Genomic DNA, 72,089 nt, shown 5'->3' on the forward strand with positions numbered 1-72,089 from the left:
GAAATTCTGCAAACCAGAAGGGAGGGGCAGGACATATTTAACGTGATGAAAGGGAAAAACCTACAACCAAGATTACTCTACCCAGCAAGGATCTCATTCAGATTTGACAGAGAAATTAAAACCTTTACAGACAAGCAAAAGCTAAGAGAATTCAGCAGAACCAAACCAGCTTTACAGCAAATGCTAAACCAACTTCTCCAGGCAGGAAACACAAGAGAAGGAAAAGACTTACAATAACAAATGCAAAACAATTAAGAAAATGGTAATAGGAGCATACATATCGATAATTACCTTAAATGTAAATGGATTAAATGCTCCCACCAAAAGACACAGACTGGCTGAATGGATACAAAAACAAGACCCGTATATATGCTGTCAACAAGAGACCCACTTCAGACCTAGGGAAACATACAGACTGAAAGTGAGGGGATGGAAAAAGATATTCCATGCAAATGAAAATCAAAAGAAAGCTGGAGTAGCAATTCTCATATCAGACAAAATAGACTTTAAAATAATGACTTACAAGGGACAAAGCAGGACACTACATAATGATCAAGGGATCGATCCAAGAAGAAGATATAACACTTGTAAATATTTATGCACCCAACATAGGAGCACCTCAATACATAAGACAAATACTAACAGCCATAAAAGGGGAAATCGACAGTAACACAATCATATTAGGCGACTTTAACACCCCACTTTCAACAATGGACAGATCATCCAAAATGAAAAATAATAAGGAAACACAAGCTTTAAATGATACATTAAACAAGATGGACTTAATTGATATTTATAGGACATTCCATCCAAAAACGTCCAGAGATAAACCCATGTACACATGGTCACCTTATCTTGATAAAGGAGGCTAGAGTATACAATGGAGGAAAGACAGCCTCTTCAATAAGTGGTGCTGGGAAAACTGGACAGCTACATGGAAAAGAATGAAATTAGAACACTCCCTAATGCCATACACAAAAATAAACTCAAAATGGATTAAAGACCTTAATGTAAGGCCAGACACACTAAAACTCTTAGAGGAAATAAAAGAAGAACACTCTTTTGAGATAAATCACAGTAAGATCTTGTTTGACCCACCTCCTAAAGAAATGGAAACAAAACTAAAAATAAACAAATGGGACCGAGTGAAACTTAAAAGCTTTTGCACAGCAAAGGAAACCATAAACAAGATGAAAAGACAACCCTCAGAATGGGAGAAAATATTTGCAAACGAAGCAACTGACAAAGGATTAGTCTCCAAAAATTACAAGCAGCTCATGCAGCTCAATATCAAAAACACAAACCACCCAATCCAAAAATGGGCAGAAGACCTAAATAGACATTTTTCCAAAGAAGATACACAGATTGCCAAGAAACACATGAAAGAATGCTCAACGTCGTTAATCATTAGAGAAATGCAAATCAAAACTACAATGCGGTATCATCTCACACCGGTCAGAATGGCCATCATCAAAAACTCTACAAACAATAAATGGACAACCTGGAAGAAATGGACAAATTCTTAGAGAAGGTGTGGAGAAAAGGGAACCCTCATACACTGTTGATGGGAATGTAAATTGATACAGTCACTAAGGAGAACAGTATGGAGGTTCACTAAAAAACTAAACATAGAACTACCATACGACCCAGCAATCCCACTATGGGGCATATATCCTGAGAAAACCATAATTCAAAAAGAGTCATGTACCACAATGTTCATTGCAGCTCTATTTACAATATCCAGGGCTTGGAAGGAACCTAAGTGTCCATCAACAGATGAATGGATAAAGAAGATGTGGCACATGTATACAATGGAATATTACTCAGCCATAAAAAGGAACGAAACTGAGTTACTTGTAGTGAGGTGGATGGACACAGAGTCTGTCATACAGAGTGAAGTAAGTCAGAAAGAGAAAAACAAATACCGTATCCTAACACATATATATGGAATCTTTAAAAAAATATGGTCATGAGGAACCTAGGGGCAAGACGGGAAAAAAGACGCAGACCTGGGCTTCCCTGGTGGTGTACTGGTTGAGAATCCGCCTGCCGATGCAGGGGACACGGGTTCGTGCCCCGGTCTCGGAGGATCCCACATGCCACAGAGAGGCTGGGACCGTGAGCCATGGCCACTGAGCCTGCGCGTCCGGAACCTGTGCTCCACAACTGGAGAGGCCACAACAGCGAGAGGCCCGCGTACCGAAAAAAAAAAAAGAAATGTCGCAGACCTAGTAGAGAATGGACTTGAGGACACGGGGAGGGGGAAGGGTAAGCTGGGACAAAGTGAGAGAGTGGCATGGACATATATACACTACCAAATGTAAAACAGATAGCTAGTGGGAAGCAGCCACATAGCACAGGGAGATCAGCTCAGTGCTTTTTGACCACCAAGAGGGGTGGGATAGGGAGGGTGGGAGGGAGGGAGATGCAAGAGGGAGGGGATATGGGTATATACGTATATGTATAGCTGATTCACTTTGTTATAGAGCAGAAACTATTACACCATTGTAAAGCAATCATACTCCAGTAAAGATGTTAAAAAAAAAGTGTGTTTGTTCAAAATAAATAAATAAATAACTTTCCTAACCGCTTAGGAAAGTTATTTCTCCTTCCTATGAAATGAAAAATGATGTATAAGGGCACTTAGTACTGACTATAAATTCCAGTTCTGTCAGTGTTGGTATCTGGCGCATGAGGGGCACCCATGTTAGGGAGCTTTTGGTTAATTTCCCTGGGCCATATAGAGCAAAGTGTTCTCTCAAATACTCTCTGGAAATTCGGAGCCTCAAATATGTTTGCCACCTTCCCCCAAGTCATCATATTTATTAACATCCTTGTCTTATTTTTCTAGAAGCAGGAGTTTCTAAAAGATCTTTTCCCTTTGTGAAAGGATGTATTTCTGTGTGAGGTGGATCTAGGCCGCCTTAATCTGTCCTCTAATGTTCACCTCAGTAGCACTTTACCTGGTTGATAATATCTTTGAGGCCAACTTCCTGTAATGTTTTTCTTTTTCTTTTCTTTTTTTTACCTTAGGAGCACTGTATAATAAAAACTCCATTAAAGATGCAAAACCAAAGTGAGCCATGAAGCAAGACACGATGGGGCCTATCAGCATTCCTAAGCGTGTTCAAGGCGAAAGCATTTCAGAGGGAGTTAAACAACAGTCATTATAGCTATCTTTGTTGACCTCTGAATCTATATGCCAGTCACTGTGTTTGACATACATTAATTCTCATAAAACTTCTGTCATGTTGACATTATTATCTCCCTTTTACAAATGGGGAAAGAGGTTCACATAAATTAAATGACTTTCTCAGGGCAACAGCTAGTAAGTTTCAGGGCTGGATTTGTATCCAAAATAAAGTGGGCTTTGTTTGGTTTTTTGACTCTATTTTCTCCTTAGTAGTACTGCATACATTTATTATTTATATGTATTAAAAAGGATAAAATAAGTTTGGACTCTTCTCTCACACAACATGAAGTTCTGTATGATCTAAAGATAAAAATGTTGAAGTAAAATATATATATTATGGAAAACGTATGCATAATCTAGGAGTCAAGAAAAATTTCTGTGCAAGCTGGAAAACCTAGACACTCTAGAGAAATGACTGACATATTTGAGTGCTTAAAACTTAAAATGTAATCATATGGCAAACGTAAAGGTAAATAAAACCAGAAGACAAATAATACAGGAACATATATTTGTAAGACACATGACAGATAAAGGGTTCAATATCCAACATATAAAAAATTTCCCACACATTAATAAGAAAAGACAAACACCCTAATTGAAAGTGGTTAAAAAGGGTAAAAAGGGCTGTTCAAGGAGGCAGAAAACCCCCTTGCCAATAAACAAGTGAAATTACTCAACTTTACCAGCAATCAGGCGTATTGAAATTAAATTAACAAGGAAATATCACTTTAAAACCATTAAACATGTTATCACACATTGCTGGAGTTTTGTGGAGGTTAATATGTTATCTCATACATTTGCCGAGGGTAATGTGCAGTATATTAAAGCCATTTGGAAGTCAATCTGGCAACCCCTATTAAAATTAAGAATTTACATAAACTTTAACTTAGCAATTCCATTTCCGGGGCCTTCTTCCATAGAAGATAAAAGCACGGGTATATAACAGTGAATATGAACAAAATAAATTTTACGTATATATTCAGATTAATTGCAACGTTTTTTCTAGTAGCCAAAAAACTGGAATCAACTTGAATGTCCTCAATAGAGGAATGGTTTAATAAGTTGTCTTTCACTCAAACCATTGCATTTTACATAACTAGTTTAAAAAGTGTGTTAAGTCTATACCAGACGATGAGGAAAACATTTCTCTGAAATGTTTCTAAGTGAGAAAAACTACGTGCAGTAAAGAGTAAAATAGTGCCCCTATATGTTTTTATGCATACATATGTATGTTACCTTATTTATGAACATAGACAAAGATATGCAAAGATTCACACCAGGCTTTTAACACTGCTTATCCAGTGGAGGAGTGGCTAATGAAGTGTAAAAATCCTATAGATGTACAGGCTTTCTCAATATTTATGTATATGTATGAATATATATATATATAATTCTCAACATTTATATATAATTGCTTTATGTAAATGCACATGTAAATTACATATGTGTAAAGCCATGTACAAAGAGATAGTTGCTGAAAGTGTGCATATCATAGAGAGTGTTTTGAGTTTTTAGTGTTTAGGGTTCTTTTTTTTAACTTTCTTTCTTGTACTTTGAGTTTTTCAAAATAAAAATTTTACATGATTTTAAGTTTAACATTTTCTAAAGCCAACATTATAGAGCAGGTTAAGGAAATGATCCAGTATCTACAGAATGATTTGACTGTTCAGTCCTCCAGCAGTTCATCAAACTACATTGAGCAGCAACCGTGACATTGTGTCAGGTGTGTTAAAGTGGTTGGGATTACAGAGATGAATGAAATATGCACCTTCTTGTTGTATATTACAACAAGACAAACATATAAATGAACCATTCTAATACAATATGGCTATTGCTTTAATATAAGAATTTGTAGGACCATAGGGGCAATGAACTCTGCAGGCATTGGTGGTAGAGAGGCTTCAGAGGGAAAGAACCATTTGAGCTTAGCCTTAAAGAATGAGGATGCTTTCATCACTCACCAGCCTTAGGTGGGGAAGGGAAAGCAAGCCCTTCAAAGAGGAAGGAATCAACATCTAGTCCTATTTCATTCATCAAGAATGTGGAGGAGGAAGTAAACAGTTTATTATTTATAGTCTCAAATGATGGTAATGTGTGGAAGATGGGCAAATGGAACAAGAGACTTTGGAAGAGTCCTGATCAGGAACTAATAAAATGAGAACCTGCTTTGAAACATGCAAGCAGGTTTTTCTGAGGGAAGAAGAACTCTAAGCTGCGTTTAATGAAAGGAAGCAACTGTCAAAGCAATCTGACTAAGTTCAGTACATTAGGTTTGCAGTTGGGGAAGAAATATGGGTTGCTGTTCATTTAGGACCTGTGGAAGAGGTTGGAGAAAAGGGGATAGGTATTCAAGCAATGATTCATTAGGTAGAAAGAAGAGAATGTTAGAAATCAGACACTACTGCCACTTACTGAATAAATTCATCATAAGCCATATACAGACACATTTTAAAGTATCTCAAGGTACCAGAATGCTTGACCATTGAGGTAAGGTGCCCCAAAATACTGTGTCTTCAAGGAAAACACAAGGGTTCAGTACTCATGGGTTAGCAGCAGTTAACATAAGACACACTAGCTTTTGGGGAGTGGGGGAGAAAGAAGCAAGGATTATGCATGTATGTATTTATATCATAGATGATAACAACAGAAGCCATTTAATCAAATGCTTATTATTGGCCTAATATAATGTCAGGTGTTTTACATAAATTACCTCATTTAATCCCAGCATGGCTCTAAGATCTAGATACATGTTACTATCATTCCCTTTTTACAGATGAGGAAACTAAGTCTTACAGGAGTTAAAAAACGTACTCAAGGTCAAATAGCTTTTAGGTGGTGAAGCTGTAAATTGAGATCGGACTTTAAATCCTATGCTCCCAACTGCTCAACTAGACACTAAGTTATATTCCCCCTGCTAAACCCTAGTCCCAGCCATCATCATATCACACCTGTATTGTCCCAACAGCCTGTCACCCCTCTGGTCCTACACAGTTCACAACATCCAGTGAACTTTCTAAAACATACATCAGACGACATCACTTTCCTTTATCAAACCATCCAGTGGCCCTCCACTGCACGTAAGATAAAATCCAAGTTCTTACCCTGCAGGTCCCTATGTGACCACTTCTCTGCCAGCCTCTCCAGTCTCGGTCATCAATCTCCGCTCTGCCCCTCTCTGACTGCACTCCAGTCACTCACCCTTCTGCTCTTCCTCAACACACTCTTCTCGTTCTGGCCTCACGGCATTGCTACTTGCTAGTCTACCTAAAATGCTCTTCTTCAAAGTCTTCACACAGCTGACTCGACCTCATTATTCAGATCTTGATTCAAATATCAGCTCCTTAGAGAAGGTTCCCCACACCAACAACAAGAACGACCCCTTTGCCCATGAAAACAGAAGTTACTTGAGGACAGGAACTATTGATTTCATGTTCTTCACGCTAATTCCAGAACCAAGAGTAATATCTGACACCTACTAGGCACTCAGGACATATTTCTTTCCTGAAATACTGGTATCTTTTTTAAAGTGTCATACTCATATGCCTATGAGTATATCTATATATATATATATATATATATATATATATATATATATATATTTATGGATATGTGAGCTTGTTGTCACCTCACAGAAGTGGAATGTTCATCCCTCACCCAAAATTTGGTTTGAATGTCAAGACTAATGATGCCACACATATACCAAGAAGGTATGAAAAGGATTATTACTCACATAATGAGTTATGCATCAAAAATGCAGTTAGACCAAAAAAAGAAAAAAGAAAAAACTGCTAACTGTGAAGAGTTGGGTAATTAGATGGTTGTGATTCTTTCATTCTATAGATATAGGAACAGATATAGAAATAATCTAAACTTCAAGTTCTACACCTTAAGTATATACAATTTTTATTTATCCATTATACCTCAATAAAACTGAAAAAATGGGATCAGTCTCAATGACAACTTACCCATGGTGTTTGTCTGAGAACTAAAACATTGCGTGGTTTATTTAATTTAATTTGGACTTGTTTATGTAAGCCATTATGGCACCTGCAGCATGAGACCAATAAGAAAGGTGAACGTTCCATTGAATATCTAGTACTATCAAGAGCTAGTACTATATATTCTGAGAAGTGAAATGAGTGCCTTAGTCTCTCTATCAATGTGCAGAACTTCAAAGAAGGTAAAGAGTGCTATGGTGAGACATTGTATTGTGGCTTTAATATGTGCAGAAGATGTGTGACCTTGATTTATATTTTGGGTATCCGTGAGGCAAGAGATTCTATGAGTTCTTTACCCCAAATGAGGCAATCTTGGAGAAGGAATTGTTTGCATTGGCCAGAACAGATGGTCAGACCGCTGGCAGTGGCCCAAAGATCTATAAAAATGTGAAGATGAGGGCAATTGTTGGCTAAGACATGGCCAAGTGCTCAGATAACTGGCTAAAGTTTGGCCAACTGAGCTGATCCTGTGTCCTGTCCTTTATCAGGAACATTCTGATTAAGAGATGAAAAGCAGCAAGAGTCAAGCAAGCTCCATTAAGTGTGACAGTGGCAATGCCATTGGTTAAGTGAATGAACCCCCTTTGGTATTCACTGTGTTGAGCCTAAGGGGCTCCCCAGGTATCCAAGTGTTCTAAGAGATGACCTCCTCTAGCACTGTGGCATCCGGCAAGGGACCCAGCACAGGGGACGTTACCCTCTCCTGAAAGTAGGGTATGCAGAGAGCCCAGGTTCAGCTCCATCCTGTAGCAAGGAGGCCTCACTAGCTGTGCTGGGCTTGCAGGGTGCTGTTTCCATGATCAAAGTCCTAACGGGCAGCTGTATACTGAGGGTCCCAGGTTCAGGACCTGAGACAGTCTATATTTCCAGGAAAGTCCAGTATGTACCCACCAATTGCTACACTAATGGCATACAGCAATGGGCCAAGGAAGATAGTTCCTTGTATCAGAAGCCCATGCAACTAACGGCCATCACTGATGGTAGAGGGACTCCAAGATATATGAGAGAAGGTTGCTAAAGCTCCCACAGTGAAGGAATCCCGGGGGGCCGTAACAGGAATGCCTGTTCTATGGCCATTCAGGCAGATTCTAGTATCTTTTTACAGGGGGTCTCATTCAAGTTGGGCCTATTTGCAAGTTACAGAACAAAAAAAAAAGCTTTGTAAATGAGGAGTGTTGCCTCCAGAATCTAACCATGTCGAAAACATGTTGGGCTTGTTTTAACAATGTGGGTCCTAAGAAGACTAAAAGCTGTTTCTTGACACTGTCAGGACTGGAGCAGCCCTCAACTTACTAAATAATTTTCAGGAGCTTAACTGAAGTGGTGGGGCCCTGTACTATGTGTCTCATGTGAATCTCCTCAAAGGAGGATGTCATTAGTGTGATGTCATAACTGTGTACCCGAAAAAAGTTAGAGCTGGTTAAAATATTGCCTGTGAAGACTATGTGAGATGGCAGGCGTGGAGACTGAGCCCATTGAGTACCCAGGTGAAGGTGTATTGTGTCCCTTTAAAGGTGAAGGTTAACTGCAGCTGAGAGGTTGTTGAACTAGGCACTGAATAGAACATGCTAGCCAAATACTTTGCTCTAACTGCAAAGTATTTACCAGTTACTTATTTATTATTGGGTGGAATCAGTCATTTCAATAGGTGGGGCCATGACGCCAAGGGTACGAATTCACACTGAGGCACCGGTCCTGTTTTGCCGGGTTTAAGAACAAGTAAAACTTGGCTGTTAAATGCAGCAGAAGTGGGGATAACCACACCTTCTCTAACTAGGTCTTATATAATGGGTTTCAATCTGTGAAAACCGTGCTTTCATTTAGATTGAACCTTTTCTTAAACACTGAAGTGAAAGGTATTATTTTAACTAGGGGGAAAGGTCCATAGGGTCCCATAGTTTTCAAGCTGATTATAAGGGCCAGAGACTTAACTTGATTACTTATTGGGTCAGGTTCTCCACGTGCACTAGAGGATATTTTAGGGTAATGGATGTCTTGGCTATGGAAAAGTTAGGCACGGAAAGAATTCGGATGGTTCAGGTTAGGCATATCTGTTTCTATTTTATGTTCACCTACTCCCTGGCTGGGAGTGGATGAACATAAAGTGTGGCCAAATGTGGGCCAGAAGGGGAAGGGGAATTAATGAGGCTTCAAAACTGTCCATTGTCAAACATCAAAAGTGGAATCAGATTATGACACACACTGCCACCACCCATACAGCACCCCTCTCCCCATCTGGGACCTCCCAAACACACACGGAAACACCAAGTCCATTTCCTCCTCACCAGCAGGATAAAGTGTTCAGGAAGAAATCTGTCTTCAGAGCTCAGTCCTCACCCAGTCCTTATTCCCGGTGTCTGGCTAACTATGGACTGGCTGGTCTGGGCCCCAAACTGGCAGGATACTACCTCCCTCCCTTCTCACACGCCTGCCCCTTCCTGCCTTCCTTCAGTCCCCATCACCGAAGAACAGACAGAGATACACACACATCTTTCTACAACAGCTTGTACATCAATAGCTGAGGGCTTTTTTATTTGGTCTCTACACAGGTGACCATGTCTCCAGTGCTTTCTCTGGAGAGACAACAGAGACAGCAAGGTCTCAGTCACCTGATAGACCCAGGGCAGCACTTTATGAACTGCTGGAAGAGCCCTCTGGGACGTTTTCATCCTCCTCTGGCTCTTTAGTCATTGTTGTACTCCGCCAGTAATAGAATGCTAGCATCTTTGACTTCTTCTGTGTAGAACCTCTTCCCGAATTCTGACGACGGACTGATTTTCTTAAGTCGACCACCTCCTGAATCTGGTCGGAAAACAAATTGATACAGAAAGATATTGATTTGGGGAAAGAGGATGGGAAGGAGAACTTTGAGAGAATGGGTGTGGATTGAGAAGGGGTTTGTGCCAGGGAAGGGCTGGGTAAGTCTTGGGTGGGGGCTGAAGAGGAGGCACGTGAGTCGGGTAATCTGACCTCTTCCATCTTATAGCCCTGGAGTGGAGAATTCACCCTCTCCCTTCTGCGTTGGCCCCCCGGTGTTTGTTGCTCTGACCTCTCGGTGTTTGTCCGTGCATCACGGTTAGGCTCCTGGGGGACTGTACTTTCCTCTGCCATGTCAGTAGCAACAGTGTGCTCTACTCCAAGGCTCCTGGCCTCCCTATATATACCCTGCCAGGACAATGAAGAGCCACACCCATCAGCTTTGATTGGTCAGCCAATGTTAGCGCTGGGGTGGCTGTGACATCACAAAGCACTACCCTTGAAGATACGTGGGGGGAGGGGAGGGGTGCAGAGGAGTCTACGTGCTCTGGTTAGAGAAAGGGAGTGCTTCCTCAACACCCAGTAAAGAGCCTTCCCAAATTGACCTTCCACTCTTCCTCATCTTCTCTGGTTCAATCCTTGTGGTGCACATGTTAGGGAGAAGGTGTTCCCTCCAAACCATTCCACATGGCCAACCCCATTCAGTGTTAAATTCTGTTGTCTCCCAGATCTCATCACCTGGTATTGTGTGGTTTTTAAAAACTTTTTATTTTAGAACAGTTTTATGTTTACAGAGTAATTGTGAAGATCATATTCATACACTCCAAAACAAATTTCCCTTCTTAACATTGTACATTAGTATGGTACAATTGTTCAACTTAGTGAACCAACACTGAAACAGTATTATTAACTAAAGTCTGTACTTCATCAGAATTCCTTTTTTTTTAAATGTTGAGCCTTCTTTTAATTAATTTATTTTTATTTTTGGCTGTGTTGGGTCTTCGTTTCTGTGTGTGGGCTTTCCCTAGATGTGGCAATCAGGGGCCACTCTTCATCGTGATGGGCGGGCCTCTCACTGTCGCGGCCTCTCTTGTTGCGGAGCACAGGCTCCAGATGCGCAGGCTTAGCGGCTGTGGCTCTCGGGCCTAGTTGCTCTGCGGCATATGGGATCTTCCCAGATCAGGGCTCGAACCCGTGTCCCCTGCATCATCAGGCAGATTCTCAACCTCTGTGCCACCGTGGAAGCCCCAGATTGCCTTATTTTTTACCTAATATTCTTCTTCTGTCCCAGGATCCCAACCAAGATTCTACATTCAATTTAGTCATTCCTTGTTATAACTTCTTAGTCTCCTCTTGGCTGTGACAGTTTTTTAGACTTCTTGTTTTTGAAGACTTTGACAGTTTGGGGTCTTGTGTTTTGTCTTTTACATTAGGTCTGCAGATGTTATTGCTCTTATAGGTAAAAGTTTTTATAAGTTTCTTCTTCCAGAGAACCTCAAATCAAGTCAGTACCATCAGTGTTATGGACTTCCCCGTGGCAATGGTTGAACTAATCTCTTGGCTTTGTCACAGAGGTGACACAAATGTTTTTCTCTAGAGGTCTGAGGATCAGGATCATTTTTATTTATGACAGAGGCACAGGGGCAGCAGCAGAAGCATTTTGTAAGGTACTAGTGAGTCATTTACTTTTAGAAGTATGACCTCAGCATCCCACATAGTTAACGGCTCTTCCTCCACACGAGTGACCATCCAATGGACCTGTATATTGAACAGACTGTCAGTCTTTCTCCTGAGCTCTATATAGAAAGGGGGCCAACATGTGGTTGAGACACAACCAGTGTTCACAAGGTAACAGTCCTTTCTTTGAGGTTAGTATCAGTCGCAACTTAATTTGAAATTGAAACACGTGATTCAACCTGAGAATCACAAATAGGTCCAGGTTGAGACACAGGATTCAGGACTGCTTTAAGGAAGGTCCCAATCCAAGAATCCTTTCACTATATGCCAAGTGGCTAAACTGACTTATGTTGGTCAAAGCTTTAGCAGAAACTCAGTAGGACTAACAAATACAGCACAAAGAAGCATGTTCAAAGCACAAGCTAGCCAGCAGGCAGTAGCCCAAGTGCCTGTTCACCAGCATAGAGCAGAGCCAGTTAGAAAGCCAAAGCAAGAGAAGAAAGACCCCCGGTGGTAAGGGATAGCACTTGATGTCTTGCTCACAGGACCAGTTGTTGTAATCACACCACAGAGACAGGATGGACCCTTCAACGCAAATTCGGTTTGGATGTCGAGACTGATAACACATACACCTAGAGAGTATGAAAAACCTTACTACATAAGGAGGCTTTCTGGGGAGAGAAGGGCAGGCTCTCAAGCAGGTTCAAGAATGGCTTGAGAGAGCAGAAGAAGGAGACTGGCTTGGCTTTTATGGTGGTGAGGGGATGACGCTGGAGTGTTCCCACACACAGGTCAGGTTTTGCAAAGCCTGAACTTCCTCCTGGCCCACAGAAGAGAGAGTACCTGAGCTTTCTTATCCGATCTAGGGAAGCAGGGGAAGAGGCAGTGGTAGGGCTCTTTTATAGAATAATGTTGTGTAAATGCAAAGTGTTTAGCACAGTTTAGAATTCTCATAACCATTATAACCACACTTATATTGTTTTCAGTTAAACTACGTTTCACTAGATTAGTATTTCCCAAATTATGGTCCTTTAAATATTATTTAAGGTGGCTTAGAATTATCTTGGTTCATCACAGAGAAACTGTGTAGAAAGAGAAAAGACTGCTAGCATCAGGAGTTCTGACACACTGGTCACAAAAGAGCAGACTTCATTGTACTATCTGCTGAATTATGAGGGGTTTCTAACATGTTTCCCATCCTGGGTGACTACTGTAGCACCCAAAGACTGTAATAATAATTACCGAAACTAACATTTATTGACTACTAACTCTCTGTAGGAATTATGCTAAATACCCATATACATATTTAATCCTCATCACAACCCTATTGAGATAAGTGGCAAAAGAGTGGTTTCTGTCATTTCTGCCAGGACATCTCCATTCCAATTGCAGAAGCAGAAAAGAGCATATAGGAGGGCACATGGGAATATTTATGGGCCAGGCTCAAAAGGGGTATGCATTACTCCTGCTCACATTTCCTTGGGAAAAACTCACATAGCCACATCTAACTACAAGAGAAAATGAGAAATGTAGTCTACCTGGTAGAAGAGGAGAACTTAAATGTTGGAGATAAGCTAGCAATCTCTGTCTCCACCATCTTGTTCTTCACTCTCCCCAGTATTTACAGTAGAGCCTGGCACATAGTAGGTGGCCATGAATATTTCTGTTGAATGAATGGGTTTCAACATTTTTGGTCAGTTATGGGGATCAAAAGCATATAGAACTTGGTTAAGCAATGGTTTCCGAGATATGACACAAAAAGCACAAGCAACAAAGAAAGAGTAAATTGGACTATATCAAAATTTTAAAATGTTTTCTTCTGCAAAAAAATACCATGAAGAAAGCAAAAAGGCACACCAAAGAGAGATCCTGGCAAATCATATATTTAATAAAAGTGTAGTATCCAGAATACAGAAAGAACTCTTACAACTCAACAACAAAAATACAAACAACCCAACTGAAAATCAGGTAAAGGACTTAAATAGACATTGTGCTAATGAAGATATACAAATAGCCAACAAACATATGAAAATATGCTCAATACCATTAGTCGTTAGGGAAATGCAAATCAAAACCACGATGAGATGCCACTTCAAACCAACTAGGAAGGCTATAACTTTTTTAAAAAGAAAATAACAAGTATTGAAAAGGATGTAGAGAAAGTGAAACACTCATACACGTCTGGTGGGAACATAAAATGATACAGGTTCTGTGGAAAACATTTTGGCAGTTACTCAACAAGTTAAACATACACTTGCCATATTACCCAGTAACTCTACTCCTAGGTATATAATGAAAAGAGTTGAAAAGGAGGGAACAACAGCAACAACAACAACAAAAAAAATCAGGTGAATTGAGCAACACAAAAGCAAAGGGCAGATAATGTTTCAAGAAGTAAAAAATGGACAACTGTATTAAATACTTTTACAGGTAATATAGGGACAGACAAATAACGGTTGAACTTGTTAGTAGAGAGGTCATTGGTACATTTGATAAGAAGGAAATTGAAAGAGTGGAAAATATTTTAATATAAACCTGGATGTGTATTAAGGAGAAAATTTGAGATCAGAAAGTGAGGGGCGGATAGACAATTTCTTTTGCGAGTTTTGGTGCTAAGGGGAGGAGAAATATGGGACTATAGCTGGAGTGGGATTTGGTATTAAGAGAGTGTATTTTTAAGAGGGTAGATTCTAGAATGCATCTAGCCAATATAAATGACTGAATGAACCTGACGACATAAAAATCCAAAGGGATAATTGCAGAAGAAAAAATATTGAGAAAGCAAGAGGGGTATTCAGAGCACTAGTAGATGGGATCGGTAGCAAATGTGGAAATCTTGGCTCTCCATGAGAATGAGTAATATTTATAGATTCTACAGTGGAGAAGGAAACGATTATGGTATGATTACAAATGCTGGTAAGATGGTAGATTTGGTGGGGAAATATAAAAGAATTTTCTCTTGACTCTTCAGTTTTCTCAGTGAAGGATGAGATAAGGGCATAAAATAAGAAGAGTGAGGGTAGGGTTTTGAGAAATTGAGGGGAAGATAAAGTATTGGATATTCATTTTGTGTAATGGAAATGGGTGTATAATATGGAAGGATTGATCATTTAAGATATGTGGTCAAGAATTTAAGGTGTGATCAGTTAGCTTTGTCTTGTAAATTTCTACAGCAACACCATCACTTGTATATAGGAACAAAGCAGGTAGATAGCTAAATTTAACAAGGGTTGTGGTTTTGCCAGGGAAGTACTAGGGTGGGAAAGTGAGTAGGGAGATGAAGGTTGATGAAAGTAAGTGATACTCATGATAAATTGGTAAGCAATGAGGAAATGCGAAAAGAGAAATGTGGCTGATGCTGAAAAGTAGTAGAATTCACAGATTGGAGTTCAAAATTGAAGAATATTTAGAGTTGGGTGTGTGAAGGTGTGTATACCTGCACGTGAGGGAGGTATTTTGCTAGGAAGGATAATCAGTTGTAGCCCAAGAGATGTATGTTATAAAATCAGGATTTCAGAGTTGCTGTAATTTTTGAGAATGTCAATTTCTAGTGCATGAGCATTAGAGTGAGTGGCTTAAGTATGATGGAAGAAAAATACCATTGGAATTGAGGGCATGAAAGGTTTGCAAAGCCAAAAATGCTGGATGAATATCCACATAGATGACAGATGTTGAAGTTGCCAAGATGGTGGCAGTACTAAAAGTGGAGAAGAAGACTCAGGAAAGTGTCTAATGAATGAAGGTAAAGAAATAGATGGCGTAGCACATGATATTATCTAATAGCAAGAACTACAAATGAGCTCTGAATTTTGAAAGAGAAAGGAGCAGAAATGGTTTGAAAGTGACAGTGAGTCGACTCCTTGGGGTATGTGAGGAAAACTAACGTTTGCTCAAGAGGACTGCAGGGGAAGTGATTTCCTCAAGGCACAGCCATATTCCAGTCATAAAACAGAGATTAAGGGAACACGGAGAGAACAACTTGAAGCTACTGGGGAGTTTCTTAATGATAGACTATGAGTTACAGAGGGCAGGAAAGAAGCGCTCATGAAGTTGGGGAGAGGGTTGGGTCCAATTCCGTCAAGTGCAGAGCAATACGTGAATAAGGGTCTAGTTAATGATGGATAATCTGCAGGGTGGTGACTTAAGTAAAAGTGATAAGACAAGATGGACCTTGTGACTGCACGGCAGATTGGGAGGTGAGTAAAGCCCTCCAGACTACAGATTGCTTAATCTAGGCTGACCTAGAACTAAGAAGAATCCAGAAACACCACTGAAACCTGTTTCCTCTAAATATCATGTATCCTGTATGATGATCCAGCATTTCAAAGATAGACTAGTAAGGACATCTAAGAGGGTAGGCTTGAAAGGAAACTAGTGTGTTTGCTCAAGAGTGTGAGTGTGTATGAAAAATATCAACAGCAAATTCTAATGTCAGAGGGTTGCTACTATAGGCTTATGGAGCCATGCACTATTCTTGGACAACCCAAGGTGCCTGCACAGATGTGGCCCAGATGCAAGCACCAACACTTACTGGGCACCTGCAAAGCCAAAGCTGGGGAAGATGGAAGGCCAAGTGGAAGTGGTATTTTCCCAAGCCAGGAATGTATTTACTTAGGCTTCCTAAATGGCAGGTGGACAAAAAATGGAAGAAAGGAAATTAAGCTTCTTTTTGCCTAACATCTCTCCTCAGGAGGAAGTACTTGGAGTTGTATTTCCTACGTAAATTCACCTGCTAAAACTCCAGGGAGCTCATCAGTGGGCAGATGTTCCCACCTAAGTATTGTTACCAGCAAACATTTATTCAAAATCATGGCTGCATCTGGCTCACATTAGAAGGGTTCTCTTTGTCATTGTCTTTTAAAAGAACAATTCCCCATGCTTATAAATCCAGACTCAGAACATCAATTCAACCAACCTCAGGAGCCCTGTGGCTACACCTTCCTGCTGGGAATCAGCATGGTCCCCAGACAATCAATTTCAGGAGTATTACCAAAGTGTTTTCATTTTCAGTGTTTATCCACTGGAATGTCTACGAGTGAAGAATAGACAGGGCAATACAATCCTAAGATTCAATTTCTTTCATCAAATACAAACTGTGTATATGAGCATCAAGGCAAGAGGATGGAGGACTTTAACTGAAATTCCAATAGATATCTAAGTGCAAATCCTGGAACCATCCCATGCTAGCATTGTGAGTTAGGATAGGTACTTAACCACTCTGAGCCTGTTTTCTGATCTCTAAAAAAAAAATAGAAGGATAATATCTCATACAGCTGTTGCAAAGATCAACTCAAATAATTCATGTACAGAATATAGCACAACAACCTACAGAATGGGAGAAAATATTTGTAAATCGTGTATCTGATAAGGGATTTTTATTCAGAATATATAAAGAACTCTTACATGCCTGTGATAAGAAGGTAAATAACCCAACTTTTAAAATGGGCAGAAGATCTAAATAGACATTTCTGCAAGGAAGATATACAAATGGCCAGCAAGCACATTAGAGACGCTTGACATCATTATTCATCAGGACAACACAAATGAATACCACAGAAAGATACCATTTCATACCCATGCGGATGGCTAGAATCCAAAAGTCAGATAATCATAACTGTTGGTGGGGATTTAGAGAAATCAGAACCATCATACACTGTTAGTGAGAATGTAAAATGGTATACCTGCTTTGGAAAAGTTTGGTAGTTTCTCAGAGGGTGAAACAGTGTTACTGTATGACCCACTTGTAGGTATATTCCCAAGATAAATGCAAATATATGTCCATACAAAAACTTGTACATAAATATTCATAGCAGCAATATTCATAATACCCAAAGATGGAAACAACCCAAATGCCCAACAACTGACCAGTGGACAAACAAAATGTGGCAAATCCATACAACAGAATACTATTCAGACATCAAAAGGAATGAAGAACTAATATATGCTACAATATGGCTGAACCTTAAAAACATTATGCTAAGTGAAAGAAGTCAGTCACAAAAGACCACATATTATGTGATTCTATTCATATGAAATGCTCAGAACAGGCAAATCTATAGATACAAAATAGATCAATAATTGCTTAAGGCTGAGGCAGAAGTTGTTGGGAGCATACGGGATTCACAGCTACAAGATACGAGGGTTTCTTTTTGAGGTGTTGAAAACGTTCTAAAATAGACTGGAGGGAACTTCAAGACGTCGGAAGAGTAAGACGTGGAGATCACCTTCCTCCCCACAGAAGCATCAGAAATACATCTACACGTGGAACTGCTCCTATAGAACACCCACTGAACGCTGGCAGAAGACCTCAGACCTCCCAAAAGGCAAGAAACTCCCCACGTAGCTGGGTAGGGCAAAAGAAAAAAAGAAAAAGCAGAGACAAAAGAATAGGAACGGGACCTGCACCAGTGGGAGGGAGCCTAAAGGAGGAAAGGTTTCCACACACTAGAAGCCCCTTCACTGGCGGAGACAACAGGTGGCGGACGGGGGCAGCTTCGGAGCGATGGAGGAGAGCGCAGCAACAGGGGTGCGGAGGGCAAAGCGGAGAGATTCCCGCACGGAGGATCGGTGCCGACCAGTACTCACCAGCCCGAGAGGCTTGTCTGCTCACCTGCCGGGATGGGTGGGGGCTACGAGCTGAGGCTTGGGCTTCGGTCTGAGCACAGGGAGAGGACTGGCAGTGTGAACACAGCCTGAAGGGGTTAGTACGCCACGTCTAGCCAGGAGGGAGTCCAGGAAAAGTCTGGAGCTGCCGCAAAGGCAAGAGACTTTTTCTTCCCTCTGTGTTTCCTGGTGCACGAGCAGAGGGGATTCAGAGCGCCGCCTAAAGGAGCTCCAGAGACGGGCGCGAGGCGCGGCTAGGAGCGCAGACCCCAGAGATGGGCATGAGATGCTAAGGCTGCTGCTGCCGCCACCAAGAAGCCTGTGTGCGAGAACAGGTCACTATCCACACCTCCCTTCAGGGAGCCTGTGCAGCCCGCCACTGCCAGTGTCCCGTGATCCAGGGACGACTTCCCCGGGAGAACGCACGGCGTGCCTCGGGCTGGTGCAACGTCACGACGGCCTCTGTCACTGCAGGCTCACCCTGCCTCCGTACCCCACCCTCCCCACGGCCTGAGCGAGCCAGAGCCCCCAAAGCAGCGGCTCCTATAACCCCATCCTGTCTGAGCGAAGAACAGACGCTCTCAGGAGACCTACACGCTGAGGCGGGTTCAAATCCAAAGCTGAACCCCGGGAGCTGTGCAAACAAAGAAGAGAAAGGGAAATCTCGCCCAGCAGCATCAGGAGCAGAGGATTAAATCTCCACAATCAACTTGATGTACCCTGCATTGGTGGAACACCAGAATAGACAACGAATCATCCCAAATGGAGGAGGTGGACTTTGGGAGCAACGCTATTTATACATTTTTTCCCATTTTCTCTTTTTGTGAGTGTGTATGCGTATGCTTCGGTGTGTGATTTTGTCTGTATAGTTAGTTTGGCACTTACCGTTTGTCCTAGGGTTCTGTCTGTCCATTTTTTGTCTTTTTTTAGTATAGTTTTCAGCGCTTGTTATCATTGGTGAATTTGTTTCTTCGTCTGGTTTTTCTCTTCTTTCTCGTTTTTTTAATTACTTAAAAAATTTTAATAATAAATTTTTGTTCTTTATTTTAATAACTCTTTAATAATTTAATTTAATTTAATTTTACATTTTTCTTTCTTTCTTTCTTTCTTTCTTTCTTTCTTTCTTTCTTTCTTTCTTTCTTTCTTTCTCCCTTTTATTCTGAGCCGTGTGCGTGACAGACTCTTGGTGTTCCAGCCAAGCGTCAGGGCTGTTCCTCTGATGTGGCAGAGGCAAGTTCAGGATATTGGTCCACCACAGACCTCCCAGCTCCACGTAATATCAAACAGTGAAAATCTCCCAGAGATCTCCATCTCAACACCAAGACCCAGCTCCACTAAATGACCAGCAAGCTACGGTGCTGGATACCTTATGCCAAACAACTACCAAGAAAGGAACACAACTCCACCCATTAGCAGAGAGGCTGCCTAAAATCATAGTAAGGTCACAGACACACCAAAACACACCACCAGACTTGGACCTGCCTACCAAAAAGATAAGATCCAGCCTCATTGACCAGAACACAGGCACTGGTCCCCTCCACCAGGAAGCCTACACAACCCACTGAACCAACCTTAGCCACTGGGGACAGACACCAAAAACAACGGGAACTACGAACCTGCAGCCTGTGAAAAGGAGACACCAAACACAGTAATATAAGCAAAATGAAAAGACAGAAAAACACACAGCAGATGAAGGAGCAAGGTAAAAACGCACCAGACCTAACAAATGAAGAGGAAATAGGCAGTCTACCTGAAAAAGTATTCAGAATAATGATAGTAAAGATGATCCAAAATCTTGGAAATAGAATGGAGAAAATACAAGAAAAGTTTAACAAGGACCTAGAAGAACTAAAGAGCAAACAAACAATCATGAACAACACAATAAATGAAATTACATATCCTCTAGAAGGGATCAATAGCAGAATAAATGAGGCAGAAGAACAGATAAGTGACCTGGAAGATAAAATAGTGGGAATAACTACTGGAGAGCAGAATAAAGAAAAAAGAATGAAAAGAATTGAGGACAGTCTCAGAGACCTCTGGGACACGATTAAACGTACCAACATTCAAATTATAGGGGTTCCCAAAGAAAAAGAGAAAAAGAAAGGGACTGAGAAAATATTTGAAGAGATTATAGTTGAAAACTTCCCTAATATGGGAAAGGGAATAGTTAATCAAGTCCAGGAAGCACAGAGAGTCCCATACAGGATAAATCCAAGGAGAAACACGCCAAGACACATAGTAGTCAAACTATCAAAAAGTAAATACAAAGAAAAAATATTAAAAGCAGCAATGGAAAAACAACAAATAACATAGAAGGGAATCCCCATAAGGTTAACAACTGATCTTTGAGCAGAAATTCTGCAAACCAGAAGGGAGGGGCAGGACATATTTAACGTGATGAAAGGGAAAAACCTACAACCAAGATTACTCTACCCAGCAAGGATCTCATTCAGATTTGACAGAGAAATTAAAACCTTTACAGACAAGCAAAAGCTAAGAGAATTCAGCAGAACCAAACCAGCTTTACAGCAAATGCTAAACCAACTTCTCCAGGCAGGAAACACAAGAGAAGGAAAAGACTTACAATAACAAATGCAAAACAATTAAGAAAATGGTAATAGGAGCATACATATCGATAATTACCTTAAATGGAAATGGATTAAATGCTCCCACCAAAAGACACAGACTGGCTGAATGGATACAAAAACAAGACCCGTATATATGCTGTCAACAAGAGACCCACTTCAGACCTAGGGAAACATACAGACTGAAAGTGAGGGGATGGAAAAAGATATTCCATGCAAATGAAAATCAAAAGAAAGCTGGAGTAGCAATTCTCATATCAGACAAAATAGACTTTAAAATAATGACTTACAAGGGACAAAGCAGGACACTACATAATGATCAAGGGATCGATCCAAGAAGAAGATATAACACTTGTAAATATTTATGCACCCAACATAGGAGCACCTCAATACATAAGACAAATACTAACAGCCATAAAAGGGGAAATCGACAGTAACACAATCATAGTAGGCGACTTTAACACCCCACTTTCAACAATGGACAGATCATCCAAAATGAAAAAAAAATAAGGAAACACAAGCTTTAAATGATACATTAAACAAGATGGACTTAATTGATATTTATAGGACGTTCCATCCAAAAACGTCCAGAGATAAACCCATGTACACATGGTCACCTTATCTTGATAAAGGAGGCTAGAGTATACAATGGAGGAAAGACAGCCTCTTCAATAAGTGGTGCTGGGAAAACTGGACAGCTACATGGAAAAGAATGAAATTAGAACACTCCCTAATGCCATACACAAAAATAAACTCAAAATGGATTAAAGACCTTAATGTAAGGCCAGACACACTAAAACTCTTAGAGGAAATAAAAGAAGAACACTCTTTTGAGATAAATCACAGTAAGATCTTGTTTGACCCACCTCCTAAAGAAATGGAAACAAAACTAAAAATAAACAAATGGGACCGAGTGAAACTTAAAAGCTTTTGCACAGCAAAGGAAACCATACACAAGATGAAAAGACACCCCTCAGAATGGGAGAAAATATTTGCAAACGAAGCAACTGACAAAGGATTAGTCTCCAAAATTTACAAGGAGCTCATGCAGCTCAATATCAAAAAAACAAACCACCCAATCCAAAAATGGGCAGAAGACCTAAATAGACATTTTTCCAAAGAGATACACAAACTGCCAACAAACACATGAAAGAATGCTCAACGTCGTTAATCATTAGAGAAATGCAAATCAAAACTACAATGCGGTATCATCTCACACCGGTCAGAATGGCCATCATCAAAAAATCTACAAACAATAAATGGACAACCTGGAAGAAATGGACAAATTCTTAGAGAAGGTGTGGAGAAAAGGGTACCCTCATACACTGTTGGTGGGAATGTAAATTGATACAGTCACTAAGGAGAACAGTATGGAGGTTCCCTAAAAAACTAAAAATAGAACTACCATATGACCCAGCAATCCCACTATGGGGCATATATCCTGAGAAAACCATAATTCAAAAAGAGTCATGTACCACAATGTTCATTGCAGCTCTATTTACAATAGCCAGGACTTGGAAGGAACCTAAGTGTCCATCAACAGATGAATGGATAAAGAAGATGTGGCACATGTATACAATGGACTATTACTCAGCCATAAAAAGGAACGAAACTGAGTTATTTGTAGTGAGGTGGATGGACCCAGAGTCTGTCATACAGAGTGAAGTAGGTCAGAAAGAGAAAAACTAATACCGTATGCTAACACATATATATGGAATCTTTAAAAAAAATGGTCATGAGGAACCTAGGGGCAAGACGGGAAAAAAGACGCAGACCTGGGCTTCCCTGGTGGTGTACTGCTTGAGAATCCGACTGTCGATGCAGGGGACACGGGTTCGTGCCCCGGTCTGGGAGGATCCCAGATGCCACGGAGAGGCTGTGCCCGTGAGCCATGGCCACTGAGCCTGCGCGTCTCGAACCTGTGCTCCACAACGGGAGAGGCCACAACAGTCAGAAGCCCGTGTACCGAAAAAAAATAAAAAATGTCGCAGACCTACTAGAGAATGGACTTGAGGACATGGGGAGGGGGAAGGGTAAGCTGGGACAAAGTGAGAGAGTGGCATGGACATATATACACTACCAAATGTAAAACAGATAGCTAGTGGGAAGCAGCCCCATAGCACAGGGAGATCAGCTCAGTGCTTTTTGACCACCTAGAGGGGTGGGATAGGGAGGGTGGGAGGGAGGGAGACGCAAGAGGGTGGGGATATGGGTATATACGTATATGTATAGCTGATTCACTTTGTTATAGAGCAGAAACTAATACACCATTGTAAAGCAATCATACTCCAGTAAAGATGTTAAAAAAAATGTGTGTTTGTTCAAAATAAATAAATAAATAACTTTCCTAACTCCTTAGGAAAGTTATTTCTCCTTCCTATGAAATGAAAAATGATCTATAAGGGCACTTAGTATTGACTATAAATTCCAGTTCTGTCAGTGATGGTATCTGGCGCATGAGGGGCACCCAAGTTAGGGAGCTTTTGGTTAATTTCCCTGGGCCATATTGAGCAAAGTGTTCTCTCAAATACTCTCTGGAAATTCGGAGCCTCAAATATGTTTGCCACCTTCCCCCAAGTCATCACATTTATTAACATCCTTGTCTTATTTTTCTAGAAGCAGGAGCTTCTAGCAGATCTTTTCCCTTTGTGAAAGGATGTATTTCTGTGTGAGGTGGATCTAGGCCACCTTAGTCTGTCCTCTAATGTTCACTCAGTAGCACTCTACCTGGTTGATAATATGTTTGAGGCCAACTTCCTGCAATGTTTTTCTTTTTCTTTTCTTTTTTTTTACCTTAGGAGCACTGTATAATAAAAACTCCATTAAAGATGCAAAACCAAAGTGAGCCATGAAGCAAGACACGATGGGGCCTATCAGCATTCCTAAGCGTGTTCAAGGTGAAAGCATTTCAGAGGGAGTTAAACAACAGTCATTATAGCTATCTTTGTTGACCTCTGACTCTATATGCCAGTCACTGTGTTTGACATACATTAATTCTCATAAAACTTCTGTCATGTTGACTTTACTATCTCCCTTTTACAAAAGGGGAAAGAGGTTCACATAAATTAAATGACTTTCTCAGGGCAACAGCTAGTAAGTTTCAGGGCTGGATTTGTATCCAAAATAAAGTGGGATTTTTTTGGTTTTTTGACTCTATTTTCTTCTTAGTAGTACTGCATACATTTATTATTTATATGTATTAAAAAGGATAAAATAAGTTTGGACTCCTCTCTCACACAACATGAAGTTCTGTATGATCTAAAGATAAAAATGTTGAAGTAAAATATATATATTATGGAAAACGTATGTAGAATCTAGGAGTCAAGAAAAATTTCTGTGCAAGCTGGAAAACCTAGACACTCTGGAGAAATGACTGACATATTTGAGTGCTTAAAACTTAAAATGTAATCATATGGCAAACGTAAAGGTAAATAAAACCAGAAGACAAATAATAGAGGAACATATATTTGTAAGACACACGACAGATAAAGGGTTCAATATCCAACATATAAAAAATTTCCTACACATTAATAAGAAAAGACAAACACACTAATTGAAAGTGGTTAAAAAGGGTAAAAAGGGCTGTTCAAGGAGGCAGAAAACCCCCTTGCCAATAAACAAGTGAAATTACTCAACTTTACTAGCAATCAGGCATATTGAAATTAAATTAACAAAGAAATATCACTTTAAGACCATTAAACATGTTATCACACATTGCTGGAGTGTTGTGGAGGTTAATATGTTATCTCATACATTTGCCGAGGGAAATGTGCAGTATATTAAAGCCATTTGGAAGTCAATCCGGCAACCCCTATTAAAATTAAGAATTTACAAAAACTTTAACTTAGCAATTCCATTTCCGGGGCCTTCTTCCATAGAAGATAAAAGCACGGGTATATAACAGTGAATATGAACAAAATAAATTATACGTATATATTCAGATTAATTGCAACGTTTTTTCTAGTAGCCAAAAAACTGGAATCAACTTGAATGTCCTCAATAGAGGAATGGTTTAATAAGTTGTCTTTCACTCAAACCATTGCATTTTACATAACTAGTTTAAAAAGTGTGTTAAGTCTATACCAGACGATGTGGAAAACATTTTTCTGAAATGTTTCTAAGTTTGAAAAACTACGTGCAGTAAAGAGTAAAATAGTGCCCCTATATGTTTTTATGCATACATATGTATGTTACCTTATTTATGAACATAGACAAAGATATGCAAATATTCACACCAGGCTTTTAACACTGCTTATCCAGTGGAGGAGTGGCTAATGAAGTGTAAAAATCCTATAGATGTACAGGCTTTCTCAATATTTATGTATCTGTATGAATATATATATACATATATAATTCTCAACATTTATATATAATTGCTTTATGTAAATGCACATGTAAATTACATATGTGTAAAGCCATGTACAAAGATATAGTTGCTGAAAGTGTGCATATCATAGAGAGTGTTTTGAGTTTTTAGTGTTTAGGGTTCTTTTTTTTTAACTTTCTTTCTTGTACTTTGAGTTTTTCAAAATAAAAATTTTACATGATTTTAAGTTTAACATTTTCTAAAGCCAACATTATAGAGCAGGTTAAGGAAATGACCCAGTATCTACAGAATGATTTGATTGTTCAGTCCTCCAGCAGTTCATGAAACTACATTGAGCAGCAACCGTGACATTGTGTCAGGTGTGTTAAAGTGGTTGGGATTACAGAGGTGAATGAAATATTCTCCTTCTTGTTGTATATTACAACAAGACAAACATATAAATGAACCATTCTAATACAATATGGCTATTGCTTTAATATAAGAATTTGTAGGACCATAGGGGCAATGAACTCTGCAGGCATTGGTGGTAGAGAGGCTTCAGAGGGAAAGAACCATTTGAGCTTAGCCTTAAAGACTGAGGATGCTTTCATCACTCACCAGCCTTAGGTGGGGAAGGGAAAGCAATCCCTTCAAAGAGGAAGGAATCAACATCTAGTCCTATTTCATTCATCAAGAATGTGGAGGAGGAAGTAAAGAGTTTATTATTTATAGTCTCAAATGATGGTAATGTGTGGAAGATGGGCAAATGGAACAAGAGACTTTGGAAGAGTCCTGATCAGGAACTAATAAAATGAGAACCTGCTTTGAAACATGCAAGCAGGTTTTTCTGAGGGAAGAAGAACTCTAAGCTGCGTTTAATGAAAGGAAGCAACTGTCAAAGCAATCTGACTAAGTTCAGTACATTAGGTTTGCAGTTGGGGAAGAAATATGGGTTGCTGTTCATTTAGGACCTGTGGAAGAGGTTGGAGAAAAGGGGATAGGTATTCAAGCAATGATTCATTAGGTAGAAAGAAGAGAATGTTAGAAATCAGACACTACTGCCACTTACTGAATAAATTCATCATAAGCCATATACAGACACATTATAAAGTATCTAAAGGTACCAGAATGCTTGACAATTGAGGTAAGGTGCCCCAAAATACTGTGTCTTCAAGGAAAACACAAGGGTTCAGTACTCATGGGTTAGCAGCAGTTAACATAAGACACACTAGCTTTTGGGGAGTGGGGGAGAAAGAAGCAAGGATTATGCATGTATGTATTTATATCATAGATGATAACAACAGAAGCCATTTAATCAAATGCTTATTATTGGCCTAATAAAATGTCAGGTGTTTTACATAAATTACCTCATTTAATCCCAGCATGCCTCTAAGATCTAGATACATGTTCCTATCATTCCCTTTTTACAGATGAGGAAACTAAGTCTTACAGGAGTTAAAAAACGTACTCAAGGTCAAATAGCTTTTAGGTGGTGAAGCTGTACATTGAGATCGGACTTTAAATCCTATGCTCCCAACTGCTCAACTAGACACTAAGTTATATTCCCCCTGCTAAACCCTAGTCCCAGCCATCATCATATCACACCTGTATTGTCCCAACAGCCTGTCAGCCCTCTGGTCCTACACAGTTCACAACATCCAGTGAACTTTCTAAAACATACATCAGACGACATCACTTTCCTTTATCAAACCATCCAGTGGCCCTCCACTGCACGTAAGATAAAATCCAAGTTCTTACCCTGCAGGTCCCTATGTGACCACTTCTCTGCCAGCCTCTCCAGTCTCGGTCATCAATCTCCGCTCTGCCCCTCTCTGACTGCACTCCAGTCACTCACCCTTCTGCTCTTCCTCAACACACTCTTCTCGTTCTGGCCTCACGGCATTGCTACTTGCTAGTCTACCTAAAATGCTCTTCTTCAAAGTCTTCATACAGCTGACTCGACCTCATTATTCAGATCTTGATTCAAATATCAGCTCCTTAGAGAAGGTTCCCCACACCAACAACAAGAACGACCCCTTTGCCCATGAAAACAGAAGTTACTTGAGGACAGGAACTATTGATTTCATGTTCTTCACTCTAATTCCAGAACCAAGAGTAATATCTGACACCTACTAGGCACTCAGGACATATTTCTTTCCTGAAATACTGGTATCTTTTTAAAGTGTCATACTCATATGCCTATGAGTATATATACATATATATATATATATATATATATATATATATATATATATATATATATATATATATATATTTATGGATATGTGAACTTGTTGTCACCTCACAGAAGTGGAATGTACATCCCTCACCCAAAATTTGGTTTGAATGTCAAGACTAATGATGCCACACATATACCAAGAAGGTATGAAAAGGATTATTACTCACATAATGAGTTATGCATCAAAAATGCAGTTAGACCAAAAAAAGAAAAAAGAAAAAACTGGTAACTGTGAAGTGTTCGGTAATTAGATGGTTGTGATTCTTTCATTCTATAGATATAGGAATAGATATAGAAATAATCGAAACATCAAGTTCTACACCTTAAGTATATACAATTTTTATTTATCCATTATACCTCAATAAAACTGAAAAAATTGGATCAGTCTCAATGACAACTTACCCATGGTGTTTGTCTGATAACTAAAACATTGCGTGGTTTATTTAATTTAATTTGGACTTGTTTATGTAAGCCATTATGGCACCTGCAGCATGAGACCAATAAGAAAGGTGAACGTTCCATTGAATATCTAGTACTATCAAGAGCTAGTACTATATATTCTGAGAAGTGAAATGAGTGCCTTAGTCTCTCTATCAATGTGCAGAACTTCAAAGAAGGTAAAGAGTGCTATGGTGAGACATTGTATTGTGGCTTTAATATGTGCAGAAGATGTGTGACCTTGATTTATATTTTGGGTATCCGTGAGGCAAGAGATTCTATGAGTTCTTTACCCCAAATGAGGCAACCTTGGAGAAGGAATTGTTTGCATTGGCCAGAACAGATGGTCAGACCGCTGGCAGTGGCCCAAAGATCTATAAAAATGTGAAGATGAGGCCAATTGTTGGCTAAGACATGGCCAAGTGCTCAGATAACTGGCTAAAGTTTGGCCAACTGAGCTGATCCTGTGTCCTGTCCTTTATCAGGAACATTCTGATTAAGAGATGAAAAGCAGCAAGAGTCAAGCAAGCTCCATTAAGTGTGACAGTGGCAATGCCATTGGTTAAGTGAATGAACCCCCTTTGGTATTCACTGTGTTGAGCCTAAGGGGCTCCCCAGGTATCCAAGTGTTCTAAGAGATGACCTCCTCTAGCACTGTGGCATCCGGCAAGGGACCCAGCACAGGGGACGTTACCCTCTCCTGAAAGTAGGGTATGCAGAGAGCCCAGGTTCAGCTCCATCCTGTAGCAAGGAGGCCTCACTAGCTGTGCTGGGCTTGCAGGGTGCTGTTTCCATGATCAAAGGCCTAACGGGCAGCTGTATACTGAGGGTCACAGGTTCAGGACCTGAGATAGTCTATATTTCCAGGAAAGTCCAGTATGCACCCACCAATTGCTACACTAATGGCATACAGCATTGGGCCAAGGAAGGTAGTTCCTTGTATCAGAAGCCCATGCAACTAACGGCCATCACTGATGGTAGAGGGACTCCAAGATATATGAGAGAAGGTTGCTAAAGCTCCCACAGTGAAGGAATCCCGGGTGGCCGTAACAGGAATGCCTGTTCTATGGCCATTCAGGCAGATTCTAGTATCTTTTTACAGGGGGTCTCATTCAAGTGGGGCCTATTTGCAAGTTACAGAACAAAAAAAAAGCTTTGTAAATGAGGAGTGTTGCCTCCAGAATCTAAACATGTCAAAAACATGTTGGGCTTGTTTTAACAATGTGGGTCCTAAGAAGACTAAAATCTGTTTCTTGACACTGTCAGGACTGGAGCAGCCCTCAACTTACTAAATAATTTTCAGGAGCTTAACTGAAGTGGTGGGGCCCTGTACTATGTGTCTCATGTGAATCTCCTCAAAGGAGGATGTCATTAGTGTGATGTCATAACTGTGTACCCGAAAAAAGTTAGAGCTGGTTAAAATATTGCCTGTGAAGACTATGTGAGATGGCAGGCGTGGAGACTGAGCCCATTGAGTACCCAGGTGAAGGTGTATTGTGTCCCTTTAAAGGTGAAGGTTAACTGCAGCTGAGAGGTTGTTGAACTAGGCACTGAATAGAACATGCTAGCCAAATACTTTGCTCTAACTGCAAAGTATTTACCAGTTACTTATTTATTATTGGGTGGAATCAGTCATTTCAATAGGTGGGGCCATGACGCCAAGGGTACGAATTCACACTGAGGCACCGGTCCTGTTTTGCCGGGTTTAAGAACAAGTAAAACTTGGCTGTTAAATGCAGCAGAAGTGGGGATAACCACACCTTCTCTAAATAGGTCTTATATAATGGGTTTCAATCTGTGAAAACCGTGCTTTCATTTAGATTGAACCTTTTCTTAAACACTGAGGTGAAAGGTTTTATTTTACCTAGGGGGAAAGGTCCATAGGGTCCCATAGTTTTCAAGCTGATTATAAGGGCCAGAGACTTAACTTGATTACTTATTGGGTCAGGTTCTCCACGTGCACTAGAGGATATTTTAGGGTAATGGATGTCTTGGCTATGGAAAAGTTAGGCACGGAAATAATTTGGATGGTTCAGGTTAGGCATATCTGTTTCTATTTTATGTTCACCTACTCCCTGGCTGGGAGTGGATGAACATAAAGTGTGGCCAGATGTGGGCCAGAAGGGGAAGGGGAATTAATGAGGCTTCAAAACTGTCTATTGTCAAACATCAAAAGTGGAATCAGATTATGACACACACTGCCACCACCCATACAGCACCCCTCTCCCCATCTGGGACCTCCCAAACACACACGGAAACACCAAGTCCATTTCCTCCTCACCAGCAGGATAAAGTGTTCAGGAAGAAATCTGTCTTCAGAGCTCAGTCCTCACCCAGTCCTTATTCCCGGTGTCTGGCTAACTATGGACTGTCTGGTCTGGGCCCCAAACTGGCAGGATACTACCTCCCTCCCTTCTCACACGGCTGCCCCTTCCTGCCTTCCTTCAGTCCCCATCACCGAAGAACAGACAGAGATACACACACATCTTTCTACAACAGCTTGCACATCAATAGCTGAGGGCTTTTTTATTTGGCTCTACACAGGTGACCATGTCTCCAGTGCTTTCTCTGGAGAGACAACAGAGACAGCAAGGTCTCAGTCACCTGATAGACCCAGGGCAGCACTTTATGAACTGCTGGAAGAGCCCTCTGGGACGTTTTCATCCTCCTCTGGCTCTTTAGTCATTGTTGTACTCCGCCAGTAATAGAATGCTAGCATCTTTGACTTCTTCTGTGTAGAACCTCTTCCCGAATTCTGACGACGGACAGATTTTCTTAACTCGACCACCTCCTGAATCTGGTCGGAAAACAAAGTGATACAGAAAGATATTGATTTGGGGAAAGAGGATGGGAAGGAGAACTTTGAGAGAATGGGTGTGGATTGAGAAGGGGTTTGTGCCAGGGAAGGGCTGGGTAAGTCTTGGGTGGGGGATGAAGAGGAGGCACGTGAGTCGGGTAATCTGACCTCTTCCATCTTATAGCCCTGGAGTGGAGAATTCACCCTCTCCCTTCTGCGTTGGCCCCCCGGTGTTTGTTGCTCTGACCTCTCGGTGTTTGTCCGTGCATCAAGGTTAGGCTCCTGGGGGACTGTAGTTTCCTCTGCCATGTCAGTAGCAACAGTGTGCTCTACTCCAAGGCTCCTGGCCTCTCTATATATACCCTGCCAGGACAATGAAGAGCCACACCCATCAGCTTTGATTGGTCAGCCAATGGTAGCGCTGGGGTGGCTGTGACATCACAAAGCACTACCCTTGAAGATAAGTGGGGGGAGGGGAGGGGTGCAGAGGAGTCTACGTGCTCTGGTTAGAGAAAGGGAGTGCTTCCTCAACACCCAGTAAAGAGCCTTCCCAAATTGACCTTCCACTCTTCCTCATCTTCTCTGGTTCAATCCTTGTGGTGCACATGTTAGGGAGAAGGTGTTCCCTCCAAACCATTCCACATGGCCACCCCCATTCAGTGTTTAATTCTGTTGTCTCCCAGATCTCATCACCTGGTATTGTGTGGTTTTTAAAAACTTTTTATTTTAGAACAGTTTTAGGTTTACAGAGTAATTGTGAAGATCATATTCATACACTCCACAACAAATTTCCCTTCTTAACATTGTACATTAGTATGGTACAATTGTTCAACTTAGTGAACCAACACTGAAACAGTATTATTAACTAAAGTCTGTACTTCATCAGAATTCCTTTTTTTTAAATGTTGAGCCTTCTTTTAATTAATTTATTTTTATTTTTGGCTGTGTTGGGTCTTCGTTTCTGTGTGTGGGCTTTCCCTAGTTGTGGCAAGCAGGGGCCACTCTTCATCGTGATGGGCGGGCCTCTCACTGTCGCGGCCTCTCTTGTTGCGGAGCACAGGCTCCAGATGCGCAGGCTCAGCGGCTGTGGCTCACGGGCCTAGTTGCTCTGCGGCATATGGGATCTTCCCAGATCTGGGCTCGAACCCGTGTCCCCTGCATCATCAGGCAGATTCTCAACCTCTGTGCCACCGTGGAAGCCCCAGATTGCCTTATTTTTTACCTAATATTCTTCTTCTGGCCCAGGATCCCAACCAAGATTCTACATTCAATTTAGTCATTCCTTGTTATAACTTCTTAGGCTCCTCTTGGCTGTGACAGTTTTTTAGACTTCTTGTTTTTGAAGACTTTGACAGTTTGGGGTCTTGTGTTTTGTCTTTTACATTAGGTCTGCAGATGTTATTGCTCTTATAGGTAAAAGTTTTTATAAATTTCCTCTTCCAGAGAACCTCAAATCAACTCAGTACCATCAGTGTTATGGACTTCCCCGTGGCAATGGTTGAACTAATCTCTTGGCTTTGTCACAGAGGTGACACAAATGTTTTTCTCTTGAGGTCTGAGGATCAGGATCATTTTTATTTATGACAGAGGCACAGGGGCAGCAGCAGAAGCATTTTGTAAGGTACTAGTGAGTCATTTACTTTTAGAAGTATGACCTCAGCATCCCACATAGTTAACGGCTCTTCCTCCACACGAGTGACCATCCAATGGACCTGTATATTGAACAGACTGTCAGTCTTTCTCCTGAGCTCTATATAGAAAGGGGGCCAACATGTGGTTGAGACACAACCAGTGTTCACAAGGTAACAGTCATTTCTTTGAGGTTAGTATCAGTCGCACCTTAGTTTGGAATTGAAACACGTGATCCAACCTGAGAATCACAAATAGGTCCAGGTTGAGACACAGGATTCAGGACTGCTTTAAGGAAGGTCCCAATCCAAGAATCCGTTCACTATATGCCAAGTGGCTAAACTGACTTATGTTGGTCAAAGCTTTAGCAGACACTCAGTAGGACTAACAAATGCAGCACAAAGAAGCATGTTCAAAGCACAAGCTAGCCAGCAGGCCGTAGCCCAAGTGCCTGTTCACCAGCATAGAGCAGAGCCAGTTAGAAAGCCAAAGCAAGAGAAGAAAGACCCCTGGTGGTAAGGGATAGCACCTTGATGTCCTGCTCACAGGACCAGTTGTTGGAATCACACCACAGAGACAGGATGGACCCTTCAACCCAAATTCGGTTTGGATGTCGAGACTGATAACACATACACCTAGAGAGTATGAAAAACCTTACTACATAAGGAGGCTTTCTGGGGAGAGCAGGGCAGGCTCTCAAGCAGGTTCAAGAATGGCTTGAGAGAGCAGAAGAAGGAGACTGGCTTGGCTTTTATGGTGGTGAGGGGATGACGCTGGAGTGTTCCCACACACAGGTCAGGTTTTGCACAGCCTGAACTTCCTCCTGGCCCACAGAAGAGAGAGTACCTGAGCTTTCTTATCCGATCTAGGGAAGCAGGGGAAGAGGCAGTGGTAGGGCTCTTTTATAGAATAATGTTGTGTAAATGCAAGGTGTTTAGCACAGTTTAGAATTCTCATAACCATTATAACCACACTTATATTGTTTTCAGTTAAACTACGTTTCACTAGATTAGTATTTCCCAAATTATGGTCCTTTAAATATTATTTAAGGTGGCTTAGAATAATCTTGGTTCATCACAGAGAAACTGTGTAGAAAGAGAAAAGACTGCTAGCCTCAGGAGGTCTGACACACTGGTCACAAAAGAGCAGACTTCATTGTACTATCTGCTGAATTATGAGGGGTTTCTAACATGTTTCCCATCCTGGGTGACTACTGTAGCACCCAAAGACTGTAATAATAATTACAGAAACTAACATTTATTGACTACTAACTCTATGTAGGAATTATGGTAAATACCCATATACATATTTAATCCTCATCACAACCCTATTGAGATAAGTGGCAAAAGAGTGGTTTCTGTCATTTCTGCCAGGACATCTCCATTCCAATTGCAGAAGCAGAAAAGAGCATATAGGAGGGCACATGGGAATATTTATGGGCCAGGCTCAAAAGGGGTATGCATTACTCCTGCTCACATTTCCTTGGGAAAAACTCACATAGCCACATCTAACTACAAGAGAAAATGAGAAATGTAGTCTACCTGGTAGAAGAGGAGAACTTAAATGTTGGAGATAAGCTAGCAATCTCTGTCTCCACCATCTTGTTCTTCACTCTCCCCAGTATTTACAGTAGAGCCTGGCACATAGTAGGTGGCCATGAATATTTCTGTTGAATGAATGGGTTTCAACATTTTTGGTCAGTTATGGGGATCAAAAGCATATAGAACTTGGTTAAGCAATGGTGTCCTAGATATGACACAAAAAGCACAAGCAACAAAGAAAGAGTAAATTGGACTATATCAAAATTTTAAAATGTTTTCTTCTGCAAAAAAATACCATGAAGAAAGCAAAAAGGCACACCAAAGAGAGTTCCTGGCAAATCATATATTTAATAAATGTGTAGTATCCAGAATACAGAAAGAACTCTTACAACTCAACAACAAAAATACAAACAACCCAACTGAAAATCAGGTAAAGGACTTAAATAGACATTGTGCTAATGAAGATATACAAATAGCCAACAAACATATGAAAATATGCTCAATACCATTAGTCGTGAGGGAAATGCAAATCTAAACCACGATGAGATGCCACTTCAAACCCACTAGGAAGGCTATAACTTTTTTAAAAAGAAAATAACAAGTATTGACAAGGATGTAGAGAAAGTGAAACACTCATACACGTCTGGTGGGAACATAAAATGATACAGGTTCTGTGGAAAACATTTTGGCAGTTACTCAACAAGTTAAACATAGACTTGCCATATTACCCAGTAACTCTACTCCTAGGTATATAATGAAAAGAGTTGAAAAGGAGGGAACAACAGCAACAACAACAACAACAAAAAAAAACAGGTGAATTGAGCAACACAAAAGCAAAGGGCAGATAATGTTTCAAGAAGTAAAAAATGGTCAACTTTATTAAATACTTTTACAGGTAATATAGGGACAGACAAATGACGATTGAACTTGTTAGTAGAGAGGTCATTGGTACATTTGATAAGAAGGAAATTGAAAGAGTGGAAAATATTTTAATATAAACCTGGATGTGTATTAAGGAGAAAATGTGAGATCAGAAAGTGAGGGGCGGATAGACAATTTCTTTTGCGAGTTTTGGTGCTAAGGGGAGGAGAAATATGGGACTATAGCTGGAGGGGGATTTGGTATTAAGAGAGTGTATTTTTAAGAGGGTAGATTCTAGAATGCATCTAGCCAATATAAATGACTGAATGAAACTGACGACATAAAAATCCAAAGGGATAATTGCAGAAGAAAAAATATTGAGAAATCAAGAGGGGTATTCAGAGCACTAGTAGATGGGATCGGTAGCAAATGTGGAAATCTTGGCTTTCCATGAGAATGAGTAATATTTACAGATTCTACAGTGGAGAAGGAAATGATTATGGTATGATTACAAATGCAGGTAAGATGGTAGACTTGGTGGGGAAGATATAAAAGAATTTTCTCTTGACTCTTCAGGTTTCTCAGTGAAGGATGAGCTAGGGGCATAAAATAACAAGAGTGAGGGTAGGGTTTTGAGAAATTGAGGGGAAGATAAAGTATTGGATATTCATTTTGTATAATGGAAATGGGTGTATAATATGGAAGGATTGATCATTTAAGATATGTGGTCAAGAATTTAAGGTGAGATCAGTTAGCTTTGTCTTGTAAAGTTCTACAGCAACATCCATCACTTGTATATAGGAACAAAGCAGGTAGATAGCTAAATTTAACAGGGGTTGTGGTTTTGCCAGGGAAGTACTAGGGTGGGAAAGTGAGTAGGGAGATGAAGGTTGATGAAAGTAAGTGATACTGATGATAAATTGGTAAGCAATGAGGAAATGCGAAAAGAGAAATGTGGCTGATGCTGAAAAGTAGTAGAATTCACAGATTGGAGTTCAAAATTGAAGAATTTTTAGAGTTGGGTGTGTGAAGGTGTGTATACCTGCACGTGAGGGAGGTATTTTGCTAGGAAGGATAATCAGTTGTAGCCCAAGAGATGTATGTTATAAAATCAGGATTTCAGAGTTGCTGTAATTTTTGAGAATGTCAATGTCTAGTGCATGAGCATTAGAGTGAGTGGCTTAAGTATGATGGAAGAAAAATACCATTGGAATTGAGGGCATGAAAGGTTTGCAAAGCCAAAAATGCTGGATGAATATCCACATAGATGACAGATGTTGAAGTTGCCAAGATGGTGGCAGTACTAAAAGTGGAGAAGAAGACTCAGGAAAGTGTCTAATGAATGAAGGTAAAGAAATAGATGGCGTAGCACATGATATCATCTAATAGCAAGAACTACAAATGAGCTCTGAATTTTGAAAGAGAAAGGAGCAGAAATGGTTTGAAAGTGACAGTGAGTCGACTCCTTGGGGTATGTGAGGAAAACTAACGTTTGCTCAAGAGGACTGCAGGGGAAGTGATTTCCTCAAGGCACAGCCATATTCCAGTCATAAAACAGAGATTAAGGGAACACGGAGAGAACAACTTGAAGCTACTGGGGAGTTTCTTAATGATAGACTATGAGTTACAGAGGGCAGGAAAGAAGCGCTCATGAAGTTGGGGAGAGGGCTGGGTCCAATTCCGTCAAGTGCAGAGCAATACGTGAATAAGGGTCTAGTTAATGATGGATAATCTGCAGGGTGGTGACTTAAGTAAAAGTGATAAGACAAGATGGACCTTGTGACTGCACGGCAGATTGGGAGGTGAGTAAAGCCCTCCAGACTACAGATTGCTTAATCTAGGCTGACCTAGAACTAAGAAGAATCCAGAAACACCACTGAAACCTGTTTCCTCTAAATATCATGTATCCTGTATGATGATCCAGCATTTCAAAGATAGACTAGTAAGGACATCTAAGAGGGTAGGCTTGAAAGGAAACTAGTGTGTTTGCTCAAGAGTGTGAGTGTGTATGAAAAATATGAACAGCAAATTCTAATGTCAGAGGGTTGCTACTATAGGCTTATGGAGCCATGCACTATTCTTGGACAACCCAAGGTGCCTGCACAGATGTGGCCCAGATGCAAGCACCAACACTTACTGGGCACCTGCAAAGCCAAAGCTGGGGAAGATGGAAGGCCAAGTGGAAGTGGTATTTTCCCAAGACAGGAATGTATTTACTTAGGCTTCCTAAATGGCAGGTGGACAAAAAATGGAAGAAAGGAAATTAAGCTTCTTTTTGCCTAACATCTCTCCTCAGGAGGAAGTACTTGGAGTTGTATTTCCTATGTAAATTCCCCTGCTAAAACTCCAGGGAGCTCATCAGTGGGCAGATGTTCCCACCTAAGTATGGTTACCAGCAAACATTTATTCAAAATCATGGCTGCATCTGGCTCACATTAGAAGGGTTCTCTTTGTCATTGTCTTTTAAAAGAACAATTCCCCATGCTTATAAATCCAGACTCAGAACATCAATTCAACCAACCTCAGGAGCCCTGTGGCTACACCTTCCTGCTGGGAATCAGCATGGTCCCCAGACAATCAATTTCAGGAGTATTACCAAAGTGTTTTCATTTTCAGTGTTTATCCACTGGAATGTCTACGAGTGAAGAATAGACAGGGCAATACAATCCTAAGATTCAATTTCTTTCATCAAATACAAACTGTGTATATGAGCATCAAGGCAAGAGGATGGAGGACTTTAACTGAAATTCCAATAGATATCTAAGTGCAAATCCTAGAACCATCCCATGCTAGCATTGTGAGTTAGGATAGGTACTTAACCACTCTGAGCCTGTTTTCTGATCTCTAAAAAAAATAGAAGGATAATATCTCATACAGCTGTTGCAAAGATCAACTCAAATAATTCATGTACAGAATATAGAACAACAACCTACAGAATGGGAGAAAATATTTGTAAATCGTGTATCTGATAAGGGATTTTTATTCAGAATATATAAAGAACTCTTACATGCCTGTGATAAGAAGGTAAATAACCCAACTTTTAAAATGGGCAGAAGATCTAAATAGACATTTCTGCAAGGAAGATATACAAATGGCCAGCAAGCACATTAGAGACGCTTGACATCATTATTCATCAGGAAAACACAAATGAAAACCACAGAAAGATACCCTTTCATACCCATGCGGATGCCTAGAATCCAAAAGTCAGATAATCATAACTGTTGGTGGGGATTTAGAGAAATCAAAACCATCATACACTGTTAGTGAGAATGTAAAATGGTATACCTGCTTTGGAAAAGTTTGGTAGTTTCTCAGAGGGTGAAACAGTGTTACTGTATGACCCACTTGTAGGTATATTCCCAAGATAAATGCAAATATATGTCCATACAAAAACTTGTACATAAATATTCATAGCAGCAATATTCATAATACCCAAAGATGGAAACAACCCAAAGGCCCATCAACTGACCAGTGGACAAACAAAATGAGGCAAATCCATACAACAGAATACTATTCAGACATCAAAAGGAATGAAGAACTAATATATGCTACAATATGGCTGAACCTTAAAAACATTATGCTAAGTGAAAGAAGTCAGTCACAAAAGACCACATATTATGTGATTCTATTCATATGAAATGCTCAGAACAGGCAAATCTATAGATACAAAATAGATCAATAATTGCTTAAGGCTGAGGCAGAAGTTGTTGGGAGCATAGGGGATTCACAGCTACAAGATACGAGGGTTTCTTTTTGAGGTGTTGAAAACGTTCTAAAATAGACTGGAGGGAACTTCAAGACGTCGGAAGAGTAAGACGTGGAGATCACCTTCCTCCCCACAGAAACATCAGAAATATATCTACACATGGAAATGCTCCTATAGAACACCAACTGAACGCTGGCAGAAGACCTCAGACCTCCCAAAAGGCAAGAAACTCCCCACGTAGCTGGGTAGGGCAAAAGAAAAAAAGAAAAAGCAGAGACAAAAGAATAGGAACGGGACCTGCACCAGTGGGAGGGAGCCTGAAGGAGGAAAGCTTTCCACAACCTAGAAGCCCCTTCACTGGCGGAGACTACAGGTGGCGGACGGGGGCAGCTTCAGAGCCATGGAGGAGAGTGCAGCAACAGGTGTGCGGAGGGCAAAGTGGAGAGATTCCCGCATGGAGGATCGGTGCCGACCAGTACTCACCAGCCCCCAAGGCTTGTCTGCTCACCTGCCGGGACAGGTGGGGGCTGGGAGCTGAGGCTTGGGCTTCGGTCTGAGCGCAGGGAGAGGACTGGCAGTGTGAACACAGCCTGAAGGGGTTAGTACGCCACGTCTAGCCAGGAGGGAGTCCAGGAAAAGTCTGGAGCTGCCGCAAAGGCAAGAGACTTTTCCTTCCCTCTGTGTTTCCTGGTGCACGAGCAGAGGGGATTCAGAGCGCCGCCTAAAGGAGCTCCAGAGACGGGCGCGAGGCGCGGCTAGGAGCGCAGACCCCAGAGATGGGCATGAGATGCTAAGGCTGCTGTTGCCGCCACCAAGAACCCTGTGTGCGAGCACAGGTCACTATCCACACCTCCCTTCAGGGAGCCTGTGCAGCCCGCCACTGCCAGTGTCCCGTGATCCAGGGACGACTTCCCCGGGAGAACGCACGGTGTGCCTCGGGCTGGTGCAACGTCACGCCGGCCTCTGTCACTGCAGGCTCACCCTGCCTCCGTACCCCTCCCTCCCCCCGGCCTGAGTGAGCCAGAGCCCCCATAGCAGCGGCTCCTATAACCCCGTCCTGTCTGAGCGAAGAACAGACGCTCTCAGGAGACCTACACGCAGAGGCGGGGTCAAATCCAAAGCTGAACCCCGGGAGCTGTGCGAACAAAGAAGAGAAAGGGAAATCTCGCCCAGCAGCCTCAGGAGCAGCGGATTAAATCTCCACAATCAACTTGATGGACCCTGCATCGGTGGAACACCTGAATAGACAACGAATCATCCCAAATGGAGGAGGTGGACTTTGGGAGCAACGCTATTTATACATTTTTTCCCTTTTTCTCTTTTTGTGAGTGTGTATGCGTATGCTTCGGTGTGTGATTTTGTCTGTATAGTTTGGCACTTACCGTTTGTCCTAGGGTTCTGTCTGTCCGTTTTTTGTTTTTTTTTTAGTATAGTTTTCAGCGCTTGTTATCATTGGTGAATTTGTTTCTTCTTCTCGTTTTTCTCTTCTTTCTCGTTTTTTTTTTTGTTTGTTTTTTTTTTTTTTTTTGCGGTATGCGGGCCTCTCACTGTTGTGGCCTCTCCCGTTGCGGAGCACAGGCTCCGGATGTGCAGGCTCAGCGGCCATGGCTCACGGGCCCAGCCGCTCCGCGGCATATGGGATCCTCCCGGACCGGGGCACGAACCCGTATCCCCTGCATCGGCAGGCGGACTCTCAACCACTGCACCACCAGGGAGGCCCTCGTTTTTTTAATTACTTAAAAAATTTTAATAATAAATTTTTGTCTTTATTTTAATAACTCTTTAATAATTTAATTTAATTTAATTTTACATTTTTCTTTCTTTCTTTCTTTATTTCTTTATTTATTTATTTATTTCTCCCTTTTATTCTGAGCCTTGTGCGTGAAAGTCTCTTGGTGCTCCAGCCAAGCATCAGGGCTGTTCCTCTGACGTGGCAGAGGCAAGTTCAGGATATTGGTCCACCACAGACCTCCCAGCTCCACGTAATATCAAACGGTGAAAATCTCCCGGAGATCTCCATCTCAACACCAAGACCCAGCACCACTAAATGACCAGGAATCTACGGTGCTGGATACCTTATGCCAAACAACTACCAAGAAAGGAACACAACTCCATCCAATAGCAGAGAGGCTGCCTAAAATCATAGTAAGGTCACAGACACCCCAAAACACACCACCAGACTTGGACCTGCCTACCAAAAAGAAAAGATCCAGCCTCATTGACCAGAACACAGGCACTAGTCCCCTCCACCAGGAAGCCTACACAACCCACTGAACCAACCTTAGCCACTGGGGACAGACACCAAAAACAACGGGAACTACGAACTTGCAGCCTGTGAAAAGGAGACCCCAAACACAGTAATATAAGTAAAATGAAAAGACAGAAAAACACAGAGCAGATGAAGGAGCAAGGTAAAAACGCACCAGACCTAACAAATGAAGAGGAAATAGGCAGTCTACCTGAAAAATTATAATGATAGTAAAGATGATCCAAAATCTTGGAAATAGAATGGAGAAAATACAAGAAAAGTTTCACAAGGACCTAGAAGAACTAAAGAGCAAACAAACAATCATGAACAACACAATAAATGAAATTACATATCCTCTAGAAGGGATCAATAGCAGAATAAATGAGGCAGAAGAACGGATAAGTGACCTGGAAGATAAAATAGTGGGAATAACTACTGGAGAGCAGAATAAAGAAAAAAGAATGAAAAGAATTGAGGACAGTCTCAGAGACCTCTGGGACACGATTAAACGTACCAACATTCAAATTATAGGGGTTCCCAAAGAAAAAGAGAAAAAGAAAGGGACTGAGAAAATATTTGAAGAGATTATAGTTGAAAACTTCCCTAATATGGGAAAGGGAATAGTTAATCAAGTCCAGGAAGCACAGAGAGTCCCATACAGGATAAATCCAAGGAGAAACACGCCAAGACACATAGTAGTCAAACTATCAAAAAGTAAATACAAAGAAAAAATATTAAAAGCAGCAATGGAAAAACAACAAATAACATAGAAGGGAATCCCCATAAGGTTAACAACTGATCTTTGAGCAGAAATTCTGCAAACCAGAAGGGAGGGGCAGGACATATTTAACGTGATGAAAGGGAAAAACCTACAACCAAGATTACTCTACCCAGCAAGGATCTCATTCAGATTTGACAGAGAAATTAAAACCTTTACAGACAAGCAAAAGCTAAGAGAATTCAGCAGAACCAAACCAGCTTTACAGCAAAAGCTAAAGCAACTTCTCCAGGCAGGAAACACAAGAGAAGGAAAAGACTTACAATAACAAATGCAAAACAATTAAGAAAATGGTAATAGGAGCATACATATCGATAATTACCTTAAATGTAAATGGATTAAATGCTCCCACCAAAAGACACAGACTCGCTGAATGGATACAAAAACAAGACCCGTATATATGCTGTCAACAAGAGACCCACTTCAGACCTAGGGAAACATACAGACTGAAAGTGAGGGTATGGAAAAAGATATTCCATGCAAATGAAAATCAAAAGAAAGCTGGAGTAGCAATTCTCATATCAGACAAAATAGACTTTAAAATAATGACTTACAAGGGACAAAGCAGGACACTACATAATGATCAAGGGATCGATCCAAGAAGAAGATATAACACTTGTAAATATTTATGCACCCAACATAAGAGCACCTCAATACATAAGACAAATACTAACAGCCATAAAAGGGGAAATCGACAGTAACACAATCATAGTAGGCGACTTTAACACCCCACTTTCAACAATGGACAGATCATCCAAAATGAAAAAAAAATAAGGAAACACAAGCTTTAAATGATACATTAAACTAGATGGACTTAATTGATATTCATAGGACATTCCATCCAAAAACGTCCAGAGATAAACCCATGTACACATGGTCACCTTATCTTGATAAAGGAGGCTAGAGTATACAATGGAGGAAAGACAGCCTCTTCAATAAGTGGTGCTGGGAAAACTGGACAGCTACATGGAAAAGAATGAAATTAGAACACTCCCTAATGCCATACACAAAAATAAACTCAAAATGGATTAAAGACCTTAATGTAAGGCCAGACACACTAAAACTCTTAGAGGAAATAAAAGAAGAACACTCTTTTGAGATAAATCACAGTAAGATCTTGTTTGACCCACCTCCTAAAGAAATGGAAACAAAACTAAAAATACACAAATGGGACCGAGTGAAACTTAAAAGCTTTTGCACAGCAAAGGAAACCATAAACAAGATGAAAAGACAACCCTCAGAATGGGAGAAAATATTTGCAAACGAAGCAAATGACAAAGGATTAGTCTCCAAAATTTACAAGCAGCTCATGCAGCTCAATATCAAAAACACAAACCACCCAATCCAAAAATGGGCAGAAGACCTAAATAGACATTTTTCCAAAGAAGATACACAGATTGCCAAGAAACACATGAAAGAATGCTCAACGTCGTTAATCATTAGAGAAATGCAAATCAAAACTACAATGCGGTATCATCTCACACCGGTCAGAATGGCCATCATCAAAAAATCTACAAACAATAAATGGACAACCTGGAAGAAATGGACAAATTCTTAGAGAAGGTGTGGAGAAAAGGGAACCCTCATACACTGTTGATGGGAATGTAAATTGATACAGTCACTAAGGTGAATAGTATGGAGGTTCACTAAAAAACTAAAAATAGAACTACCATACGACCCAGCAATCCCACTATGGGGCATATATCCTGAGAAAACCATAATTCAAAAAGAGTCATGTACCACAATGTTCATTGCAGCTCTATTTACAGTAGCCAGGGCTTGGAAGGAACCTAAGTGTCCATCAACAGATGAATGGATAAAGAAGATGTGGCACATGTATACAATGGAATATTACTCAGCCATAAAAAGGAACGAAACTGAGTTATTTGTAGTGAGGTGGATGGACCCAGAGTCTGTCATACAGAGTGAAGTAAGTCAGAAAGAGAAAAACAAATACCGTATCCTAACACATATATATGGAATCTTTAAAAAAATATGGTCATGAGGAACCTAGGGGCAAGACGGGAAAAAAGACGCAGACCTGGGCTTCCCTGGTGGTGTACTGGTTGAGAATCCGCCTGCCGATGCAGGGGACACGGGTTCGTGCCCCGGTCTGGGAGGATCCCACATGCCACGGAGAGGCTGGGCCCGTGAGCCATGGCCACTGAGCCTGCGCGTCCGGAACCTGTGCTCCACAACTGGAGAGGCCACAACAGTGAGAGGCCCGCGTACCGAAAAAAAAAAAAGAAAGGTCGCAGACCTACTAGAGAATGGACTTGAGGACACGGGGAGGGGGAAGGGTAAGCTGGGACAAAGTGAGAGAGTGGCATGGACATATATACACTACCAAATGTAAAACAGATAGCTAGTGGGAAGCAGCCACATAGCACAGGGAGATCAGCTCAGTGCTTTTTGACCACCTAGAGGGGTGGGATAGGGAGGGTGGGAGGGAGGGAGATGCAAGAGGGAGGGGATATGGGTATATACGTATATGTATAGCTGATTCACTTTGTTATAGAGCAGAAACTAATACACCATTGTAAAGCAATCATACTCCAGTAAAGATGTTAAAAAAAAAGTGTGTTTGTTCAAAATAAATAAATAAATAACTTTCCTAACTGCTTAGGAAAGTTATTTCTCCTTCCTATGAAATGAAAAATGATGTATAAGGGCACTTAGTATTGACTATAAATTCCAGTTCTGTCAGTGATGGTATCTGGCGCATGAGGGGCACCCAAGTTAGGGAGCTTTTGGTTAATTTCCCTGGGCCATATAGAGCAAAGTGTTCTCTCAAATACTCTCTGGAAATTCGGAGCCTCAAATATGTTTGCCACCTTCCCACAAGTCATCATATTTATTAACATCCTTGTCTTATTTTTCTAGAAGCAGGAGTTTCTAGCAGATCTTTTCCCTTTGTGAAAGGATGTATTTCTCTGTGAGGTGGATCTAGGCCGCCTTAGTCTGTCCTCTAATGTTCACCTCACAGGCACTTTACCTGGTTGATAATATCTTTGAGGCCAACTTCCTGTAATGTTTTTCTTTTTCTTTTCTTTTTTTTACCTTAGGAGCACTGTATAATAAAAACTCCATTAAAGATGCAAAACCAAAGTGAGCCATGAAGCAAGACACGATGGGGCCTATCAGCATTCCTAAGCGTGTTCAAGGCGAAAGCATTTCAGAGGGAGTTAAACAACAGTCATTATAGCTATCTTTGTTGACCTCTGAATCTATATGCCAGTCACTGTGTTTGACATACATTAATTCTCATAAAACTTCTGTCATGTTGACATTATTATCTCCCTTTTACAAATGGGGAAAGAGGATCACATAAATTAAATGACTTTCTCAGGGCAACAGCTAGTAAGTTTCAGGGCTGGATTTGTATCCAAAATAAAGTGGGCTTTGTTTGGTTTTTTGACTCTCTTTTCTTCTTAGTAGTACTGCATACATTTATTATTTATATGTATTAAAAGGGATAAAATAAGTTTGGACTCCTCTCTCACACAACATGAAGTTCTGTATGATCTAAAGATAAAAATGTTGAAGTAAAATATATATATTATGGAAAACGTATGCATAATCTAGGAGTCAAGAAAAATTTCTGTGCAAGCTGGAAAACCTAGACACTCTAGAGAAATGACTGACATATTTGAGTGCTTAAAACTTAAAATGTAATCATATGGCAAACGTAAAGGTAAATAAAACCAGAAGACAAATAATAGAGGAACATATATTTGTAAGACACATGACAGATAAAGGGTTCAATATCCAACATATAAAAAATTTCCCACACATTAATAAGAAAAGACAAACACCCTAATTGAAAGTGGTTAAAAAGGGTAAAAAGGGCTGTTCAAGGAGGCAGAAAACCCCCTTGCCAATAAACAAGTGAAATTACTCAACTTTACTAGCAATCAGGCGTATTGAAATTAAATTAACAAGGAAATATCACTTTAAGACCATTAAACATGTTATCACACATTGCTGGAGTTTTGTGGAGGTTAATATGTTATCTCATACATTTGCCGAGGGAAATGTGCAGTATATTAAAGCCATTTGGAAGTCAATCTGGCAACCCCTATTAAAATTAAGAATTTACATAAACTTTAACTAAGCAATTCCATTTCCGGGGCCTTCTTCCATAGAAGATAAAAGCACGGGTATATAACAGTGAATATGAACAAGATAAATTTTACGTATATATTGAGATTAATTGCAACGTTTTTTCTAGTAGCCAAAAAACTGGAATCAACTTGAATGTCCTCAATAGAGGAATGGTTTAATAAGTTGTCTTTCACTCAAACCATTGCATTTTACATAACTAGTTTAAAAAGTGTGTTAAGTCTATACCATTCGATGTGGAAAACATTTCTCTGAAATGTTTCTACGTGAGAAAAACTACGTGCAGTAAAGAGTAAAATAGTGCCCCTATATGTTTTTATGCATACATATGTATGTTACCTTATTTATGAACATAGACAAAGATATGCAAAGATTCACACCAGGCTTTTAACACTGCTTATCCAGTGGAGGAGTGGCTAATGAAGTGTAAAAATCCTATAGATGTACAGGCTTTCTCAATATTTATGTATATGTATGAATATATATATATATAATTCTCAACATTTATATATAATTGCTTTATGTAAATGCACATGTAAATTACATATGTGTAAAGCCATGTACAAAGAGATAGTTGCTGAAAGTGTGCATATCATAGAGAGTGTTTTGAGTTTTTAGTGTTTAGGGTTCTTTTTTTTTAACTTTCTTTCTTGTACTTTGAGTTTTTCAAAATAAAAATTTTACATGATTTTAAGTTTAACATTTTCTAAAGCCAACATTATAGAGCAGGTTAAGGAAATGACCCAGTATCTACAGAATGATTTGATTGTTCAGTCCTCCAGCAGTTCATCAAACTACATTGAGCAGCAACCGTGACATTGTGTCAGGAGTGTTAAAGTGGTTGGGATTACAGAGATGAATGAAATATGCTCCTTCTTGTTGTATATTACAACAAGACAAACATATAAATGAACCATTCTAATACAATATGGCTATTGCTTTAATATAAGAATTTGTAGGACCATAGGGGCAATGAACTCTGCAGGCATTGGTGGTAGAGAGGCTTCAGAGGGAAAGAACCATTTGAGCTTAGCCTTAAAGACTGAGGATGCTTTCATCACTCACCAGCCTTAGGTGGGGAAGGGAAAGCAATCCCTTCAAAGAGGAAGGAATCAACATCTAGTCCTATTTCATTCATCAAGAATGTGGAGGAGGAAGTAAACAGTTTATTATTTATAGTCTCAAATGATGGTAATGTGTGGAAGATGGGCAAATGGAACAAGAGACTTTGGAAGAGTCCTGATCAGGAACTAATAAAATGAGAACCTGCTTTGAAACATGCAAGCAGGTTTTTCTGAGGGAAGAAGAACTCTAAGCTGCGTTTAATGAAAGGAAGCAACTGTCAAAGCAATCTGACTAAGTTCAGTACATTACGTTTGCAGTTGGGGAAGAAATATGGGTTGCTGTTCATTTAGGACCTGTGGAAGAGGTTGGAGAAAAGGGGATAGGTATTCAAGCAATGATTCATTAGGTAGAAAGAAGAGAATGTTAGAAATCAGACACTACTGCCACTTACTGAATAAATTCATCATAAGCCATATACAGACACATTATAAAGTATCTAAAGGTACCAGAATGCTTGACCATTGAGGTAAGGTGCCCCAAAATACTGTGTCTTCAAGGAAAATACAAGGGTTCAGTACTCATGGGTTAGCAGCAGTTAACATAAGACACACTAGCTTTTGGGGAGTGGGGGAGAAAGAAGCAAGGATTATGCATGTATGTATTTATATCATAGATGATAACAACAGAAGCCATTTAATCAAATGCTTATTATTGGCCTAATATAATGTCAGGTGTTTTACATAAATTACCTCATTTAATCCCAGCATGGCTCTAAGATCTAGATACATGTTCCTATCATTCCCTTTTTACAGATGAGGAAACTAAGTCTTACAGGAGTTAAAAAACGTACTCAAGGTCAAATAGCTTTTAGGTGGTGAAGCTGTACATTGAGATCGGACTTTAAATCCTATGCTCCCAACTGCTCAACTAGACACTAAGTTATATTCCCCCTGCTAAACCCTAGTCCCAGCCATCATCATATCACACCTGTATTGTCCCAACAGCCTGTCACCCCTCTGGTCCTACACAGTTCACAACATCCAGTGAACTTTCTAAAACATACATCAGACGACATCACTTTCCTTTATCAAACCATCCAGTGGCCCTCCACTGCACGTAAGATAAAATCCAAGTTCTTACCCTGCAGGTCCCTATGTGACCACTTCTCTGCCAGCCTCTCCAGTCTCGGTCATCAATCTCCGCTCTGCCCCTCTCTGACTGCACTCCAGTCACTCACCCTTCTGCTCTTCCTCAACACACTCTTCTCGTTCTGGCCTCACGGCATTGCTACTTGCTAGTCTACCTAAAATGCTCTTCTTCAAAGTCTTCACACAGCTGACTCGACCTCATTATTCAGATCTTGATTCAAATATCAGCTCCTTAGAGAAGGTTCCCCACACCAACAACAAGAACGACCCCTTTGCCCATGAAAACAGAAGTTACTTGAGGACAGGAACTATTGATTTCATGTTCTTCACTCTAATTCCAGAACCAAGAGTAATATCTGACACCTACTAGGCACTCAGGACATATTTCTTTCCTGAAATACTGGTATCTTTTTTAAAGTGTCATACTCATATGCCTATGAGTATATCTACATATATATATATATATATGTATATATATATATATATTTATGGATATGTGAGCTTGTTGTCACCTCACAGAAGTGGAATGTACATCCCTCACCCAAAATTTGGTTTGAATGTCAAGACTAATGATGCCACACATATACCAAGAAGGTATGAAAAGGATTATTACTCACATAATGAGTTATGCATCAAAAATGCAGTTAGACCAAAAAAAGAAAAAAGAAAAAACTGGTAACTGTGAAGTGTTGGGTAATTAGATGGTTGTGATTCTTTCATTCTATAGATATAGGAATAGATATAGAAATAATCTAAACTTCAAGTTCTACACCTTAAGTATATACAATTTTTATTTATCCATTATACCCCAATAAAACTGAAAAAATGGGATCAGTCTCAATGACAACTTACCCATGGTGTTTGTCTGATAACTAAAACATTGCGTGGTTTATTTAATTTAATTTGGACTTGTTTATGTAAGCCATTATGGCACCTGCAGCATGAGACCAATAAGAAAGGTGAACGTTCCATTGAATATCTAGTACTATCAAGAGCTAGTACTATATATTCTGAGAAGTGAAATGAGTGCCTTAGTCTCTCTATCAATGTGCAGAACTTCAAAGAAGGTAAAGAGTGCTATGGTGAGACATTGTATTGTGGCTTTAATATGTGCAGAAGATGTGTGCCCTTGATTTATATTTTGGGTATCCGTGAGGCAAGAGATTCTATGAGTTCTTTACCCCAAATGAGGCAACCTTGGAGAAGGAATTGTTTGCATTGGCCAGAACAGATGGTCAGACCGCTGGCAGTGGCCCAAAGATCTATAAAAATGTGAAGATGAGGCCAATTGTTGGCTAAGACATGGCCAAGTGCTCAGATAACTGGCTAAAGTTTGGCCAACTGAGCTGATCCTGTGTCCTGTCCTTTATCAGGAACATTCTGATGAAGAGATGAAAAGCAGCAAGAGTCAAGCAAGCTCCATTAAGTGTGACAGTGGCAATGCCATTGGTTAAGTGAATGAACCCCCTTTGGTATTCACTGTGTTGAGCCAAAGGGGCTCCCCAGGTATCCAAGTGTTCTAAGAGATGACCTCCTCTAGCACTGTGGCATCCGGCAAGGGACCCAGCACAGGGGACGTTACCCTCTCCTGAAAGTAGGGTATGCAGAGAGCCCAGGTTCAGCTCCATCCTGTAGCAAGGAGGCTTCACTAGCTGTGCTGGGCTTGCAGGGTGCTGTTTCCATGATCAAAGGCCTAACGGGCAGCTGTATACTGAGTGTCACAGGTTCAGGACCTGAGATAGTCTATATTTCCAGGAAAGTCCAGTATGTACCCACCAATTGCTACACTAATGGCATACAGCATTGGGCCAAGGAAGGTAGTTCCTTGTATCAGAAGCCCATGCAACTAACGGCCATCACTGATGGTAGAGGGACTCCAAGATATATGAGAGAAGGTTGCTAAAGCTCCCACAGTGAAGGAACCCCGGGGGTCCGTAACAGGAATGCCTGTTCTATGGCCATTCAGGCAGATTCTAGTATCTTTTTACAGGGGGTCTCATTCAAGTTGGGCCTATTTGCAAGTTACAGAACAAAAAAAAAGCTTTGTAAATGAGGAGTGTTGCCCCCAGAATCTAAACATGTCGAAAACATGTTGGGCTTGTTTTAACAATGTGGGTCCTAAGAAGACTAAAAGCTGTTTCTTGACACTGTCAGGACTGGAGCAGCCCTCAACTTACTAAATAATTTTCAGGAGCTTAACTGAAGTGGTGGGGCCCTGTACTATGGGTCTCATGTGAATCTCCTCAAAGGAGGATGTCATTAGTGTGATGTCATAACTGTGTACCCGAAAAAAGTTAGAGCTGGTTAAAATATTGCCTGTGAAGACTATGTGAGATGGCAGGCGTGGAGACTGAGCCCATTGAGTACCCAGGTGAAGGTGTATTGTGTCCCTTTAAAGGTGAAGGTTAACTGCAGCTGAGAGGTTGTTGAACTAGGCACTGAATAGAACATGCTAGCCAAATACTTTGCTCTAACTGCAAAGTATTTACTAGTTACTTATTTATTATTGGGTGGAATCAGTCATTTCTATAGGTGGGGCCATGACGCCAAGGGTACGAATTCACACTGAGGCACCGGTCCTGTTTTGCCGGGTTTAAGAACAAGTAAAACTTGGCTGTTAAATGCAGCAGAAGTGGGGATAACCACACCTTCTCTAACTAGGTCTTATATAATGGGTTTCAATCTGTGAAAACCGTGCTTTCATTTAGATTGAACCTTTTCTTAAACACTGAGGTGAAAGGTATTATTTTAACTAGGGGGAAAGGTCCATAGGGTCCCATAGTTTTCAAGCTGATTATAAGGGCCAGAGACTTAACTTGATTACTTATTGGGTCAGGTTCTCCACGTGCACTAGAGGATATTTTAGGGTAATGGATTTCTTGGCTATGGAAATGTTAGGCACGGAAATAATTTGGATGGTTCAGGTTAGGCATATCTGTTTCTATTTTATGTTCACCTACTCCCTGGCTGGGAGTGGATGAACATAAAGTGTGGCCAGATGTGGGCCAGAAGGGGAAGGGGAATTAATGAGGCTTCAAAACTGTCCATTGTCAAACATCAAAAGTGGAATCAGATTATGACACACACTGCCACCACACATACAGCACCCCTCTCCCCATCTGGGACCTCCCAAACACACACGGAAACACCAAGTCCATTTCCTCCTCACCAGCAGGATAAAGTGTTCAGGAAGAAATCTGTCTTCAGAGCTCAGTCCTCAACCAGTCCTTATTCCCGGTGTCTGGCTAAATATGGACTGTCTGGTCTGGGCCCCAAACTGGCAGGATACTACCTCCCTCCCTTCTCACACGGCTGCCCCTTCCTGCCTTCCTTCAGTCCCCATCACCGAAGAACAGACAGAGATACACACACATCTTTCTACAACAGCTTGTACATCAATAGCTGAGGGCTTTTTTATTTGGTCTCTACACAGGTGACCATGTCTCCAGTGCTTTCTCTGGAGAGACAACAGAGACAGCAAGGTCTCAGTCACCTGATAGACCCAGGGCAGCACTTTATGAACTGCTGGAAGAGCCCTCTGGGACGTTTTCATCCTCCTCTGGCTCTTTAGTCATTGTTGTACTCCGCCAGTAATAGAATGCTAGCATGTTTGGCTTCTTCTGTGTAGAACCTCTTCCCGAATTCTGACGACGGACTGATTTTCTTAAGTCGACCACCTCCTGAATCTGGTCGGAAAACAAAGTGATACAGAAAGATATTGATTTGGGGAAAGAGGATGGGAAGGAGAACTTTGAGAGAATGGGTGTGGATTGAGAAGGGGTTTGTGCCAGGGAAGGGCTGGGTAAGTCTTGGGTGGGGGATGAAGAGGAGGCACGTGAGTCGGGTAATCTGACCTCTTCCATCTTATAGCCCTGGAGTGGAGAATTCACCCTCTCCCTTCTGCGTTGGCCCCCCGGTGTTTGTTGCTCTGACCTCTCGGTGTTTCTCCGTGCATCACGGTTAGGCTCCTGGGGGACTGTAGTTTCCTCTGCCATGTCAGTAGCAACAGTGTGCTCTACTCCAAGGCTCCTGGCCTCTCTATATATACCCTGCCAGGACAATGAAGAGCCACACCCATCAGCTTTGATTGGTCAGCCAATGGTAGCGCTGGGGTGGCTGTGACATCACAAAGCACTACCCTTGAAGATACGTGGGGGGAGGGGAGGGGTGCAGAGGAGTCTAGGTGCTCTGGTTAGAGAAAGGGAGTGCTTCCTCAACACCCAGTAAAGAGCCTTCCCAAATTGACTTTCCACTCTTCCTCATCTTCTCTGGTTCAATCCTTGTGGTGCACATGTTAGGGAGAAGGTGTTCCCTCCAAACCATTCCACATGGCCTCCCCCATTCAGTGTTTAATTCTGTTGTCTCCCAGATCTCATCACCTGGTATTGTGTGGTTTTTAAAAACTTTTTATTTTAGAACAGTTTTAGGTTTACAGTGTAATTGTGAAGATCATATTCATACACTCCACAACAAATTTCCCTTCTTAACATTGTACATTAGTATGGTACAATTGTTCAACTTAGTGAACCAACACTGAAACAGTATTATTAACTAAAGTCTGTACTTCATCAGAATTCCTTTTTTTTTAAATGTTGAGCCTTCTTTTAATTAATTTATTTTTATTTTTAGGCTGTGTTGGGTCTTCGTTTCTGTGTGTGGGCTTTCCCTAGTTGTGGCAAGCAGGGGCCACTCGTCATCGTGATGGGCGGGCCTCTCACTGTCGCGGCCTCTCTTGTTGCGGAGCACAGGCTCCAGATGCGCAGGCTCAGCGGCTGTGGCTCACGGGCCTAGTTGCTGTGCGGCATGTGGGATCTTCCCACATCAGGGCTCGAACCCGTGTCCCCTGCATCATCAGGCAGATTCTCAACCTCTGTGCCACCGTGGAAGCCCCAGATTGCCTTATTTTTTACCTAATATTCTTCTTCTGTCCCAGGATCCCAACCAAGATTCTACATTCAATTTAGTCATTCCATGTTATAACTTCTTAGGCTCCTCTTGGCTGTGACAGTTTTTTAGACTTCTTGTTTTTGAAGACTTTGACAGTTTGGGGTCTTGTGTTTTGTCTTTTACATTAGGTCTGCAGATGTTATTGCTCTTATAGGTAAAAGTTTTTATAAGTTTCTTCTTCCAGAGAACCTCAAATCAAGTCAGTACCATCAGTGTTATGGACTTCCCCGTGGCAATGGTTGAACTAATCTCTTGGCTTTGTCACAGAGGTGACACAAATGTTTTTCTCTAGAGGTCTGAGGATCAGGATCATTTTTATTTATGACAGAGGCACAGGGGCAGCAGCAGAAGCATTTTGTAAGGTACTAGTGAGTCATTTACTTTTAGAAGTATGACCTCAGCATCCCACATAGTTAACGGCTCTTCCTCCACACGAGTGACCATCCAATGGACCTGTATATTGAACAGACTGTCAGTCTTTCTCCTGAGCTCTATATAGAAAGGGGGCCAACATGTGGTTGAGACACAACCAGTGTTCACATGGTAAGAGTCATTTCTTTGAGGTTAGTATCAGTCGCACCTTAGTTTGGAATTGAAACACGTGATTCAACCTGAGAATCACAAATAGGTCCAGGTTGAGACACAGGATTCAGGACTGCTTTAAGGAAGGTCCCAATCCAATAATCCTTTCACTATATGCCAAGTGGCTAAACTGACTTATGTTGGTCAAAGCTTTAGCAGACACTCAGTAGGACTAACAAATGCAGCACAAAGAAGCAAGTTCAAAGCACAAGCTAGCCAGCAGGCAGTAGCCCAAGTGCCTGTTCACCAGCATAGAGCAGAGCCAGTTAGAAAGCCAAAGCAAGAGAAGAAAGACCCCCGGTGGTAAGGGATAGCACCTTGATGTCCTGCTCACAGGACCAGTTGTTGGAATCACACCACAGAGACAGGATGGACCCTTCAACCCAAATTCGGTTTGGATGTCGAGACTGATAACACATACACCTAGAGAGTATGAAAAACCTTACTACATAAGGAGGCTTTCTGGGGAGAGCAGGGCAGGCTCTCAAGCAGGTTCAAGAATGGCTTGAGAGAGCAGAAGAAGGAGACTGGCTTGGCTTTTATGGTGGTGAGGGGATGACGCTGGAGTGTTCCCACACACAGGTCAGGTTTTGCACAGCCTGAACTTCCTCCTGGCCCACAGAAGAGAGAGTACCTGAGCTTTCTTATCCGATCTAGGGAAGCAGGGGAAGAGGCAGTGGTAGGGCTCTTTTATAGAATAATGTTGTGTAAATGCAAGGTGTTTAGCACAGTTTAGAATTCTCATAACCATTATAACCACACTTATATTGTTTTCAGTTAAACTACGTTTCACTAGATTAGTATTTCCCAAATTATGGTCCTTTAAATATTATTTAAGGTGGCTTAGAATAATCTTGGTTCATCACAGAGAAACTGTGTAGAAAGAGAAAAGACTGCTAGCCTCAGGAGGTCTGACACACTGGTCACAAAAGAGCAGACTTCATTGTACTATCTGCTGAATTATGAGGGGTTTCTAACATGTTTCCCATCCTGGGTGACTACTGTAGCACCCAAAGACTGTAATAATAATTACCGAAACTAACATTTATTGACTACTAACTCTATGTAGGAATTATGCTAAATACCCATATACATATTTAATCCTCATCACAACCCTATTGAGATAAGTGGCAAAAGAGTGGTTTCTGTCATTTCTGCCAGGACATCTCCATTCCAATTGCAGAAGCAGAAAAGAGCATATAGGAGGGCACATGGGAATATTTATGGGCCAGGCTCAAAAGGGGTATGCATTACTCCTGCTCACATTTCCTTGGGAAAAACTCACATGGCCACATCTAACTACAAGAGAAAATGAGAAATGTAGTCTACCTGGTAGAAGAGGAGAACTTAAATGTTGGAGATAAGCTAGCAATCTCTGTCTCCACCATCTTGTTCATCACTCTCCCCAGTATTTACAGTAGAGCCTGGCACATAGTAGGTGGCCATGAATATTTCTGTTGAATGAATGGGTTTCAACTTTTTTGGTCAGTTGTGGGGATCAACAGCATATAGAACTTGGTTAAGCAATGGTTTCCTAGATATGACACAAAAAGCACAAGCAACAAAGAAAGAGTAAATTGGACTATATCAAAATTTTAAAATGTTTTCTTCTGCAAAAAAATACCACGAAGAAAGCAAAAAGGCACACCAAAGAGAGATCCTGGCAAATCATATATTTAATAAAAGTGTAGTATCCAGAATACAGAAAGAACTCTTACAACTCAACAACAAAAATACAAACAACCCAACTGAAAATCAGGTAAAGGACTTAAATAGACATTGTGCTAATGAAGATATACAAATAGCCAACAAACATATGAAAATATGCTCAATACCATTAGTCGTGAGGGAAATGCAAATCAAAACCACGATGAGATGCCACTTCAAACCCACTAGGAAGGCTATAACTTTTTTAAAAAGAAAATAACAAGTTTTGACAAGGGTGTAGAGAAAGTGAAACACTCATACACGTCTGGTGGGAACATAAAATGATACAGCCTCTGTGGAAAACATTTTGGCAGTTACTCAACAAGTTAAACATAGACTTGCCATATTACCCAGTAACTCTACTCCTAGGTATATAATGAAAAGAGTTGAAAAGGAGGGAACAACAGCAACAACAACAACAAAAAAAAAAAACAGGTGAATTGAGCAACACAAAAGCAAAGGGCAGATAATGTTTCAAGAAGTAAAAAATGGTCAACTTTATTAAATACTTTTACAGGTAATATAGGGACAGACAAATGACGATTGAACTTGTTAGTAGAGAGGTCATTGGTACATTTGATAAGAAGGAAATTGAAAGAGTGGAAAATATTTTAATATAAACCTGGATGTGTATTAAGGAGAAAATGTGAGATCAGAAAGTGAGGGGCGGATAGACAATTTCTTTTGCGAGTTTTGGTGCTAAGGGGAGGAGAAATATGGGACTATAGCTGGAGGGGGATTTGGTATTAAGAGAGTGTATTTTTAAGAGGGTAGATTCTAGAATGCATCTAGCCAATATAAATGACTGAATGAAACAGACGACATAAAAATCCAAAGGGATAATTGCAGAAGAAAAAATATTGAGAAAGCAAGAGGGGTATTCAGAGCACTAGTAGATGGGATCGGTAGCAAATGTGGAAATCTTGGCTTTCCATGAGAATGAGTAATATTTATAGATTCTACAGTGGAGAAGGAAACGATTATGGTATGATTACAAATGCAGGTAAGATGGTAGATTTGGTGGGGAAATATAAAAGAATTTTCTCTTGACTCTTCAGTTTTCTCAGTGAAGGATGAGCTAAGGGCATAAAATAACAAGAGTGAGGGTAGGGTTTTGAGAAATTGAGGGGAAGATAAAGTATTGGATATTCATTTTGTGTAATGGAAATGGGTGTATAATATGGAAGGATTGATCATTTAAGATATGTGGTCAAGAATTTAAGGTGAGATCAGTTAGCTTTGTCTTGTAAATTTCTACAGCAACATCCATCACTGGTATATAGGAACAAAGCAGGTAGATAGCTAAATTTAACAAGGGTTGTGGTTTTGCCAGGGAAGTACTAGGGTGGGAAAGTGAGTAGGGAGATGAAGGTTGATGAAAGTAAGTGATACTCATGATAAATTGGTAAGCAATGAGGAAATGCGAAAAGAGAAATGTGGCTGATGCTGAAAAGTAGTAGAATTCACAGATTGGAGTTCAAAATTGAAGAATTTTTAGAGTTGGGTGTGTGAAGGTGTGTATACCTGCACGTGAGGGAGGTAGTTTGCTAGGAAAGATAATCAGTTGTAGCCCAAGAGATGTGTGTTATAAAATCAGGATTTCAGAGTTGCTGTAATTTTTGAGAATGTCAATGTCTAGGGCATGAGCATTAGAGTGAGTGGCTTAAGTATGATGGAAGAAAAATACCATTGGAATTGAGGGCATGAAAGTTCTGCAAAGCCAAAAATGCTGGATGAATATCCACATAGATGACAGATGTTGAAGTTGCCAAGATGGTGGCAGTACTAAAAGTGGAGAAGAAGACTCAGGAAAGTGTCTAATGAATGAAGGTAAAGAAATAGATGGCGTAGCACATGATATTATCTAATAGCAAGAACTACAAATGAGCTCTGAATTTTGAAAGGGAAAGGAGCAGAAATGGTTTGAAAGTGACAGTGAGTCGACTCCTTGGGGTATGTGAGGAAAACTAACGTTTGCTCAAGAGGACTGCAGGGGAAGTGATTTCCTCAAGGCACAGCCATATTCCAGTCATAAAACAGAGATTAAGGGAACACGGAGACAACAACTTGAAGCTACTGGGGAGTTTCTTAATGATAGACTATGAGTTACAGAGGGCAGGAAAGAAGCGCTCATGAAGTTGGGGAGAGGGTTGGGTCCAATTCCGTCAAGTGCAGTGCAATACGTGAATAAGGGTCTAGTTAATGATGGATAATCTGCAGGGTGGTGACTTAAGTAAAAGTGATAAGACAAGATGGACCTTGTGACTGCACGGCAGATTGGGAGGTGAGTAAAGCCCTCCAGACTACAGATTGCTTAATCTAGGCTGACCTAGAACTAAGAAGAATCCAGAAATCCCACTGAAACCTGTTTCCTCTAAATATCATGTATCCTGTATGATGATCCAGCATTTCAAAGATAGACTAGTAAGGACATCTAAGAGGGTAGGCTTGAAAGGAAACTAGTGTGTTTGCTCAAGAGTGTGAGTGTGTATGAAAAATATCAACAGCAAATTCTAATGTCAGAGGGTTGCTACTATAGGCTTATGGAGCCATGCACTATTCTTGGACAACCCAAGGTGCCTGCACAGATGTGGCCCAGATGCAAGCACCAACACTTACTGGGCACCTGCAAAGCCAAAGCTGGGGAAGATGGAAGGCCAAGTGGAAGTGGTATTTTCCCAAGACAGGAATCTATTTACTTAGGCTTCCTAAATGGCAGGTGGACAAAAAATGGAAGAAAGGAAATTAAGCTTCTTTTTGCCTAACATCTCTCCTCAGGAGGAAGTACTTGGAGTTGTATTTCCTACATAAATTCCCCTGCTAAAACTCCAGGGAGCTCATCAGTGGGCAGATGTTCCCACCTAAGTATGGTTACCAGCAAACATTTATTCAAAATCATGGCTGCATCTGGCTCACATTAGAAGGGTTCTCTTTGTCATTGTCTTTTAAAAGAACAATTCCCCATGCTTATAAATCCAGACTCAGAACATCAATTCAACCAACCTCAGGAGCCCTGTGGCTACACCTTCCTGCTGGGAATCAGCATGGTCCCCAGACAATCAATTTCAGGAGTATTACCAAAGTGTTTTCATTTTCAGTGTTTATCCACTGGAATGTCTACGAGTGAAGAATAGACAGGGCAATACAATCCTAAGATTCAATTTCTTTCATCAAATACAAACTGTGTATATGAGCATCAAGGCAAGAGGATGGAGGACTTTAACTGAAATTCCAATAGATATCTAAGTGCAAATCCTGGAACCATCCCATGCTAGCATTGTGAGTTAGGATAGGTACTTAACCACTCTGAGCCTGTTTTCTGATCTCTAAAAAAAAAATAGAAGGATAATATCTCATACAGCTGTTGCAAAGATCAACTCAAATAATTCATGTACAGAATATAGCACAACAACCTACAGAATGGGAGAAAATATTTGTAAATCGTGTATCTGATAAGGGATTTTTATTCAGAATATATAAAGAACTCTTACATGCCTGTGATAAGAAGGTAAATAACCCAACTTTTAAAATGGTCAGAAGATCTAAATAGACATTTCTGCAAGGAAGATATACAAATGGCCAGCAAGCACATTAGAGACGCTTGACATCATTATTCATCAGGAAAACACAAATGAAAACCACAGAAAGATACCATTTCATACCCATGCGGATGGCTAGAATCCAAAAGTCAGATAATCATAACTGTTGGTGGGGATTTAGAGAAATCAGAACCATCTTACACTGTTAGTGAGAATGTAAAATGGTATACCTGCTTTGGAAAAGTTTGGTAGTTTCTCAGAGGGTGAAACAGTGTTACTGTATGACCCACTTGTAGGTATATTCCCAAGATAAATGCAAATATATGTCCATACAAAAACTTGTACATAAATATTCATAGCAGCAATATTCATAATACCCAAAGATGGAAACAACCCAAATGCCCATCAACTGACCAGTGGACAAACAAAATGTGGCAAATCCATACAACAGAATACTATTCAGACATCAAAAAAATGAAGAACTAATATATGCTACAATATGGCTGAACCTTAAAAACATTATGCTAAGTGAAAGAAGTCAGTCACAAAAGACCACATATTATGTGATTCTATTCATATGAAATGCTCAGAACAGGCAAATCTATAGCTACAAAATAGATCAATAATTGCTTAAGGCTGAGGCAGAAGTTGTTGGGAGCATAGGGGATTCACAGCTACAAGATACGAGGGTTTCTTTTTGAGGTGTTGAAAACGTTCTAAAATAGACTGGAGGGAACTTCAAGACGTCGGAAGATTAAGACGTGGAGATCACCTTCCTCCCCACAGAAGCATCAGAAATACATCTACACATGGAACTGCTCCTATAGAACACCCACTGAACGCTGGCAGAAGACTTCAGACCTCCCAAAAGGCAAGAAACTCCCCAGGTAGCTGGGTAGGGCAAAAGAAATAAAGAAAATGTAGAGACAAAAGAATAGGAACGGGACCTGCACCAGTGGGAGGGAGCCTGAAGGAGGAAAGGTTTCCACACACTAGAAGCCCCTTCACTGGCGGAGACTACAGGTGGCGGACGGGGGCAGCTTCGGAGCCACGGAGGAGAGCGCAGCAACAGGGGTGCGGAGGGCAAAGCGGAGAGGTTCAAGCACGGAGCATCGGTGCCGACCAGTACTCACCAGCCCGCGAGGCTTGTCTGCTCACCTGCCGGGACGGGTGGGGGCTGGGAGCTGAGGCTTGGGCTTCGGTCTGAGCGCAGGCAGAGGACTGGCAGTGTGAACACAGCCTGAAGGGGTTAGTACGCCACGTCTAGCCAGGAGGGAGTCCAGGAAAAGTCTGGAGCTGCCGCAAAGGCAAGAGACTTTTTCTTCCCTCTGTGATTCCTGGTGCACGAGCAGAGGGGATTCAGAGCGCCGCCTAAAGGAGCTCCAGCGATGGACGCGAGGCGCAGCTAGGAGCGCAGACACCAGAGATGGGCATGAGATGCTAAGGCTGCTGCTGCCGCCACCAAGAACCCTGTGTGCGAGCACAGGTCACTATCCACACCTCCCTTCAGGGAGCCTGTGCAGCCCGCCACTGCCAGTGTCCCGTGATCCAGGGACGACTTCCCCGGGAGAACGCACGGCGTGCCTCGGGCTGGTGCAACGTCACGCCGGCCTCTGTCACTGCAGGCTCACCCTGCCTCCGTACCCCTCCCTCCTCCAGGCCTGAGCGAGCCAGAGCCCCCAAAGCAGCGGCTCCTATAACCCCATCCTGTCTGAGCGAAGAACAGACGCTCTCAGGAGACCTACACGCAGAGGCGGGGTCAAATCCAAAGCTGAACCCCGGGAGCTGTGCGAACAAAGAAGAGAAAGGGAAATCTCGCCCAGCAGCCTCAGGAGCAGCGGATTAAATCTCCACAATCAACTTGATGTACCCGGCATCGGTGGAACACCTGAATAGACAACGAATCATCCCAAATGGAGGAGGTGGACTTTGGGAGCAACGCTATTTATACATTTTTTCCCTTTTTCTCTTTTTGTGAGTGTGTATGCGTATGCTTCTGTGTGTGATTTTGTCTGTATATTTTGGCACTTACCGTTTGTCCTAGGGTTCTGTCTGTCCGTTTTTTGTTTTTTTTTAGTATACTTTTCAGCGCTTGATATCATTGGTGAATTGGTTTATTCGTCTGGTTTTTCTCTTCTTTTTCGTTTTTTTAATTACTTAAAAAATTTTAATAAAAAATTTTTGTTCTTTATTTTAATAACTCTTTAATAATTTAATTTAATTTAATTCTACATTTTTATTTATTTATTTATTTATTTATTTCTCCCTTTTATTCTGAGCCGTGTGTGTGACAGACTCTTGGTGCTCCAGCCAAGCATCAGGGCTGTTCCTCTGACGTGGCAGAGGCAAGTTCAGGATATTGGTCCACCACAGACCTCCCAGCTCCACGTAATATCAAACGGTGAAAATCTCCCAGAGATCTCCATCTCAACACCAAGACCCAGCTCCACTAAATGACCAGCAAGCTACGGTGCTGGATACCTTATGCCAAACAACTACCAAGAAAGGAACACAACTCCACCCAATAGAAGAGAGGCTGCCTAAAATCATAGTAAGGTCACAGACACCCCAAAACACACCACCAGACTTGGACCTGCCTACCAAAAAGAAAAGATCCAGCCTCAGTGACCAGAACACAGGCACTAGTCCCCTCCACTAGGAAGCCTACACAACCCACTGAACCAACCTTAGCCACTGGGGACAGACACCAAAAACAAAGGGAACTACGAACTTGCAGCCTGTGAAAAGGAGACCCCAAACACAGTAATATAAGCAAAATGAAAAGACAGAAAAACACATAGCAGATGAAGGAGCAAGGTAAAAACGCACCAGACCTAACAAATGAAGAGGAAATAGGCAGTCTACCTGAAAAAGTATTCAGAATAATGATAGTAAAGATGATCCAAAATCTTGGAAATAGAATGGAGAAAATACAAGAAAAATTTCACAAGGACCTAGAAGAACTAAAGAGCAAACAAACAATCATGAACAACACAATAAATGAAATTACATATCCTCTAGAAGTGATCAATAGCAGAATAAATGAGGCAGAAGAACGGATAAGTGACCTGGAAGATAAAATAGTGGGAATAACTACTGGAGAGCAGAATAAAGAAAAAAGAATGAAAAGAATTGAGGACAGTCTCAGAGACCTCTGGGACACGATTAAACGTACCAACATTCAAATTATAGGGGTTCCCAAAGAAAAAGAGAAAAAGAAAGGGACTGAGAAAATATTTGAAGAGATTATAGTTGAAAACTTCCCTAATATGGGAAAGGGAATAGTTAATCAAGTCCAGGAAGCACAGAGAGTCCCATACAGGATAAATCCAAGGAGAAACACGCCAAGACACATAGTAGTCAAACTATCAAAAAGTAAATACAAAGAAAAAATATTAAAAGCAGCAAGGGAAAAACAACAAATAACGTAGAAGGGAATCCCCATAAGGTTAACAGCTGATCTTTGAGCAGAAATTCTGCAAACCAGAAAGGAGGGGCAGGACATATTTAACGTGATGAAAGGGAAAGACCTACAACCAAGATTACTCTACCCAGCAAGGATCTCATTCAGATTTGACAGAGAAATTAAAACCTTTACAGACAAGCAAAAGCTAAGAGAATTCAGCAGAACCAAACCAGCTTTACAGCAAATGTTAAACCAACTTCTCCAGGCAGGAAACACAAGAGAAGGAAAAGACTTACAATAACAAATGCAAAACAATTAAGAAAATGGTAATAGGAGCATACATATCGATAATTACCTTAAATGTAAATGGATTAAATGCTCCCACCAAAAGACACAGACTGGCTGAATGGATACAAAAACAAGACCCGTATATATGCTGTCAACAAGAGACCCACTGCAGACCTAGGGAAACATACAGACTGAAAGTGAGAGGATGGAAAAAGATATTCCATGCAAATGAAAATCAAAAGAAAGCTGGAGTAGCAATTCTCATATCAGACAAAATAGACTTTAAAATAATGACTTACAAGGGACAAAGCAGGACACTACATAATGATCAAGGGATCGAACCAAGAAGAAGATATAACACTTGTAAATATTTATGCACCCAACATAGGAGCACCTCAATACATAAGACAAATGCTAACAGCCATAAAAGGGGAAATCGACAGTAACACAATCATAGTAGGCGACTTTAACACCCCACTTTCAACAATGGACAGATCATCCAAAATGAAAAAAAAAATAAGGAAACACAACTTTAAATGATACATTAAACAATATGGACTTAATTGATATTTATAGGACATTCCATCCAAAAACGTCCAGAGATAAACCCATGTACACATGGTCACCTTATCTTGATAAAGGAGGCTAGAGTATACAATGGAGGAAAGACAGCCTCTTCAATAAGTGGTGCTGGGAAAACTGGACAGCTACATGGAAAAGAATGAAATTAGAACACTCCCTAATGCCATACACAAAAATAAACTCAAAATGGATTAAAGACCTTAATGTAAGGCCAGACACACTAAAACTCTTAGAGGAAATAAAAGAAGAACACTCTTTTGAGATAAATCACAGTAAGATCTTGTTTGACCCACCTCCTAAAGAAATGGAAACAAAACTAAAAATAAACAAATGGGACCGAGTGAAACTTAAAAGCTTTTGCACAGCAAAGGAAACCATAAACAAGATGAAAAGACAACCCTCAGAATGGGAGAAAATATTTGCAAACGAAGCAACTGACAAAGGATTAGTCTCCAAAATTTACAAGCAGCTCATGCAGCTCAATATCAAAAACACAAACCACCCAATCCAAAAATGGGCAGAAGACCTAAATAGACATTTTTCCAAAGAAGATACACAGATTGCCAACAAACACATGAAAGAATGCTCAACGTCGTTAATCATTAGAGAAATGCAAATCAAAACTACAATGCGGTATCATCTCACACCGGTCAGAATGGCCATCATCAAAAAATCTACAAACAATAAATGGACAACCTGGAAGAAATGGACAAATTCTTAGAGAAGGTGTGGAGAAAAGGGAACCCTCATACACTGTTGATGGGAATGTAAATTGATACAGTCACTAAGGAGAACAGTATGGAGGTTCCCTAAAAAACTAAAAATAGAACTATCATACGACCCAGCAATCCCACTATGGGGCATATATCCTGAGAAAACCATAATTCAAAAAGAGTCATGTACCACAATGTTCATTGCAGCTCTATTTACAATAGCCTGGACTTGGAAGGAACCTAAGTGTCCATCAACAGATGAATGGATAAAGAAGATGTGACACATGTATACAATGGAATATTACTCAGCCATAAAAAGGAACGAAACTGAGTTATTTGTAGTGAGGTGGATGGACACAGAGTCTGTCATACAGAGTGAAGTAAGTCAGAAAGAGAAAAACAAATACCGTATCCTAACACATATATATGGAATCTTTAAAAAAATATGGTCATGAGGAACCTAGGGGCAAGACGGGAAAAAAGACGCAGACCTGGGCTTCCCTGGTGGTGTACTGGTTGAGAATCCGCCTGCCGATGCAGGGGACACGGGTTCGTGCCCCGGTCTGGGAGGATCCCACATGCCACGGAGAGGCTGGGCCCGTGAGCCATGGCCAGTGAGCCTGCGCTTCCGGAACCTGTGCTCCACAACTGGAGAGGTCACAACAGTGAGTGGCCCGCGTACCGAAAAAAAAAAAAAATGTCGCAGACCTACTAGAGAATGGACTTGAGGACACGGGGAGGGGGAAGGGTAAGCTGGGACAAAGTGAGAGAGTGGCATGGACATATATACACTACCAAATGTAAAACAGATAGCTAGTGGGAAGCAGCCACATAGCACAGGGAAATCAGCTCAGTGCTTTTTGACCACCTAGAGGGGTGGGATAGGGAGGGTGGGAGGGAGGGAGATGCAAGAGGGAGGGGATATGGGTATATACATATATGTATAGCTGATTCACTTTGTTATAGAGCAGAAACTATTACACCATTGTAAAGCAATCATACTCCAGTAAAGATGTTAAAAAAAAAGTGTGTTTGTTCAAAATAAATAAATAAATAACTTTCCTAACTGCTTAGGAAAGTTATTTCTCCTTCCTATGAAATGAAAAATGATGTATAAGGGCACTTAGTATTGACTATAAATTCCAGTTCTGTCAGTGATGGTATCTGGCGCATGAGGGGCACCCAAGTTAGGGAGCTTTTGGTTAATTTCCCTGGGCCATATAGAGCAAAGTGTTCTCTCAAATACTCTCTGGAAATTCGGAGCCTCAAATATGTTTGCCACCTTCCCCCAAGTCATCATAGTTATTAACATCCTTGTCTTATTTTTCTAGAAGCAGGAGCTTCTAGCAGATCTTTTCCCTTTGTGAAAGGATGTATTTCTGTGTGAGGTGGATCAAGGCCGCCTTAGTCTGTCCTCTAATGTTCACCTCAGTGGCACTTTACCTGGTTGATAATATCTTTGAGGCCAACTTCCTGTAATGTTTTTCTTTTTCTTTTCTTTTTTTTACCTTAGGAGCACTGCATAATAAAAACTCCATTAAAGATGCAAAACCAAAGTGAGCCATGAAGCAAGACACGATGGGGCCTATCAGCATTCCTAAGCGTGTTCAAGGCGAAAGCATTTCAGAGGGAGTTAAACAACAGTCATTATAGCTATCTTTGTTGACCTCTGAATCTATATGCCAGTCACTGTGTTTGACATATATTAATTCTCATAAAACTTCTGTCATGTTGACATTATTATCTCCCTTTTACAAATGGGGAAAGAGGTTCACATAAATTAAATGACTTTCTCAGGGCAACAGCTAGTAAGTTTCAGGGCTGGATTTGTATCCAAAATAAAGTGGGCTTTGTTTGGTTTTTTGACTCTATTTTCTTTTTAGTAGTACTGCATACATTTATTATTTATATGTATTAAAAAGGATAAAATAAGTTTGGACTCCTCTCTCACACAACATGAAGTTCTGTATGATCTAAAGATAAAAATGTTGAAGTAAAATATATATATTATGGAAAACGTATGCATAATCTAGGAGTCAAGAAAAATTTCTGTGCAAGCTGGAAAACCTAGACATTCTAGAGAAATGAGTGACATATTTGAGTGCTTAAAACTTAAAATGTAATCATATGGCAAACGTAAAGGCAAATAAAACCAGAAGACAAATAATACAGGAACATATATTTGTAAGACACATGACAGATAAAGGGTTCAATATCCAACATATAAAAAATTTCCCACACATTAATAAGAAAAGACAAACACCCTAATTGAAAGTGGTTAAAAAGGGTAAAAAGGGCTGTTCAAGGAGGCAGAAAACCCCCTTGCCAATAAACAAGTGAAATTACTCAACTTTACTAGCAATCAGGCGTATTGAAATTAAATTAACAAGGAAATATCACTTTAAGACCATTAAACATGTTATCACACATTGCTGGAGTTTTGTGGAGGTTAATATGTTATCTCATACATTTGCCGAGGGAAATGTGCAGTATATTAAAGCCATTTGGAAGTCAATCTGGCAACCCCTATTAAAATTAAGAATTTACATAAACTTTAACTTAGCAATTCCATTTCCAGGGCCCCCTTCCATAGAAGATAAAAGCACGGGTATATAACAGTGAATATGAACAAGATAAATTTTACGTATATATTGAGATTAATTGCAACGTTTTTTCTAGTAGCCAAAAAACTGGAATCAACTTGAATGTCCTCAATAGAGGAATGGTTTAATAAGTTGTCTTTCACTCAAACCATTGCATTTTACATAACTAGTTTAAAAAGTGTGTTAAGTCTATACCAGACGATGTGGAAAACATTTCTCTGAAATGTTTCTAAGTGAGAAAAACTACGTGCAGTAAAGAGTAAAATAGTGCCCCTATATGTTTTTATGCATACATATGTATGTTACCTTATTTATGAACATAGACAAAGATATGCAAAGATTCACACCAGGCTTTTAACACTGCTTATCCAGTGGAGGAGTGGCTAATGAAGAGTAAAAATCCTATTGATGTACAGGCTTTCTCAATATTTATGTATATGTATGAATATATATATATATAATTCTCAACATTTATATATAATTGCTTTATGTAAATGCACATGTAAATTACATATGTGTAAAGCCATGTACAAAGAGATAGTTGCTGAAAGTGTGCATATCATAGAGAGTGTTTTGAGTTTTTTGTGTTTAGGGTTCTTTTCTTTTAACTTTCTTTCTTGTACTTTGAGTTTTTCAAAATAAAAATTTTACATGATTTTAAGTTTAACATTTTCTATAGCAAACATTATAGAGCAGGTTAAGGAAATGACCCAGTATCTACAGAATGATTTGTTTGTTCAGTCCTCCAGCAGTTCATCAAACTACATTGAGCAGCAACCGTGACATTGTGTCAGGTGTGTTAAAGTGGTTGGGATTACAGAGATGAATGAAATATGCTCCTTCTTGTTGTATATTACAACAAGACAAACATATAAATGAACCATTCTAATACAATATGGCTATTGCTTTAATATAAGAATTTGTAGGACCATAGGGGCAATGAACTCTGCAGGCATTGGTGGTAGAGAGGCTTCAGAGGGAAAGAACCATTTGAGCTTAGCCTTAAAGACTGAGGATGCTTTCATCACTCACCAGCCTTAGGTGGGGAAGGGAAAGCAATCCCTTCAAAGAGGAAGGAATCAACATCTAGTCCTATTTCATTCATCAAGAATGTGGAGGAGGAAGTAAACAGTTTATTATTTATAGTCTCAAATGATGGTAATGTGTGGAAGATGGGCAAATGGAACAAGAGACTTTGGAAGAGTCCTGATCAGGAACTAATAAAATGAGAGCCTGCTTTGAAACATGCAAGCAGGTTTTTCTGTGGGAAGAAGAACTCTAAGCTGCATTTAATGAAAGGAAGCAACTGTCAAAGCAATCTGACTAAGTTCAGTACATTAGGTTTGCAGTTGGGGAAGAAATATGGGTTGCTGTTCATTTAGGACCTGTGGAAGAGGTTGGAGAAAACGGGATAGGTACTCAAGCAATGATTCATTAGGTAGAAAGAAGAGAATGTTAGAAATCAGACACTACTGCCACTTACTGAATAAATTCATCATAAGCCATATACAGACACATTATAAAGTATCTCAAGGTACCAGAATGCTTGACCATTGAGGTAAGGTGCCCCAAAATACTGTGTCTTCAAGGAAAACACAAGGGTTCAGTACTCATGGGTTAGCAGCAGTTAACATAAGACACACTAGCTTTTGGGGAGTGGGGGAGAAAGAAGCAAGGATTATGCATGTATGTATTTATATCATAGATGATAACAACAGAAGCCATTTAATCAAATGCTTATTATTGGCCTAATATAATGTCAGGTGTTTTACATAAATTACCTCATTTAATCCCAGCATGGCTCTAAGATCTAGATACATGTTCCTATCATTCCCTTTTTACAGATGAGGAAACTAAGTCTTACAGGAGTTAAAAAACGTACTCAAGGTCAAATAGCTTTTAGGTGGTGAAGCTGTACATTGAGATCGGACTTTAAATCCTATGCTCCCAACTGCTCAACTAGACACTAAGTTATATTTCCCCTGCTAAACCCTAGTCCCAGCCATCATCATATCACACCTGTATTGTCCCAACAGCCTGTCACCCCTCTGGTCCTACACAGTTCACAACATCCAGTGAACTTTCTAAAACATACATCAGAAGACATCACTTTCCTTTATCAAACCATCCAGTGGCCCTCCACTGCACGTAAGATAAAATCCAAGTTCTTACCCTGCAGGTCCCTATGTGACCACTTCTCTGCCAGCCTCTCCAGTCTCGGTCATCAATCTCCGCTCTGCCCCTCTCTGACTGCACTCCAGTCACTCACCCTTCTGCTCTTCCTCAACACACTGTTCTCGTTCTGGCCTCACGGCATTGCTACTTGCTAGTCTACCTAAAATGCTCTTCTTCAAAGTCTTCACACAGCTGTCTCGACCTCATTATTCAGATCTTGATTCAAATATCAGCTTCTTAGAGAAGGTTCCCCACACCAACAACAAGAACGACCCCTTTGCCCATGAAAACAGAAGATACTTGATTCAAATATCAGCTTCTTAGAGAAGGTTCCCCACACCAACAACAAGAACGACCCCTTTGCCCATGAAAACAGAAGTTACTTGAGGACAGGAACTATTGATTTCATGTTCTTCACTCTAATTCCAGAACCGAGAGTAATATCTGACACCTACTGGGCACTCAGGACATATTTCTTTCCTGAAATACTGGTATATTTTTTAAAGTGTCATACTCATATGCCTATGAGTATATCTACATATATATATATATTTATGGATATGTGAGCTTGTTGTCACCTCACAGAAGTGGAATGTACATCCCTCACCCAAAATTTGGTTTGAATGTCAAGACTAATGATGCCACACATATACCAAGAAGGTATGAAAAGGATTATTACTCACATAATGAGTTATGCATCAAAAATGCAGTTAGACCAAAAAAAGAAAAAAGAAAAAACTGGTAACTGTGAAGTGATGGGTAATTAGATGGTTGTGATTCTTTCATTCTATAGATATAGGTATAGATATAGAAATAATCGAAACATCAAGTTCTTCACCTTAAGAATATACAAGTTTTATTTATCCATTATACCTCAATAAAACTGAAAAAAATGGGTTCAGTGTCAATGACAACTTACCCATGGTGTTTGTCTGATAACTAAAACATTGCATGGTTTATTTAATTTAATTTGGACTTGTTTATGTAAGCCATTATGGCACCTGCAGCATGAGACCAATAAGAAAGATGAACGTTCCATTGAATATCTAGTACTATCAAGAGCTAGTACTATATATTCTGAGAAGTGAAATGAGTGCCTTAGTCTCTCTATCAATGTGCAGAACTTCAAAGAAGGTAAAGAGTGCTATGGTGAGACACTGTATTGTGGCTTTAATATGTGCAGGAGATGTGTGACCTTGATTTATATTTTGGGTATCCGTGAGGCAAGAGATTCTATGAGTTCTTTACCCCAAATGAGGCAACCTTGGAGAAGGAATTGTTTTCATTGGCCAGAACAGATGGTCAGACCGCTGGCAGTGGCCCAAAGATCTATAAAAATGTGAAGATGAGGCCAATTGTTGGCTAAGACATGGCCAAGTGCTAAGATAACTGGCTAAAGTTTGGCCAACTGAGCTGATCCTGTGTCCTGTCCTTTATCAGGAACATTCTGATTAAGAGATGAAAAGCAGCAAGAGTCAAGCAAGCTCCATTAAGTGTGACAGTGGCAATGCCATTGGTTAAGTGAATGAACCCCCTTTGGTATTCACTGTGTTGAGCCTAAGGGGCTCCCCAGGTATGCAAGTGTTCTAAGAGATGACCTCCTCTAGCACTGAGGCATCCGGCAATGGAACCAGCACAGGGGACGTTACCCTCTCCTGAAAGTAGGGTATGCAGAGAGCCCAGGTTCAGCTCCATCCTGTAGCAAGGAGGCCTCACTAGCTGTGCTGGGCTTGCAGGGTGCTGTTTCCATGATCAAAGGCCTAACGGGCAGCTGTATACTGAGGGTCACAGGTTCAGGACCTGAGATAGTCTATATTTCCAGGAAAGTCCAGTATGCACCCACCAATTGCTACACTAATGGCATACAGCATTGGGCCAAGGAAGGTAGTTCCTTGTATCAGAAGCCCATGCAACTAACGGCCATCACTGATGGTAGAGGGACTCCAAGATATATGAGAGAAGGTTGCTAAAGCTCCCACAGTGAAGGAATCCCGGGGGGCCGTAACAGGAATGCCTGTTCTATGGACATTCAGGCAGATTCTAGTATCTTTTTACAGGGGGTCTCATTCAAGTTGGGCCTATTTGCAAGTTACAGAACAAAAAAAAAGCTTTGTAAATGAGGAGTGTTGCCTCCAGAATCTAAACATTTCGAAAACATGTTGGGCTTGTTTTAACAATGTGGGTCCTAAGAAGACTAAAAGCTGTTTCTTGACACTGTCAGGACTGGAGCAGCCCTCAACTTACTAAATAATTTTCAGGAGCTTAACTGAAGTGGTGGGGCCCTGTACTATGGGTCTCATGTGAATCTCCTCAAAGGAGGATGTCATTAGTGTGATGTCATAACTGTGTACCTGAAAAAAGTTAGAGCTGGTTAAAATATTGCCTGTGAAGACTATGTGAGATGGCAGGCGTGGAGACTGAGCCCATTGAGTACCCAGGTGAAGGTGTATTGTGTCCCTTTAAAGGTGAAGGTTAACTGCAGCTGAGAGGTTGTTGAACTAGGCACTGAATAGAACATGCTAGCCAAATACTTTGCTCTAACTGCAAAGTATTTACCAGTTACTTATTTATTATTGGGTGGAATCAGTCATTTCAATAGGTGGGGCCATGACGCCAAGGGTACGAATTCACACTGAGGCACCGGTCCTGTTTTGCCGGGTTTAAGAACAAGTAAAACTTGGCTGTTAAATGCAGCAGAAGTGGGGATAACCACACTTTCTCTAAATAGGTCTTATATAATGGGTTTCAATCTGTGAAAACCGTGCTTTCATTTAGATTGAACCTTTTCTTAAACACTGAAGTGAAAGGTATTATTTTAACTAGGGGGAAAGGTCCATAGGGTCCCATAGTTTTCAAGCTGATTATAAGGGCCAGAGACTTAACTTGATTACTTATTGGGTCAGGTTCTCCACGTGCACTAGAGGATATTTTAGGGTAATGGATGTCTTGGCTATGGAAAAGTTAGGCACGGAAATAATTTGGATGGTTCAGGTTAGGCATATCTGTTTCTATTTTATGTTCACCTACTCCCTGGCTGGGAGTGGATGAACATAAAGTGTGGCCAGATGTGGGCCAGAAGGGGAAGGGGAATTAATGAGGCTTCAAAACTGTCCATTGTCAAACATCAAAAGTGGAATCAGATGATGACACACACTGCCACCACCCATACAGCACCCCTCTCCCCATCTGGGACCTCCCAAACACACACGGAAACACCAAGTCCATTTCCTCCTCACCAGCAGGATAAAGTGTTCAGGAAGAAATCTGTCTTCAGAGCTCAGTCCTCACCCAGTCCTTATTCCCGGTGTCTGGCTAACTATGGACTGGCTGGTCTGGGCCCCAAACTGGCAGGATACTACCTCCCTCCCTTCTCACACGCCTGCCCCTTCCTGCCTTCTTTCAGTCCCCATCACCGAAGAACAGACAGAGATACACACACATCTTTCTACAACAGCTTGTACATCAATAGCTGAGGGCTTTTTTATTTGGTCTCTACACAGGTGACCATGTCTCCAGTGCTTTCTCTGGAGAGACAACAGAGACAGCAAGGTCTCAGTCACCTGATAGACCCAGGGCAGCACTTTATGAACTGCTGGAAGAGCCCTCTGGGACGTTTTCATCCTCCTCTGGCTCTTTAGTCATTGTTGTACTCCGCCAGTAATAGAATGCTAGCATCTTTGACTTCTTCTGTGTAGAACCTCTTCCCGAATTCTGACGACGGACTGATTTTCTTAACTCGACCACCTCCTGAATCTGGTCGGAAAACAAAGTGATACAGAAAGATATTGATTTGGGGAAAGAGGATGGGAAGGAGAACTTTGAGAGAATGGGTGTGGATTGAGAAGGGGTTTGT

The sequence above is a fragment of the Mesoplodon bidens genome (assembly GCF_964165515.1).
Source record: "Mesoplodon bidens genome assembly, chromosome: X".
In the NCBI taxonomy this organism is placed as follows: Eukaryota; Metazoa; Chordata; class Mammalia; order Artiodactyla; family Ziphiidae; genus Mesoplodon; species Mesoplodon bidens.